The sequence below is a fragment of the Leptidea sinapis genome, chromosome 8, assembly GCF_905404315.1.
Source record: "Leptidea sinapis chromosome 8, ilLepSina1.1, whole genome shotgun sequence".
Lineage (NCBI taxonomy): Eukaryota > Metazoa > Arthropoda > Insecta > Lepidoptera > Pieridae > Leptidea > Leptidea sinapis.
The window spans coordinates 5,168,095-5,240,183 of NC_066272.1; the positions used below are offsets into that span (position 1 = coordinate 5,168,095).

At 33.5% G+C, this 72,089-nt stretch overlaps 1 protein-coding gene across 1 annotated transcript; it reads left to right on the top strand.

Annotated features, from left to right (window-relative positions):
* Nucleotides 1–9,590: 9,590 nt before the first annotated feature.
* LOC126965779 (neogenin-like) lies at nt 9,591–36,415 on the top strand. Its single transcript, XM_050809541.1, has 15 exons — nt 9,591–9,859; nt 21,015–21,207; nt 21,937–22,040; nt 22,193–22,346; nt 22,613–22,817; nt 22,956–23,139; nt 23,228–23,676; nt 23,762–24,044; nt 24,121–24,236; nt 24,553–24,764; nt 25,179–25,333; nt 27,216–27,344; nt 29,577–29,725; nt 30,346–30,708; nt 32,323–36,415. Exons 1-15 carry the CDS (start codon nt 9,733–9,735, stop codon nt 32,350–32,352), a joined length of 2,853 nt encoding a protein of 950 aa, XP_050665498.1. The 5' UTR covers nt 9,591–9,732; the 3' UTR covers nt 32,353–36,415.
* Nucleotides 36,416–72,089: the final 35,674 nt, after the last annotated feature.

Genomic DNA, 72,089 nt, shown 5'->3' on the forward strand with positions numbered 1-72,089 from the left:
CTTAACGTGGGTTGAACCAGCATCCTCGAGACGTACAGTACAGAAACGTATTTACCAACCGGTCAAACGTTACGTTTGTGGTAGCCCTAACTAGACACTAACAATGCCAAGTTTGTTTTGAGGCTTGGTATTGTAAGCACGTAGTCGAGTATCACGTCCGTGTGTGGCTTCTGTCTTTCCACACTGATTACAAATACAGAGGATTTTTACCCAATTCCAGCGATATGAATGTAGGTCACATATTTTTTTCTCACATATTAACGAAGGGCCTAATGAATAATTCATTTAATATTTTTGTGAACGGCTACAATGCGTGAAAACTTTAAGAGAAGTTTTCATACTCCTATAGATCTCAGCACTGTATTTATTTATTCACTCATACAAAATAATAATTAGGCTAGAGTTAAGGGCTCCGTCATAGGTCTTGGTATTAAATTTAAGAATAAACTGTCCGGCAATATAGGTACTACTAGTAGGACTCACTGAGTATAAATTAAAAAGAAATATATTAAAGCTTCTTTGACAAAGAAGGCTTACTATAAAGGCATAAAAGGCATTTATTTTCTCAAAATTGATTCCTTTAGAATTCTTTTTGATGTCATTTCTGATAACTTCTAGATACTACTACCGCTTCGGAAAAAAAATGGTGCTCTGAGAGAGAAGAAGCGGCGCAAGAAACTCTCCCAGCATTCTTTTTTTGCGCTCTTTTCAATAAAAATATACAATATTGTACAGTCATTTCTATCGCTATAAAATAATCACAATCTAGTCCCCGGCTATCCGATCATTTAGATATTCAGCAGTGGAGTAATAGGATTGACGACAGAGCAATTTTTTTATAAAACATTTTTTTTTTTAGATAATGCCTGAACAGTGGCTGGGACTTTAATTTACCCTTAAAGCTATTATTTATCTTATGAAGCCTACTAAAATTAGTTACAAGCAATCCCTTATTTCTAGTATTATAATAATGAAAATCACTATTAAGAGCAAAAATACGTAAGTACTGTAGCTTTTATAAAGTATAATTATGCATAGTTCTTGTATGGTTCTGCACAGGCCACCTAAAAATTGTATAATATTATATAATATAATAGTAAATATAATATTAATAATAATAATAATAATAATAATAATAAAATAGTTTTATTTAATTCTACAATAGTTAGGTACATAAAAATTTACACAAGTTAAAGTTAATCTAATATATAAAATTCTCATGTCGCGGTGTTTGTAGTTAAACTCCTTCGAAACGGCTTCAGCGATTCTCATGAAATTTTGAGTGCATATTGGGTAAGTCTGAGAATCGGACAACATATTCTATTTTTCATCCCCCTAAATGTTAAGGGTGGTCCACGCCATTTTTTTTTTAATTTTTTTAACATTTTATTTTAAATTTGTTTGATTATGAGTCAGCATTAAAAAATACATACAACATCAAATTTTTACCCATCCACGATCAACAGTTACTTTTGTATCGCGTTTTTAATATTGCCAATACAACGTTTGCTGGGTCAGCTAGTTAGTAATATAATTGTAAAAAAAATATCAAACTAAGTCATTATATTATATAGCCATAGGTTTATTAAATAAGTTGTTATATAGCGTCCGACACAGAATAATTCCTTACCATTCAGTTTCCGGTATTTCATTACGATTGACTCACTTTTGGATGAGGCCATCCCCGAGAACGAAACCCTGACTTTTGAACTTTTTACACACGATTTTTAGTCGGAGCTGTAGTTGTCCTTATCAAACCAATGATTGTCTCGCCCGTGTTATCTGTTCTCGCACGAAAGCATTTTGTTTTAGAATTATTACATCTCAAAAAGGCCTCAGCTAACGACTTCCTCTTAATCTGCACATAGGCGAAGGTAAGAATTATAGAGCATGCTACAGTCAGACGGACAATACTTACAACTTTTATTTCCTTTATCTTAATATATATAAATCCAGTGTACTTTTTTCCAGAGAACTCCTTAACTAATGAACGGATTTTAATGCGGATTACCATATGCAGTGCAGTTTAGAACTTGGCTTAGTAACTTGAGAGAGAGGATACTTTTTATTTTGCTTTGGGACCCATAGTTATTTTTATTTCTAATTTTTGTTTCGTATGAACATAATATTTTCTATGAGATAATTTATTGACGCACAGTTCTGCCGTGAAACAATTTCATAATAACAACAGGGAGCATATTTTACGAAATAATTCTTGATGTTATGAAATATTATTGTATATATTACTATATAATATTTGTATATATAATATTATCAAATTCCTTAAAGAAACAGTATTTTATTTATTTTATACAGAACAACGTCTGTCGGGTCAGCTAGTATGTTATATAATGCAATAAAAACACCATTCACCAGTGGGAGGCTCGTTTGCACCGGATGCCGGCTAGATTATAACGCCTGTTTGAAAGGCGCCGTAGCTAGTGAAATTACTGGGCAAATGAGACTTGATCTTATGTCTTAAGGTGACGAGTGCAATTGTAGTGCCACTCAGATTTTTTGGGTTTGTCTATAATCTTGAGCGGTGCTGTATTGTAATGCGCAGGGCGATACGTCCTTCTCGTCTCATCCCTTATTTTCATATAAAAAAAACAACAGAAATAATGTTATTCGCATAACCCGCTTACCATACTTTAATTGTTTTTGTTATGCACCTATGTTCGGAACGGCTACTATGTTAAGCGAGGTTTTAAGTACATACTTTATTTTATTTGAGGGTTTGAGATCTACTCGCGCTTGACCGGTCTGATCAAATTCAAATTCAAATTCAAATTCAAATTCAAATTCAAATTCAAATTCAAATTCAAATTCAAATTCAAATTCAAATTCAAATTCAAATTCAAATTCAAATTCAAATTCAAATTCAAATTCAAATTCAAATTCAAATTCAAATTCAAATTCAAATTCAAATTCAAATTCAAATTCAAATTCAAATTCAAATTCAAATTCAAATTCAAATTCAAATTCAAATTCAAATTCAAATTCAAATTCAAATTCAAATATTTTTATTCAAAATAGGATTTATAATCACTTGTTGAGCGTCAAAATCTACCACCCATTCAAAAGAGACTGCCTCAGACCTGAGAAGAATGGGCGCAAGAAACTCAGCGGGCTTTTTTTTATATAAAATATGGATTACAATGTAATATCGTACAATAAACATTAATAATTAAAGAGCCTGAGGGTGTTCGCTTTAATCCCAGTCCGTGGTGTCATTAAGAAAATCGTTTATGCTATAATAACCTTTCCCACACAAACGTTTTTTAACAATTCTTTTACATTTCGTAACACATTTGTTTTGTACATTTTCTGGGATCATATTGTAGAAGCATATACATCGCCCAACAAAAGACTTACTAACTCGACCCAACCGAGTAGTAGGCATAACAAGTTTTATGTTTGTTCCTCGTGTTAACATTATGAATGTCACAGTTTCTAGAAAATTCCTCAATGTGCTTATGAACATACAAAACATTATAAAAAATGTATTGAGAAGCAACAGTCAAAATATTTATTTCTTTAAATTTTTCTCTCAATGATTCTTTAGGACCTAGGTTATAAATCGCGCGAATAGCCCTCTTCTGCAGCACAAAGATAGTATTAATATCGGCCGCACTGCCCCATAACAATATACCATAACATAGGACATAATACTATGAAAATAACTAAAGTATACTAATCTCGCCGTATCTATGTCAGTTAACCGTCTGATCAAACACATCCCGTATGTAAATTTGTGAAGTCATCTACTTTCATCTAATTATTTTATCTTTAGTGTACATCAACCTTAAATCCTCGCCCGCCACGTAACAATGCGTATTCGACGCTTTATAAGATCGACAACGCTCTTGTAATTCCTCTGGTGTTTCAAGAGAGACTGGTTAGCGGTGATTAGATACCATCAGATGACCTATGAATATTTTTTTTATGGAAAAGCAGGACAAACGAGCGTACGGATCACCTGTTGTAAAGTGATCACCGCCGCCCACATTCTCTTGCAACAGGAAGGTGTACGCGTTTTTTTTTAAGGTACCCATGTCGCATCGTCCCGGAAACACCGCACAAGGAAGCTCATTCCACAGCTTTGTAGTACGTGGAAGAAAGCTCCTTGAAAACCGCACCGTGGAGGACCGCCACACATCCAGATGGTGGGGATGATATCCTAACTTGTGGCGTGTCGTGCGAATGTAGGATTCGGCAGCAGGAATTAGGTGAAACAGCTCTTCGGAACACTCCCGCTGATAAATGCGATAGATTTTTTTTTCTCTTTATTGCTAGGGAACTGTATGAAAAGTTTAACTTGCAATAACTATATTATTTTCCAGTACAAAAACTGACTGCATATTTCTACAATTTTTTAAGTATTCTTCACAGACATTTAGATTTGGTACTTATGAACGGATAGAGTAGTGTATAAAAAAAACGAACAAAAAATATCGATTATTGAAACGCAAGCCGTAGTTTAAACTATAAAGCGTAAAAGGGGTTCAAAGCAGGCCAGCCTCGCCTATTAGAACTCCATAATTGTATGGGTGCTATTGTGCGAACTGTGAATGACCTCTTCAGCATAATAATGTACTATACTCGTAGGGAACAGGGATGCGCAGACGCGCGTGCGACGGAGGGGCGACCGGTTTGAAATTAGAACGTTTTTTATTTGACATACACCGCCTTTGTCGGCGCCCGCCCGGTGCGCATGCGCTAACTCGACAAACACATCCAATGAAATAAGCTGTATTTTGTTTCATTTCCTTTTTTGAATGGCCTCTGCCCTTTTGATATGTTTTCGAAGGGCGAGGATAAATCTTCTATGATTGATTTTGTTTTTATAGAATGCAATGAATTGTGGCCTTATTTCCGTAGATGGTGGAGATAATTGTGATACCGAATAATTCTAAATAAATTCCTCACATAACAAAAGGGCATAAATAAGCGTGGGGCTCACTTTATGATGTGCTTTTGTTCCCGCTTCCCGATTTTTTGAAGAAATCATTCCTTGTCTTCCGTTTGAACGCGATTTATATAAACGATAAGGATTATTAAGATTTAATTTTTTGGGTGAGTCTTCTAATCTAAGGGTAAGAGCAAAATTCAAAAGAGAATTATTTACAGTAAGCATGTATAGTATGTTATTGTAATACCAACCTATTGTTATGTTTATGTTTAATATTATCCTCTAAATGTTTAAAATTTATAATAAAAAAGCAAACATCGGTTTTCAATTAAATAAACTTAATGTACCCTAAACTACTAATAATAATTATATAATATAATATATATCAATAATTATTATAACATTATTAATGATGCGATCAAAAGTTTTATTCAGTGTGTTAATTATTTTAGTGCCATCACATCCTGAACTTTTGTGTAAATAATTAATAGCAACCCGGGTAGGGTTGATAGGTTAGCAACAATTTAGGAACTCATAATTACTATGAAAAACTCATAAATTATTTAAAAAAGCGACAGTGGCGCAATAGGTTGAACTGTTGACTCTCACCACGATGCCCCCGGTTTGATTCTCGCCTACCATATAACAATATTTTTCGGTTTTTTAATTTATATGCACGTTTATTTGACCCTTTATAAGGTCGGCAACACTCTAGTGATTCCAATGGTGTTACAAGAGAGATGGTTTAGCGGTGATCAATTATCATCAGGTGATCTGTATACTCGTTTGTCCTCCTCTTCCATAATAAAAATCAAAACGATATTATGACTGAATATGTTGATATAATTGAGTTACTGTTTAGGAACTTCTTGAGAGGACGTCACACATTGATTTTTATAACTCAAATTGTCGCCAGCTTTTGTCAAAGTCAAAGTCAAATAAATTTATTCGATTAGGATTAAACTAACCGCTTTTGAATCGTCACTACAAATATATCTTAAAAATTACCATATGTTCGTAAAATCTTTAGCTCGTGAGAAGAACATACCTACCTATAAGAAACTCAACGGCCACTCTTTTCAATCAAATAGAGTATTTTACAATGGCTGTAACATAACATAATAAATTAGTTTGTAAGATGCTGCATTCAATAAATGAGTCGTAACTAACGTAATTAACTGTTTAAATATAAATTATCGTATATTGGATGCATCAATCTTTAGAGCTTGAATTCATTGTTTGCGTAAAGATGCCTCGTGAACATGAATGTCGTGATTACTGAGGTACTTGTTATACAAGATGGACTTCAAGTTTCTTATCGGTTCTTCTCCCCAAAGCCCCATCACGAACTGATGTAGTGTCATAACGTGTGAAGTGTTGTTGCAATAAGTAAAATACAAATGCTAATTGCGGTAAATAAATAAATTTCGCCTATTACACACCACTGGTAACATATAATAATTTAGCTAGACTTAAGGGCTCCTTAATAGGGTCTTGGTATTCAATTTAACAATAAAATACCAGACAGTATACTGAGACTCACTGAGCACAAATTCAAGAAATATATTAAAGCTTCTTTGAAAAAGTAGTCTTACTATAGTATAGTAGATTATATAGAGGATAATGATGCAATGTTATTGTTTGGTTCTGCGCAGGCCACCTAGAATTGTTTAATATTATAATCCATACTAATATTATAAAGCTGCAGTGTTTGTTTGAACGCGCTAATCTCTGGTATTACTGGTCCGATTTGAATGATTCTTTCAGTGTTGGGTAGTCCATTGATCGAGGAAGGCTGTAGGGTATGTTTTTTTTTTCAAAATTAGGGATCCGTAATAAAATTGCTATTTTGTAACACAAGGTGTAAAATCGAAAACCTATTTTTGCGTGCGCTGCAAAAACTATTGACAATAGAACAAAATGATGTACAGGCTATAATATAGGCAATATTTTATTACTTATAAAACTATCGCGTGAATTATACTTTATATGGCAAAACAACGTTTGCCGGGTCAGCTATATGTTGATATAATTATGGCCAGAACAGTGTTCTCATTCGTTGCACAAATGTATATAATAAATCCTTCAAAGATATAGATCCATTCTACGGTTCTAGGTTGACCTTTAAAAACCACACCATAAAAAGTATTGTAGAGAAATCTCATTCGTAACAAATATCTTTATTTATTTATTAATAGATTAAACTATCAAATATATGTATTGTTCTATTAAATCTGTAAATCTGTGTATGTATCATGTTTTTCTCTTGTTTATATTCATTTTTCAGACTTATACATATAATCCATGATGCAACCAACGCAGGCACTATTTAAAATTTTTTTTTTTTTAATTTCTTTGATCGTGTGTTATTCATTGTTCTTTTTTTTTCTTTATTATTGTAAACACTGCTGTTCCTTCCATTAGGTAAACTGTGGTAGACTATAATTGGCTATGTTTTTGTATTTAACTATAAGTATTTTGTTTGAAGCTGTTGTCAACCCCAATAAAAAAAAAATAAAAATAAAATAAAATGGTCTATAAGATGGGCTGGGAGTTTCTTATAAGTTCTTCTCCCCATTTCAAAGCCACTTGATGTATATTCATAACGTTTACCAAGTGTTGTTGCAATATGTTAATGTTACTGTAACTCCCTATGTAAATTAATATACTATTTACTTTGATTAACTCGAGTGTTACACATTTAAATAAAACGCTATTTCTCAAAAATCTAATGGAAAAACATCGTTATAAACATACGCGTTTTAATCCTTTCAAAAGTGTATAATAAATATATTTCTGTCTAAATTCACCACATTATAATTATGACATGCTAAACTTATTTATATTGCAACTTATACATTATAAACATTGAATGAATGTGAATGTCAGAGTCCTTGGCCTTAATTTGTTCAGAATAGGTTCTCTATTACGTAGTGCATATTACCTCAATTACCCAATCCATCAATATTAAACTCAGCTATTGTAAAGTTATTGTCAAATATTTACCTACATATATACGCTAGAATAAATAGAGTTTAAATGGAAGTTGATCGAGACCCTAAGGAAGAAGTTAAAAAAAAATTGTTTTAAAATTAAAATGAATTTGATATTACAAACAAATATACATTAATATTGAAAAGATAAGAATAGTACTAATTTAATAATCATGTCGGAATATAATTCGTCAATTTAGATTAGGCAATACGCACAGGTAAGTCCGTAAAGGATTTTTTCTATGCACCCTTGTATGTATTTAAGATCCGAATTTGTAAGATTTTGACTTTCTTCTAAATCTGAATCCATTTTAATATCGTCTCTAAATAATCCTCCGCTAACTAATCAAATCCATTTTCAATTATTAAAATTTAAATTATTAAAACTTGCGTGAGTCATTATTAAATTATTTATTAGTACAGCTTTACTCACGTTTTTGTCGGTGTCGGTACCGACTAGTTTAGGACCATTCGGAGGTCCTTCATCAGAGTGAGTGGGGTATCGTTATCGCGAACCTAATAATTTTACCCGAATAAATAATTTAAATCCATTTTCAATTCATTTCATTCAACATTAAAAATATAACTGCATATTTTAAGTTGAGTGTTGCTTATTACAATCAAATTTTCATTTCATTATCGAGATACTGTTAAACCATAATAGATTTGAAATCTATATTTAAAATTTTCAACAGGCAAGAATTGGGATCATTCACTGGTGAAGTGTCGAATAATAATTAATATTACCCTTACTTTGTACCATCTAGTTTGGCGCTGAATTGCTTCTGAAATATTCGGTAAGGCTCAAGTAGATGGATTCTGTGCCATCATTTATTTATTTATTTATTTAAAACATCACAAAATCCACAGAACTTAAATTAGGTTATAATAATAGTATTTTGTAGGACTTACATCTAATAACGGATTTACAATATTTATAATAAAACATGATATTTGTGCGTGTGTGGTTTGGTGAGTGTGTGTGTGTGTGTTTGTGAATTACTCTAAATTTAAACTTCCATGCACAAAAGGGACATTGATTGTTGCTAAAGCTGAATTTTAGAAACACTGAAATCTGGAAAAAAACATCTTCTGGAAAAAAACAAATCTGTTAAAACCTATGGGTTTAATTATGTAATTATAATTATATTCAAAGTATTTTCGTAAATAAATAATTAAAAAATAACCAATTTATGTGAGCCTTCTTGAGACTGAGTCTTGTGCCAGAATTTGGTGAGTCAATATCTCCTGAGGATGCCTCGCGTAGAGGCGAAACACGTGTCTAATTGATTGAAGACGAATCTTAGCGGAATTTACACTCAAGAAGGCTCACAATTAGGTAGATCAAAATTTTCTTTTAAATTGTATGTTTTATTGCTCCATGATAGACTTTGATTTTGGAAACTGAAGCCGTAACGTGTAATCCGGTGTCCGCGCTACTCTACATATTTATAGAAAAACATCGTAACCAGAGACTCAAAGTGAGAAACAGTTCCATCTTCTAATCACTAAACCTGGACTATCGTTAAACAATAACATTCCCAACCCAACGATTAAGTAATTAAAATTACATATCAGTTGTTTATTTACGTTAAGATCAACGATACGGCGCCGTAGAATGTAGATTCCCCCCATTTAAGAGTAAACAGATGAGGGAGGGAGCCGATACGATAGTAGAACGTAAGCCGTGTAACGGTTTGGTCGTGTCGAGAACGTTTAGAACGCAATGTTTGCGCGGGAAAAAGTTTTGACACTTCCAGCATATTGTGTTTACGTTTTTTGAATTATTGTCTGTGGGTGATTAAAATGTGAATTTTGTTGGTGTGCATGATTCGTGTGTGTGGCAGTATGGTGGATTACGGTGGGAATGGTTGTGATAGTGTCAATGGAAAGACTCAATTTGTCTGGTTCGTTTTTGTGCATTTGTTGCTCATCGGATTGAATGGAACTAATGGTGAGCTTTTTGTTAACAAACCTTTTCTACCTGTGGCTTATGAATAATTGACTAACTTTAAGTACATAAATATGATGTTCGATTTTTTAATTTTGTTTCTTTTTGAAAAGTGTCTTTACCTTAAGTCGATATTTAAAAAACAAAACCTATTTTCTTTTGATCTATGGCGAATATTGCAGAAACAACGTATGATGATCTTATTTTTATCAATCTATCATTTTTATTTTCTTTTGCTATTTATTTTAAAGCAGTATCTACTTTCTCTATTAAACCTATTCCCTTACTGTGGAATTTATATTTTTTTGTGAACTCTCTCATTAATGGACGATGACTACTTGATGGTAGCCGATAGGTGATTACCCCTACCTAATGCCGAAACGTGAAATACGAACTTAAAGATTCATACATTTGAGAATGTGGTTTATTGCCCTGTTGGGTTTTATTAGTTATGTATTTCTACTAGGTGGTATATACTGGACTAGCAAACCATACACATCCAGATCTGAAAATCAATGGAACGTCTCCAATAGCATCGGACCCACAACCCGTTCTTAGGAAGCTTTATAGAAAGATGTGTATACCACTTATCATGTGTTCGTATGAAAAAATAAACACAATATAATACTCTTAGGTAAACCTTTTAGTAGAATTCCGTATCAGCTTCTAAGAGCATCTAGGAATTAGTAGCATAAAATAAGAAAGCTACCAAACTGGTTTTGTTTAGGAATTGATAATTGAAATGACAAACATTTCTTGTAAGATTCTACATTCCACATTGTCACTGTTGTGCCTCATTTAAAAAAGAGTGAATGAATCATAGCAAAATATTTAATAATTAAAATTAAACATAACTCTTGCTAATCTTTGGCACCCCACAATAATTTACTGCAAAAATGGTGATTTTAATAAAACACTCCATATATATATAAATCAAAAAATCGTCACTTTTTGCTCTTAATAGTGATTTTCATTATTGTAACACTAGAAATAAGGGATTGCTTGTAACTAATTCTAGTAGGCTTCATAAGATACATAATAGCTTTAAGGGTAAATGTATACACTTTTATAACAAAGTGCCAGCCACTGTTCAGGCATTATCTGTTAATAAATTTTAATGTTTTATTAAAAAATGGCTCTGTCGTAAATCCTACTACTCCACAGCTGAATATCTAAGTGATCCGACAGCCTGGGACTAGATTATGATTATTTTATAGCAATAGCATTGAAAGTAAAATATTCTATATTTGATTAAAAAAGAGCGCAAAAGAAAGAATGCTGGGAGAATTTCTTGCGCCGCTTTTTCTCTCTCAGAGCGCCATTTGTTTCCGAAGCGGTATTAGTGTCTAGTATATTAGAAATGACATCAAAAAGAATTTTAAAGGAATCAATTTTGAGAAATTAAATGCCTTTTATGCGTTTAAATATTCTATGTACACTATTTTAATGTTTATGTAAATTCTGACTGTGATTCTATTAAACTTGGAATAAAACCTTGTGGCAGACAGATACAGGCGAGGCTGTAATATAATCCTGGTAACCCCTTGAATACGCAGCCCCAATTAACAGTTCAAAAATGAATGCTACAAGCACACTTAACTCTCTGGATTTTGTGTGACTCTATTTTTTAATATCGTTATACATAGTCTCCGTTTTATCAAATAATGATAAAATATTATCTTTAATATTTTCCAGTAATGTGTAAGTGTAGCTGTTGAAATTACTGGGCAAATGAGACTTAATATCTTATGTCTCAAAGTGACGAGCGCAGATGTAGTGCCGCTCAAAATTTTTGGGTTTTTCAACGTCCTGCTCGTCTCGTCCCTTATTTTCACAATAAAAATAGTAATGTTTAACTGGGAGTGCTCAGAGAAGGTGTTCGGGTTGATATTAGCAGCCGAATTCCATTAAATTTCGTCAAAATGCAAAATTCCATCCATCTGGCATTCTATAACCGTGCGATTTGCGAGAAATTTCTTGCCTCATGCAGCTACTTTGTAGAATCAATTAATGGCTTCAGTTTCCCGAACCGATGCAACGCAGTGAACTTCAAGATTAGAGAATACTCCCAACTTAACGGCTGGCAACGCATCTCTTGACCACTGTTTCGGATGTTTGCCCCTTTTTTGTATAAAAATATATTAATTGCTGATCATCTGAAGTGAACTGTGAACGACGCGCCGCGGCAGTCTCTCACCCAGCAGGCGTCGGTTCTATCTTATAACCAAATACTTTTTCAATTTCCGAATTCATACTCGTATGTAGGTTTATTCGACGCTCTTACAGATAAAGACAGATAATATTGGATACCACACCTGAAGGAAAACATTCCTGCGAATTAATTCTTAGATGGTATTTCTATGTCAATACGGGACGTGACAAGCAGGATGTTCAGCTGATTGTAATTAATAAGCCCTGCCCAATACAATGCAGTGCGCGCTTAGGATTCTTGCTTCACGGCAGAAATCTAGGCGCCGTTGTGGTACCCATAGTCTATCTGGCATCCTGTGCAAAGGAGCCTCCCACTGGTATTTATTAATTCATAAAAAAAATGTTATAACTATATTGAATACATGATTACGTTAAATTAAAGCTATGGGGAAGTGTACCAAGAATACTGGCAGCATCTCCGCGTTGGATAGATAGGCTGATCCGTTGTCCAAAATATCTGCCAGTGGTTGGGTTTCCAGGTTCATAGGTTTTTTCATTCATTGGTTATGTATGAAGTTGACTAACTGGCTCTGGTCATCGTAGTAGTGATGTTCAAAAGGACTTGAAACCAGGTCCATTTTTCCAAATTTCGTAATTTTCCAATTTGTCCAAATTTCGTAAATATTTCATGAATATACTACCCACTAATAGACGTGGATTGGGTGACGTCCAAATTTTCCATCAATCGCGTATTTGTTAGTTAAGGCTATATATACAGCAGGATGTTTTTTTATCTCCCGAATTTTTAAACTCGAAATGTCTTGTTAAATATCTAAAGTGCAAATAAAATTTCCTATTATATTGTGGAGCAGTTATTGCAAGTGTAAGTATTGACTGTCTGACAGGACAACGATATATTTAAGTTAGTACATTTACTTACTTAAACATATACAAATGCTATAGCAACCTCCATATTCATCACATAAATGTTTGAACCTACCGGGATTTGAACCCGAGACCTTTAGCTCATTAGTAGTAACTGACCCTCAGTTACTACTAATGAGCTAATGGGGCTATATGGGTCGTCTAACAATGATTCCCATATGAAACTGAGTTGATCACCATATAAAAATATACATTAAATTGATTATTTTTTTGTGGACAACTCGCGCTTGACTATAAAAAAATTGTTTTTTTAGAAAAAGCGAAAATGGTTCCTAAGTCACTTTTTCTCTTCTGTATCTCTTCTGAATTCGGATATCCCCACACTGTTCCAGTAACAACTAACACACTGTATATTCGTGTGGTCTTAACAATGTTAGTTATCTAAGATGAAGAGTTGTAGGTTCAATACATTTGTTATTCAACTTAGAACCGAATACTTAAATAAAGTTAATTAAATGTACATTATAACTTATATAAGTTCACGATTTTTGCAGGATGCCCGAAAATACTACATATTATACTCTACCTACAAAGGTAAATCGAAACGTCTGTAGTATCCACAAACTCTATGGCTATATGTTATGAATTAAAAAAAATATTATTATGCTTATAAAAGTTTTTTTTTTTGTTTCAACTCGTTTTAATAAACGTTTCATGTACGTGTAATAAACACGAACATGATTCTTAAAACTGAAAAGTCAAATGCGTTTTTAACACTTCATCTATCCTTCACCATATACACTTAAGCAAAATAGGAAAACTAAATGTCTTTTCGCGACCTAAAAATTAGTGTCATGCGGAACATTTTATTGCACAAGAAATATATAATTGTTAACTATTACTTCCCCGGGATTAGTGCGCTTAACAGGAAACATTGGTTATAATCAAAAATAAAACAATCACTTAAAATAATGATTCATTTAATTTCGTGGCAGGAAAATCTCTGTTAACAATGTATCTACATAAAGTGTAGATTGATATTCAACAGACAGTTATTACAAACTATGGGAGTATTTTTAGAATTTGTTGATAGAGGGTATACTTTGACTTATTGGGGTAACCCATGGATAAGCAATGGGAATTACTTATAATCCGCTGTCTATTTTAAACTTAAGCTAATAGACAGCTTGAAATAAGATTATTTATCCAATTGTTGTGAGCCTTCTTGAGTATAATTCCACTAAGATTCGCCTTCAATGAACTCGACACGTGTTTCACCTCTACACGAGGAATCCTTAGGAGATGTTGGACTAGCCACATTCTATTATGAGACTGCAAGAAGTATTTTACATTTATATTTTAAAAAATAAATGAGATACAAATAATGGTGATATTGATCTTATTTGAAAATAATTTTGATTTAGGATTTAAAAGGAAAAAAGTCGAGAAAGTGTGAATGGAAAAATATCATGAAGATTTCCTGTTAAAGCATGATTTATCTCTACATCACAATATTCTTATAAAATTTAACTAGGACATAGAGAAATATCATTTGAAAAATTACGGTTGGAATTGGACTTTTAGGCTGAGGCTTTTATCTAAAACTTTGATAAGTGTTGTTTGTATTTCCCTGTTGGATGAGTTGTATTTTCCCTTTTTTTTCGATGTTTTATCCTAAACCAAAATTATTTTCAAATCAGATCAATGTCATCATCATTTGTGTCTCCTTGCTTTATTTTTTATTTTTATTTTTTTAAGTGCAAGAGTACTTTAAGAAATGTTTAAAAGGGCTCAATCATATAGGTCACAAACAGAGGCTAAGTATACAAATCCCACAATAATAAACGAAAAAAGTTAAACTTAGAATAATTCCTGCATTCAGTTTCCGACATGTTGTTACGATTAAAAAAAATAAATTTGAAAACAAAATTTATAAACGATGCGGGACTCGAATCGTTCCGTGCGAGCACTCTTCCACTGAGCCAACAGTTCGAGTGACGTATCGTTCATAAATCTTGATATGTGTTTTTCAACTCTCAGGTTCATCTACACGTTCTACTTTACAGTTGATAACCTGCTTAACCCCAATACTTGTATATTAGGAAATTGACACTTGATATATGGCTCTTGCAAATCTAAACAATTTATTTTTTTTAAGTGATAATCCTCTCTTTTAAAAATTAAGCATTCGGGAGATTGAGTGTAATGATGAGATGAGATGTATGTATAGTTTAATAAGAAGTTCAATTAAATTCAGAAAATTTTGCGTTAGTCTTACGTGTTTGCATAACAGGCTTTGCTCCTTTTTATACGCTATATATTAGCTTCACCTATATGTTTGTATGTTTGTAACCGACTTCTTTGGCCGCGATTTTGACCCACTTTAAACGGCTAGATTTCGTTTGTAGATTTATCGAGGACCGATGACATTACACTAATTTGACTAAACAATGAAAAATAAATAACAGTTAAAAAAATAAAAAGCACGCTTTTTATAAAATTCAACTAAAAAATAGAAAATAAATTAAAATTGAAAATAGTGTAAATAAAATATATTTTATTGTAAAAAAAGAGTGGGGTGCTTTTTAAGATATTATTAAAATAAAAATTCTTCTACGTGCGTGCGTACAAATTATTTATTAGTTTAATATACCTACTGGTTGGACACTTAAATTCTATTCAGTTCTTAATAAAAGGCATAAAAGGCATTTATTTTCTCAAAATTGATTCCTTTAGAATTCTTTTTGATGTCATTTCTTATACTACTAGATACTAATACCGCTTCGGAAACAAATGGCGCTCTGAGAGAGAAGAAGCGGCGCAAGAAACTCTCCCAGCATTCTTTTTTTATGCGCTCTTTTCAATAAAAATATACAATATTGTACAGTCGCTATAAAATAATCACAATCTAGTCCCAGGCTGTCCGATCATTTAGATATTCAGCAGTGGAGTAATAGAATTTACGACAGAGCCATTTTTTTATAAAACATTTAAATTTATTTATACATAATGCCTGAACTAATAAGTTTGTTTACTGTCTTTGTCTTAAATGATGTAAACATCGCTTTATTAAATCGTAGCTCGTTCCCGGTACACTTCGATTGACTTTAAAAAAATCTACCAATACGTTCCAACGCTTACCACATACAGATATACAAAATTTCATGTGAATTTTAAACGGCACTAACATAGTTATGTTCGTCGGAGTGGCCATGTTCCCTTTATATTTGTGCAGTGTTTCATTTCATTTTTTTTTATGAAAATAAGACATGAGACGAGCAGGACGTTCACCTGATGGTTATTGATACGCCCTACCCATTACAATTCAGTGCCGCTCAGGATTCTTTAAAAACCCAAAAATTCTGAGCGGCACTACAATTACGCTCGTCACCTTGAGACAAGATGTTAAGTCTCAGTTGTGGTACCCATAATCGAGCCGGCTTCCTATGCAAAGGAGCCTCTCACTGGTAGGTAAATGCTTACGATTCTCAAGTTTTGGGTGAACATACACATACATCCTCTTTTATATACCTACTATATACATTAAAGATTTATCGTAGGTACTTCTTTTGTGGAGTTATTATTTTAACTTTGGATGCAAGACTTAAGCGTAGTGCATGAGAATTCATTGAAATAACAGAAGTATTATTATTTTAAACTCATTATCCGCCAAACATTTCCTCGCAAGACAACCGCACCATAAAAGGCGACCGAAAAGTTGCTCCTTAATCCATTCTTATCGTAGACATTGACAAATGATTTCACTTACGCTAAGAATACTATCAGATAATAGTTTTTCATACGTCGCATTGAAAGATCGCTTAATCATAATAATATTAATATACTTATGTTGAATTGAGAAAATAGTAAAATTTGGAGACAATAAAAACAATTGAAAAGAGAAGTTGTTTTGTATTAATCGTTAACTTCAAAAATTCAGTTATCATATTATTCATATTTGTGAATAGACCAATAACTTTAACTAAAAATTTAATGAATGGAAAAGGTATTCAAATTTGTTGTTTTTTCATCCGTTTGTTTTAATGAGAAAAAGTGAATTTATTTAATTAAGCGTTATTTTGTAAAAATCTAAAACTATCCAAATATTGTGAATTTTCTTGAGTCTCGTGCCAGAATTTGGCCAGTCAAAATCTCCTGAGGATGCCTCATATAGAGGCGAAACACGTGTCGAATTGGTTAAAGACAAATTTAGCAGAATTTATACTAAAGAAAACTTATAACATTTGGATGAGAAAAAGTGATTTCGGTTGACTGTGCTACGGTGATCGGTGACCTACGAAAGACAATTAACACTAGTTGATGCTGTGATAAGCTAGCAGGCATCCTGTGCAAAGGAGGTTCCCACTCGATTCAGTTTTATGAACACTTTTTAAGGCTGCTATCCGAAGAAATCGCCAAAATAGCGCATAATTGAAACCATTTCTTGACGGTATATATAAAGCTTATATTTTTACAAAAAACAAATATATATCTACAGCATATGAGAAGAAAATTTATTTTTTCATTACATTTCTATTTTTTATAGACAGTGCAAGAAAATCACCAAAATACCCCTAACTTTTACAATTGGAGTCATGTTAATCATTCAATGTAGATAAAAATTGTACGAAAATTTATTAATTGTATATCAATACTATTTAAAATGACATAAATTTATTAGTTTTGTAAAGAAAATTTTATTATGTTTGTAATAAATTTAAAATGCTTGTAATTCCAAATTTAAACTATGTCGATCTTGTACGGAAGAGGTATCTAGTTCCGTTCGATTTCTCAAGGCCGTTGGCTCGGTCCCGATTCTTAATTTAAATTATTTTAAAAACTCTTTATAAAATTATCTATTTTACGTTCCATAATTTTATGTTAAACTTAAATTTTATGTAATTTCAGTTGTGTCCACTTTTCTTTATGTGTTTGATGAATTTAAATTAGAACCCAAGTTCACTTAAATAATCCTGTACTTGTCATAAAAAGGCATTTTATGTCTCAAAATTGTTTCCTTTAGAATTATTTTTGATGTCATTTCTAATACTACTAGCGCTTCGAAAACAAATGGCCCTCTGAGAGAGACGAAGCGGGTCAAGAAATTTTCCCAGCATTCTTTTTTTAGTAAAATATACAATATTGTATTGTCACTGTTATTGCTTTAAAATAATCATTATTCTAGTGCCAGGCTGTCAGATCACTTAGATATTCAGCTGTGGAGTAGTGGAGAATTTACAACAGAGCCATTTTTTAATAAAATGTTTAAATTTATTTATAGATAATGCCTGAACAGTGGCTGTGACTTTATTAAAAAAGTGTATAAATTTACCTTTAAAGCTATTTATATATATTTATCTATTATGAATCATTAGGTAACAGTTTTGTCCTGATATCTGTTATTGTAGCTAATTGTAAATAAATAAATAGATCCGGTTAAGTTTCACTGTGCCTCGATATAATATAACACGTATATTTGGGTGCAGCTTAGTTTAAGCCTAATTGAATAAAATTTTTTTGATTTTGACTTTGATAGATTTGACTGAAATTTCGCAGAAAGAAGTCAAAACATGTCGCCCGGACATCACGACCTCTAGATTTTGAATAGTTAGCAGCCATGTCAATATTAATATCCGGATGACAGAGCCTTGCTCGGATTTTTAAGAATGTACAAAACTTAACCAAAAAAAATTTAATAGGTCATCTGGAATCGAACCGGGGTGTTTTGCTTTCCGGATCACCCAATGTCCCATCTGAGCTATTATAAAGTATTCTAACGTTATTGTAGCTATTTCTCATCAAAACACGGAAAAAACGAATTTTTTTAAAATTGGAACCTAACATCATCGCCCCGGAAATCCCCTGTATACTAAATTATATGAAAATCATTGGAGCCGTTGCCGAGATTCGGATTATATATATACAAGAATTGCTCATTTAAAGATATAAAATTTGTTGAATATTCTTACGGTGTGAATTGCATCTCTTGGTGTGCACATTCAATGTTTGTAGTGTGTATCAAACAAGGACATAAAGCTAAGGCAAGTATAGTATACAGCTACCGTCTTCTTAATGAGCGTAAGGAATTTATGATACCCTTCTAAGTGCTCTGCCGTAAACTACTACAGTTTAAAAGCCATAACGATAACTATACCACACGTAACATCAGGTTGTATGTACAAGCCGAAATAAAACAAATAAAATTTCTATTATCACTCTTATGTTAACGATATAACATTCATAATTGAATATAAACATATTTCTTATGGGTGGCACTGTTCGTTCAATAATTAAAAGTAGCTTCGGGCCAATTAACGAAATGTAGTTCGGGTGAATTGCTGTGTTAACAAAACAATGGTTCTCTTTTACTTTTTAACTTCGGTTTAATTAATGTTTATTGCTATGTTAGTAGAACAGTTTTTGTGCTAACCAAAAGTCAGTTTTTAACCACCTCTTCCATCTAGTGTGTCTTGATTACCACAAAAGCATACGAATTATAGATTTTCCAAATTAATACCCTGTCCTTCAAATATTAAATGTTGTATGATATGCTATACATACTATAATTCTTTCTTTAAATTGTAAGCTGGTTACTATTTACGTAATATACTTTTTTTAGTCCTACATAATTTTGTTTTAATTATTTTATCTTTAATATTTAACGCTCTTTGGTTGTATTATGGTTTCATTGTTGTCAAAGAAAACGTAGAAATGTAAATAAACTTCGATGAAATATGTTAGAAATTCTAAGAAATAACTACATATCTCGCAAAGAATACTATTACACATAATAACACACATATATAACTAATAAGCATTCAAGAAAAATATTTATCATATACTAAAGACATTCTGATGTGAAAGCATAATATATTACTGGAACATATTCAACAAAGGTATTGATAGATCAAATAAACATTCATCTATGAAACAATCTGTAATGGCAGATTGCTCCTTTCAGTAGAACCATTACCAAAATTATCGAAAAAAAAAAATCAGGCAGTGTCTATAAATTGGAGTTGTACCATCTTGCGCTTAATACTTACTATATGATAAGAATTTTGCTCATATTAATATCTTTGCTTCTCGTGTGGCATCATTCGAGTGACGAATCGTCATAAAATCTTGTATGCTTGTTGGCTCAGTTGGAAGAGCACTGGCACGGAACGCGAGAGGTCGTGGGTTCCAGTCACGCATTGTTCTTTTGTTTTTTCAAATTTTATTTGTCCTGTATCCTAGAAGTAAGGCTTATTACTTTAAAAACATAACAATTTGTTTAGTAAGTTATATCATCAAGTACTATAGCTATATTATTATTTCTACAGAGCATTGATCTTTCGTGCACGAAGCGTACAAAAAGTGAGTTGTGTCAAGATAATGCGTTTATTGTAGGAGTGTTATCTCGACAGTGACATGTATTAATAAAGGACAACTACCGCGCTTGACCGAAACGTTTGATATCAAAATAAAGGGGATCATTTATCTCTATTTTTTGTAATATCCGTTTAATATTAAGTAGTAAATATTACCGTATGGTGAAATGAGTTTTCTAAAAAACATTTGTAACGAATACAAACTGAATAGATTAAGTTAAGGAGGATTAACAATTTTTCTGTTTTATCTAGATACTAGTTACTGACCGCGACGTCGTCTCTCTGCATGTAATTGTCCCAAACCATTGTTAATCTACATGCAAAATTTGAATTAAATCTATTCCGTAAGAAGTATTCTATCTAGTCACAATTTTATTATATGTATAGATTACCTATTTTCATTTTGATAAGGATCCATACATTACGTTATTCGTCGTAAAATTTTTATATTGTTATTACATGACCATTCACGTAGAAAAAACAACTGTTTGTGATTTCCCATTCATCCTTTTTTATTTCGACGTGAGTACTAAACGTATAATTAAATCAAATTCACTATTTCATATTATTAGCACCCATTATTAAGTGATTGATATTATACTCAAGATGGAGACTAACAAGAAAGACAGAAGAAAATAATATTGAAGGTCAAATAACATGGGTCATTCGTGCCAAATAAAATATATTTCCTTTACAATTACAGTATTTCATAGTTATGTATACATAAGTTACCAATTTTCTTACAACAGCACAAAATCGAGCGCCTCGCATCAAAGAGCATCCATCAAATACGGTGTCTGGTCGAAGTGAGCCGGCGACTCTCAGATGCGTCGTTGAAGGTCGACCAAAACCGGCTGTGCAGTGGTACAAAGATGGCTCACCATTGCCTCCAGCGGAAGACGGACACAGAGTTCTCTTAGAAGATGGGTTGTTATTTCTTAGGTAAAATTCTGTTTATCATAATATATGGGCTAGCACGTCACTTCATATCACATATCAATAGTGGGCTGACTATCAATTATTATTTAATAAATCATTGAGAGCAAAATTTAAAGAAATAAACATCTTGACTGTTGCCTCTCAATATATTCTTGACAATGTTATGTGTACATAGGCACATAAGTGAATTTTATAGAAGCTGTCATAACCATAATATTAACATCAGGAAGAAACATAAACTAAATGCTTACTACTCGGCTAAGTCGAGTTAATAAATATTAGTGTGGCGATGTTTATGCTTCAGCAACAAGATCATAGAATATTTTCAAAACAAAGTATTACGAAATTCAAAAGAATTGTTAACAAACGTTTTGTGTGGTTAAAAGTTACACTGATATAAATGACTTTCTTAATGATACCACAGATCGGGAATGGAGCGAACCCCCTCAGACTATTAAATAGTAAATTTTATTGTACGATTTTACATTGTAACCACATTTTTATTAAAAAAAACCGCTGAGTTTCTTGCGCCCGTTCTTCTTAGGTCTGAGGCATACTTTTTAGAATGAGTGGAATGAAGTTTTACGCCAATGGCTTACGAGGACCGAATAAAACTGGGCCTTATATGTGTATAAATACTTTTTCTAGGTTTTGTAAATCTATCAATTAAGCGTTAACATATTTATGATTAACAAGAAAAATTATATAACTAAATGCTTAAATTTTTATTAGGGTTAATCGCGGGAAAAAGGAGAGTGACGAAGGAGTTTATTGGTGTGTTGCCCGTAATGTAGCTGGAGAGGCAGCCAGCCACAATGCAACCTTAAATGTTGCTGGTAAGTTGCTTTCATGAATACATACACAAATATTACCAAAATTGTCGGAAATATAGCTAGTATACGCAATGCTGAACTTTGTAATTTTTATATTCTGGTTCTTGTTGACGGTGATGACATATGGTAACTTTAGCAATATTTATTTATTTTAGTTCTTCGGGATGAGTTCAGAATAGAGCCACGAGATGTACAAGTTGCTGCTGGTGAGCCAGCAGTTTTAGAATGTGGGCCTCCACGTGGTGTCCCAGAAGCTTCTGTGCAATGGGTGAAAGATGGCCAACCGTATGAAATAGAAGTTAATGGAAGGTTGGTCGAGTGATACATACAGTTAAACTTCATAATGAATAATTTCCGATAAGAATATAATAAGATAAATTTTAATGTAAAATAATTTGTTTATAATGAAAAAGTGAACTGATAACACAGAGATAACTAAAAAATTATTTAGCTAAGCTACATATTTGTCGTTGGAGACCCCTTAATTATTATCGAAACAGAAGATTTATAAACATGTTTAAATTAAATTAATGTCATATAATTTGCGTTAACTAACAAATTATACTTTGTTTAAGGGTGACAATAACGGAAAGTGGAAGCTTAAGAATCTTGGAGACACTACCAAACGATAGCGGACTATTCAGATGCATAGCATCAAATATAGCCGGAGAACGACAGTCTAGAGCTGCGGCATTAATAGTATTAAGACGACCCCACTTTGTCGTTAAACCTAGCAATATAACAGCATTAGTTGGTCAAAACGTTGAATTTAACTGTCAGGTAAAATAGATTTTCAATTAAGCTCACAATATATGAAAACCACAGTTTAAATTGTTTGTTTAATCAGCTATTGATTTAACATATTTGCTGAACGAAATTCAATGTTTGTTAGATTAAATGAAACGAGTTTTATTTTAGAGTTACGATGCTAGTGTTAAAATAACATGGGTTAAAGAGGATGGTACATTGCCGTCACATGCGACAGTGATCCGAGGACTATTAAAGTTGGAACAGGTGTCTGCAAGCGATGCCGGTGTCTATTCCTGCCGAGCTGATAGCCATACGGGCACTAGCATAGCCGTTGCTACCCTGACTGTTTATTGTAAGCACTAATATTATTATTTCATTCGCTTTATGACTGATATTTACGATATCTGTGAGAGCTATTTTAATACGGCCATCTGTTTCAGCGTTGCCATACTTCACAGAGATACCGTCTAATTTGACCGCATGGGAGGGAGATGTGGTCTCTATTCCTTGTGAAGCAAAAGGATTACCGACGCCAACTACGTTTTGGATTTTAGAAGGGATTGAAGACAGCTTGCTTTTTCCTCAATGTACTAAAAGCAATTCTAGCTTATTATATTTAGATGGAGTAAAAGTAGAACACGGTGGAAGAGTTATTTGTGTAGCAGTCAATGCTGCTGGCAGTATGATGCAAGAGGCTTATCTAAACGTTCTACGAAAAAGTAATGCATTAAAGCTCTCTTCAAATGATGAATTTGGCTTAAATTATGACCAACAGAATCTCATGACGGAATATGAATTTGTTCAAGCAAGAAAATATCTGCAACAGAATGTTTTAGTGCTTAAGCGTGTGGAAACTTTGTCGTCTACTTCACTGAAAGTTGTCTGGGATGTTAGTGTTTACTTTATATTTATTACAATAGTATAACAATGGCTGTAAAGTTTATGGAGTTTTATAAACCTATATGTATTTACAGGTGCTAACAGATTATAATGAGTATCTGGAGGGTGTTAAGATTTGGTACAATGGAACATCTTTAAACTGGCGCAACAGTAGTGAAGATTTTATAATATTGAATTCATCTCAAGTGGACAGATGTTCTAATGGATCACTCACAAATGTTGATAATAGTGGTTCCTCAAGCTACACACTATCCGGTTTAAAACCTTTTACCGAGTATGATGTATTTCTGATGCCTTTTTATAAAATGCTTCTCGGAAAACCATCTAATTCAATGGCAGGATATACAGATGAAGATGGTATGTCGAATTCACACTGTTGTAGATTAATCATTAGTAGTTTTTGTAATTTAATTACCGTGAATAATTGTTTTAGTGCCATCCCACCCTCCTCTCAGTGTCACGGCTGGGGTAATAAATGCAACGTCGGCATGGATACGATGGGAAACGCCACCTGCAGACACGTGGAATGGGGAACTTACCGGTTATTTGGTGAGAACCTCATTACTTTTTACAGTGCAACAATAGTTCGTGACTATGCAAAATCGTAACTGCTGCGTAGCATGCCTCTCAGTTTCCAATACTGTCGCATAAATAATGGTTACTAGAATTTATTTTAATATTCTATTTTGGAACACGGGAAATGTTATTGATCCCATTCTTAACAGTAAAACAGCTTCAATAGCTCCCTTTGTAACCATCTATTGTGTGAGTGGGTAGTTTTATTTAATGAACTAACAACATCGGTTGCTCTTTTATCTTATATTATATCTTTTTTGTCATTAAGTATATCTTCTTTAAATAATAGATTGAAATACGGGTTGGTGGGACCAACTCTGGCCGCGTGGTCGGTCAGATGTCACTCGGAGCGCGCACCCGTGCCGCAGCGGCCAGTTCCCTGCGGGCGGGCGGCCGGTACATAGCGCGCGCTGCAGCAGTCACCCGTCGTGGACACGGGCCGTTCAGCGCTCCTGCTCACATACACATGCTGCCCACACAGTCGCAGCGACACTACGTGCAGTGAGTATCACAGTAGTACTTGTATACGTGGGCAGATGTCACCCGTGCCGCAGCGGCGAGTTCATTTGCGGTACATAGCGCATGATTGCAGCGACAATACGTACAGTGAGAATAGTATCAATATACTTTTACCTATGTTTTAAAAATGAAGTCCTAATTTTTAATGTATGATACGCAGCACAAAACAATTACTCAGAGAGAATATAATATGATAAAATCACTACGGTTAACTGTTAAATGTTGACTTTTGAAATGCATAAATCAAGACAGCTCACGTAGTATTATCAATAGAAATAAATAAATCACAATATTAACAAATAATAGCAATAAATGTAGACGTTTTCCCGAGCAAAACGTTTGGTAACATAACATCGAGTGTGTTGAATGTTCAAATGATAGATTTATTGGCTTTAGGACGGAACCTCCTCACGATTCCACGATTCCGCACATTTTACACGAAACGTGGCTACTGGCGCTTGGCTTGACATTATTCTCGGTGATCGTAATCGGGGTTGTCAGCATTTACTACATCAGGCGTCGAAATGGCATTCAGCGGAAAAAGGCCACAGGTATGTATATTGTGTTTCTAAACGTCAAATGTTATCGCTAGTTTTAATATTTGAAAATAATTTACCATCAATTCAATTAAAGAGTAGACTAGGATAGAATAACAGATTCACCAAGAAGAAAAAGTGTAGCCTGGCCTGCACACTGTTTGAGAAGTTGACCGAAGTTGAGGAAAGTGAATATAAATCCCGCTGAGTTTCTTGCGCCCATTCTTCTCAGGTCTGAGGCAGTCTCTTTTGAATGGGTGGTAGTTTTTGACGTTCAATAAGTGATTTTAAATCCTATTTTGAATAAAAATATTTGAATTTGAAGTGCAATCTCGGGCGATTTCCTAATTTGTTGGCATAGACTTGGGATACATACATTTGATGTCATTTCTAATAAACTAGATACTGCTACCGCTACAAACAACGCTCTGAGAGAGAAGATGCGGCGCAAGAAACTCTCCCAGCATTCTTTTTAATAAAATATACAATATTGTACTCTCATTGCTATTGCTATAAAATGATCTTTATCTAGTCCCAGGCTGTTCGATCACTTAGATATTCAGCTGTGGAGTAGTAGGATTTACAACAGAGACATTTTTTTATATTTTTTTTTTGTTATTTATAAATAATGGCTGAACAGTGGCTGGCACTTTATAATAAAATTGTATGCATTTACCCTTAAAGCTATTATGTATCTTATGATGCCTACTAGAATTACTTACAAGCAATCCCTTATTTCTTGTCTTATAATAATGAAAATCACTATTAAGATTAAAAAGGTGACGATTTTTGTGAAATAGCTTTGGAAACCACCCAAGCAGTGTAGAGGCACGATAAATAGTAACAGAATTATTCTTTTTGAACTTCTTTGAATTTGAATGTCAATGTAAGGTGTAAAAAAATGTTTTAAGTTAAGACTTCTTTACGCGCGCATGGTGTCACGCTCGGCTGTAACGTTCGGGTATAGTCGGTTTGAGTCGACTAAGGGGAGGCGATCAGTCACAGAAAAATTTCCAAGAGTACTTTATACACAAATTCTGTATAGTGTAAATGTGTAATTAATTACACCATGAATACAGTAAAATAACCTTTGAAGTTTTCAATTGTACTCTGTTGTCTTTAGCATATTATATAATTTTTGGAAGTTATTCTTCTTTTGGGCAGATTGTTTTTACGATGTGCACGCACACCGTCACGCAAATTCGACACCCTGTCACACACGTTAGTACACGTGTACACGTGGTATCATACTTAAGTTACCAAGCCTTTTGTAAATCATATGTCTACTGAACCACAGTCAATGAACGAGAAATAAATAAATTAAAATATATAATTTCAATTTATATACAATTTCTCTCCAGTTGTATCTAAATTATTAGGCAGCATAATAATATTTCCATTGGTTTTATTTAATACCTTTTTTACTACAATATTATTTTTGCTAAAAACGTAAAATAGCACGAGGAATAATTATTTTTGAGGATTTTTGTTTTATTATGCCAAAGAAGAATAACTCCTTGCGTAGGTACATAAGTAAACACATGTAAATAAACCAGTGGGAGGCTCCTTTGCATAGGATGCTGGCTAGATTATGGGTACCACAACGGCGCTATTTCTGCCGTGAAGCAGTGCAAACATTACTGTGTTTCGGTCTGAAGGGTGCCGTAGCTAGTGAAATTACTGGGAAAATGAGACTTAACATCTTATGTCTCAAGGTGACGAGCGCAGTTGTAGTGCCGCTCAGAATTTTTGGGTTTTTCAAAAATCCTGAGCGGCACTGTCTTGTAATGGGCAGGGCGTATCAATTACCATCAGCTGAATGTCCTGCTCGTCTCGTCCCTTATTTTCATTTAAAAAAAATACTTTTTTTCTATATTTCTGTTCTTTTGCATCAAAGGTCAGTCAATCGTAACAGCCCAACAGTGTCTCTTGAACAAGGATACGATCTGGTTGAGGGACCGTCCTGTATTCGCATCACCAGATCCAGCTCTGGACATTAACAGCTGTCATCAAAGTCTTTTGCAATGTGAGTATCTATGGTAAATTTTACTTACAAGATAACTCTAACTAAAAATGCATAAGTAAATCTTGATTTTAGCTTAGATAACTTATACGTCTAGATACAGCCTCTTGCTGTTAGAAACTAATGAAAACATTCCAGGTTTATTACTTTAGTGTGCGTGACAAGTTACGTCTTACACTCGCGATTTGTATGTCACATTGGGCTAGTGTGCGTGCATTCTTTAAAGTAAAGGTTAACTGAGAGCCTCAATTTTTTATCTTTAAATCTCTCCAGTTAATAAATTTATCATGTTTAGTTATGACTTCGATAAAGCATTTTGTCCAACATTGAATTTAAATTTAATACTTGTATTACTTATTCATGTAATTAATTAAATATTTAGTAAGTAAGTAAGTAATCTAGTAAGTATTTAGTATTATTGTATATGATTAAAAATTCACTGCCATTCTATTTAATAAATATTCATTATATCACTAAAAGCACTCCTAAGTCTTGCCTTAGATGTAGCTCACCATTTACAGTCAAACATGTTTTGTTCGAATGTGCTAGTTATATTTCTGAAAGACAAATGTTTAACCTAAGTAGTGATAGATACCTAATATTAAGTGATTCTGATATGTATTGTAATATTCTACGATTCCTCAAATTTTGTAATCTTTTTAGTTTGATATAATTATTGTATTTGTGTTCGTGGTCGCTGATAACCTTGTTGTTCTAAGCGACCTTAAATAAAGGAGAAAAAAAAAATATTCAAAATTGCTACCTATTGCTTTCAGTTTAAAACAAAATTTAAAGAATCAAGTCTTATAATAAATGTAAATTAAATCGATGCTGATATAATTTTAAATTTTGATCAATAATTCATTTCATTGAACCAAACGCAGCTGAACAATTAATAAATATTTATACATATATGGAATGTACATTTAAAAACAATTTATTAATTGAAATGATAAAATTAATCTTCAAACAAGAAGCAAATGTTATTCAATTTGTCAGTATTAATTGCCTCTATCAATTAAAAGCTATGTGTGTTATTTTATTGCTTAGAAGTGGCTCAAGGCCTAATAAATAGTAAACTAGGCTTTAGTAAGGTTTTACAACGCAAAAACTTCAACTAACAATAATTAATCTTCAAGATTCGTTTTAAAATTGGTAGCCGCAGATGTAAAAATAAGTTTGGAAAAATCCAAAATTACACGCCTCATTATCTCATTTTCGACAATAGTCTAATGTTAGGAAAAAATATAAAATATGATAATATAATGTGTAGATAGATGTACAAAAAACAATAACTTTAACGATCAATTTCCGCGCCACATACTCCGAAGACACATGTACGTACAGAAAAGATTATTTTTAATAGTATGTTCTTTGATTAACGCGAGTGTTACATATTTAAATAAAACACTTTTAAAGGATTAAAACGTGTGTAATTGTAACGGTTTTACATTAAATGTTTGTGTTAAAGTTACATTTTTATTTTAGTTAACCCAACGTTTCAAGACCTTTCCAGATCTCGTCAGTCCCCCTGAAAACGAGATACAATTACACGCGTTTTAATCCCTTAAAAGTGTTTTATTTTTAATGTTATTATGTGCTATGTTAAACAGAATAATTGATATTCAAATGTATTTTATTTACCTTCAGAATATTTGACTTGATATAAGTGTACTCATATTAACCTGTAATAAATGAAAAATATCAATTCAAGTTTCGACAAAATTGCTTTTTTTTTATATGTCGAGATTATCTACTACTTACTACTTCTAGCTTCACTTATGTGGCGTGCAATATCGGATTGAATATTAATATTGGACTAGGCATTTTTTTAATATTTGCTAAAAACACAAATAAATTTGAAAACAAAAATTATGAATGGTTGGTTCAGTCGGAACAGCACTCGCATGGAAAGCGATAGTTAACCACGGGTTCGAGTCCTGCATCGTTCGTAAATTTTCAAATCAAGGAAGTGATGGTTATCACTTTAAAAACATAACAAATTGTTTAGATTTGTTGAATAATAATGCAGAAGTAAGTGATATTTATTTCGTATTTTAAAAGAGTTAGGAAGCAATATGACCTGAATTCAACTCAAATATTACAACAAGAGGATTATCGCAAAATGGAAAGATGCGATATACTATTATTATATAAATTTTCAGTTTTACCTTTACCCTGCTGAATGAAGAAAGAAAAAATTTACAATGGCTTAAATAATTTTCTTTCTCATAGCTGGCCAGTCGACGAACATCCTGAACATTGAGCCAGAGTACTGTCTCCCTCAGAACTCTATTCAAGGAGTAGATTCCTCGAGTGCAGACAGAATGAAACGTCTCGAGCCGTACGCCTCAAGCGCTATTTACACAGAACTCAATTTCAAGGTACTGTGATAAGCATGGGAATACCGTTGTTAGTTTAAGATAACTTCTTTTGCAATCGTGTTTGTACTTGTACAACTTTTCACATAGAGTTTTTTTGTAATTATTTATCTATCTGTGCCTTGATAGTGGACAGCTGATATAGATAAGTTTTGATTAGTTTTATTATATTTATTGAGAGCGACTGTGATTGATAAGATCCATTTTTCAAATATATTTCATGAATCACATAACTATATATTCTAACTTCTTTTTAAATTAATTCATCTATTGTTAGGTTACCCAAAAAAGTAGAAACGTTGATATTGTGTACTTGTTTAAAAATAACAATAAAAAAGTATTTTTTTAACGAAAGCTTCTTTCCAGAAAGTCTTAAATATTAAGTAATGCTAATTTTTTTCCGATTTAGTTCGTTTGGTTGCTTTAGAACAAAACACGGAATGCGTAGGGACCGTAATACGCGGATTGTAAAATCCAGCCTTAAAAGTCAAATTTGAAAATGGATCTTCAATTAATTGGTACAGCTAACAGAAAACTATGCTTGTAGACCTGTTTACAGATCTTAGTTAAGCTCCACTCCAAACCTGCTTTCGTTAAAAAAAATATCATTTTCTTTAATTTAGGACGGCCACGACATGGGAGAAACAAATTGCCCCGAACGAAGATCCCACAACAGCATCGTTCGCTCGTGCAACGGAAGCATTCAGTATTCGAACGAATGCTCGACTTGCCACAGCTCATCGAGCCGGTCGACGAAGGACTATCGGGAGGTTAATCACGACGACTGCGGATCCTGTCGCTCGGGATCGAGAAGTCGACACGACAGGAAACCGTGTCCGAATGATTTAGAGTACGATTATCCGCAGTGGCACTGGCTCGGCCGGGAGAATAGTTTCAAAATTCCCATTCAGCGGCATTCGAACGCGCGGTCAGAGCAGAGCTGTCAAATAAATCTGTGTGATATATTGCCGCCGCCACCGTATGAGGTTAGTGCTTGTAATTTTTGTGATGTCTTCTTTTACATTCAGCATTGGCAATAAATTAAACGTTCTTGCTTTTTGTTCGCTTAATTTATTTAAAACTGCATGCCCAGTGGTGAACTTTATCACACTTTGCTAACATCTTGATACCTCCATTTAAAATCCAATACCATGTGAATAATTCTACTGTTACAAACTTAAATAAAACTCTTTTAAAGGATTAAAACGTGTGTAATTGTAATTCGACTCCCCCTGAAAAAGGGCATCTGGAAAGTTCTTGAAACGCCGGGTTAACTAAAATAATAATAAAGCGCGTATAGCTTAGAGGCCAGCAACGCTCCTGTGATTCCTCTGGTGTTGCAAGAGATTGTGGGTGGCGGTGATCTCTTAACACCAGGTGACCCGTCCGCTCGTTTGTCCTCCTATCCCATAAAAAAATGTAACTTTTGTAAAATCTAATGTAAAAAAAGACACAGTTACAATAACATTTAAAAGTGTTTTATTACATTCTACTGCTTACAAATTATGACATTTTTTGTGGCAAATCAAGTGTTATTAACACAAATAGTGTGTGTTTAAATTTTAACTGCATGTCCAAAACTCAATATGACCAAGATTTTTTTTACATTTGATGTGTAATGTACATTTTCATTACATTTACATTTGATTCAATACAGATTATCAAATTATATGTAAATGCAACAATAGTACCGCCTATTTATTTTTATCTTTGTAACATTTTTGTTTTAAATCAAGTGCTGTCATTTTTTGATAGTAGAGTTTATTTTAATCGCATGTTTTATTTCTATGATGAAATCTCATGTTAAGATTAACATCTATTCAAAATACGAATATTAAAATCATTTGCTTGTTGTAAAGTTTGTAGCGATAGCCATGGCAGTATTTTTTTTAATTTCTCACGTAACAACGTTCAGTTCAATTCAGTAAAGCAAAGTCTTATTTTACTTTTTGTGACTGTGTGTATTACTATAAAAAACGCTTGTAAGAAATCCCTCAAGGCCAATCGCGGTGTGTTGATTTTGAATAGAATCGAAGCGGTACAATAAGGTTTACTCGACATTTTTTTCATTATCAACAAAAGTAACAATAAACACTAAAGTTGATTTAAAAAATATAAAAAGCGACGCAAAAAATTCGCTCGCTTTGAGTCACTTGTATGACAATTTTATCGTAATCTGAATGCTCAAAATTTTGATCCATCTTAATTACATTTGAGAGAAGAGTTAAATTAAGATTTTTTTAAATAATAATTATTAATTAATTAATTTAGTAGGAAGTCCACCTTGTATACAATATGTTCCCTTATAGTAAATTTACACATTAATAACTTATATTATCTAACATTGTATACCCCATTTACGGGCTAACTCGACATTATAACACAATTAATTAAAATACATGTACTTAATAACAATATTAAAGAAAGACAATTTCCTTGTTTATTTAATATATAAAGTACTTTGTAAAGTACACAAAAATATAAAAACATAGAAATTAAGAAAATAAAGCAACCATTATCAAAAAGCAAACACGAATTATATTATTTAATTTAATTACTATTTATTATCACTGTGATACTGACCAATAACTTTTTTACAGAGTCCAGAGGCCAAGAGTCAAATGAAATGATTGAACAATACGTAGTCAATTTGAAACGTGAAGCAATAATGACATATATATCATTTTAAATTATGATAAGTAGTTAACAAACTGAACTTTAGATTTAATTGAGTAGAGCTGTTATCGTACTGAATCGATGTCTTATGTATATTGGGCTAAAAGTAGCTGTAACGTATCTGAATCATTAATATTATGGTATTTTTTACTCTTTGATATTGTTCGAAACATTTTTAGAACTTTGCCGTTTTTTGAATTTTGTGAAATTGCTAATAATGATTTCATTATTAGTACATTAACAGTATAAAACTTGATATAGTGAAGCATGGCATTATTTATGTATCGAGATCTTATCACAGTATCACCATATACTAATATCAAACATTCGCTGCCCCTTGTTTATTGTGGAATACATAACTCATTGGTGCGTGTTATTTTTTCAAAACACCGACGTACTCATATTTAGAGTATTGATTGCATTTGATTGCATATATCAAATAAATGAAACCACAAGTAATACTAATCGATAGAAGTATAACGAAAATTAATTATTTCATTAAAAACTTTAAGTTGAAAAAGTGAAATTTTCAAACAAAATATATATTTAAATAATTGAAGTAAAACTAGACATTCCGTTTTGGGCCAATGTATGGTCGCCACTTGGCGATTCCTAGCCAGCACTGGTAACCAACAATATAGTGTCGGTATTTCGAGCACACATCAAAGGATCTTAGCGCACCTCATAAAAAGTGTTTTAACTAGCCGGCAAAAATAGTTTTGGTTCATAGTATCCAAAACTATGTCAACATATTATATGATATTATTTCAGAATGATTCAAACATAAATAACAAGAGGTTTACCTAGTTTTGTTCCAATAAATACTAACCCCCTTATTCATAATAGTCTGCTAACTTAAAGCATTGCTAATTGTCAGTCTGTCTTCTTCTATTGACCTCAGTCAGAATGAGAAATAACACTCTGTAGCGACTGTTTTAAGTTAGCGGACATTTATGAATAAGGGGGTTAGTCAATAACGAATATGAAGTGCAAGTTAACGTAATAATAAAAGGAATATATATTATATTTTAATATTTTTGAGTCAGCATCATAGTCTATTATGTCCGGCGTGCGTAAGCCTCGCTAGTGTAACAGGGGACATGGGACATAATATACACATCCCTCACACATATTACTCCACAAAGATACAAGTGCTCAATCAGTGGAGGACTTCAATGGGAGTATCAAATTTAAATAGTAATATTTTAAGAAATACAATTCTCTACGTCATCACTTCAACAAAACAAAAATTATAGCAAAAGAGATGTTGCTCCTAGAACGGTATTATAGCAATAAAAAAAGTGTGTGTGTACTTTATGTATGCACGGAAGAAGTTATACTTCTTTGGCGTAACAAAGCAAAAATCCTTAAAATTACCTTTGTAGTAAGAACAGTATTGTAAAAATCTTGCAAAGATGGCTCTGACAATTAATTATGAACTTGAACCCTTTGCCTGTCCTAATAATGAATGAAGAAACCAAAAAAAAAAACGAATGTCGCAAACGTCAGAAAATTTTAGGAACCAACTTCACCCTGTTACTTTTGTTTTACAGTGATGCGCGCGCATATTAAAATTTCACTCTCATAATTGTTTCATAACGCGCCTAAAGAAGTATAACTTGAATAAAAAATAAAATTAACTTAAATAACTATAGAAAACTTGAAATCCAATAATGTTTAAATTAAACCCCATAACTATATCAGCAGAACATACAAAGGGCAAATGCCAAACCATCTCTATACATATAACAAAATTCACTTACAAGGAAAAAAAACACTAATCTATCATCAGTGGCTTTGTCACTTATATTCTTGACTATGTTTCACGCCAAATAACGGAATAAACAGATATCTATTGATAAATTCCACAATAATCAATATTAAAAGTCAGTCATGCCTTCATCTTTTTAAAAAGTATTATAAGTATATAAACTATAACTTTGACAACAAATCACCGGTTATTTATGATCAATGACCACGTAGTAGTTTATAGACCATTCACTTCTTCAATATTAATACAAAATAAATATGCAATATATCTCTCATGCCAATAATGTGGCTATTAATTTTAATAATTCATATATACAGTAGACAGCGCTTGTAATGTAGATATATTGTATATCGTAATTAATTCCTAATTCTAGTCAACCTGTCTAGACTAGGTACATGTTAAAATATAATTATACCCGCTAGAATTAAATCAGTTGTCATGTAGTAATTGGCTCTGCTAGTTCCTTATTTCCAACGTCTGTTTAACTGAATGCAAAAAACGGTCATATTCGGACTCGCATACGAAAGTTGAATATATTGAACCATTTTACAGGATATAAGACTGATACAGTGTTATAACTTGTAAAAGTGAAAATTTCTTAGTAAGCGGCGTCATAAACTAACGCCCCGTAAAATTGTCGAAACATTATCGTTTTACAATATCACTATAGTGTATCCGTGACATTACAATGTCACTAAAACCAGGCCGTTAAATTGTAAGAAATGAAGTTGATTGACAATATACCGGCTAATTATCACTAGTGATATTATAATATCACGGCGTTGACAATATACATACGATAATATATATCCTTTTTTTACCCGTTTGAGCATCTGCTGGTTTGATCGTGCTATCCGATAAAAATATTATAATTAAAGACGTTCAAACTAGAGTAATAAACATAACCTGTTGTCATGCGTTGCCTAACAGCAAGAGGCTCTATATAGACGTATAAATATATCAGCTGTTACATACAACTTCCTCCGCATTTACTACTCTATCTATTTTATGGAATTGAATTGAATGGAGTATTGGAACTAGTACGGATGTCTCATGTGGTAAAATTTTCGTATTAATTGTGTGTAAATTGATGGTATATGCTATTTATAAAAACGGCTTTACTCACGTTCAGGTACCGACTAGTTTCAGACCATTCGGAGGTCTTTCATCAGGGTGAGTGTATTTAGTGGTTTCACGATTACATCCCGTCCGTATTACTTCTGCACATACCGTGCTCGTTATCACCATCGGCGCACCCCGCGCCCCCCGCCTTGTACAGCCGCGCACTACGAGCACAAATCCGCAGTATGAGACGGGACCAAAGAGTATAATAATATATAAGGAAATGAGAGCCCTCTCTACGCATTTTGAGCTGTCTATTTGAAATCTAGCGCCATCTGGAGATTGGCCCCGAGATTAACTATTATAAGCACCAATTTATGAAATTCATTTTTCATGTTGCGACGCAATTAAATAACTAATTCTACTTTTTAATGTAGGTATTGCAATTTTTAACCATGTTGATGCGCGTAGAGTTAGTTATTTAATTTTGTCACAACATAGAACATAAAGGATAGATATAGTAGTGCAAATATGCAAAATGGAACACGAGAGCTACATACATGCAAACGCTAGAACTAGCCGCCATTTTATGACAAGTGCGCAGTGCCAGTGACACAAATAAAGAAAAGTTGAAAGGTTTCAAAGCAAGTAACAGCTGACAAAGCTTTCTTTTTCGGGCCAACTAACAGATGGCACTACAGTCTTCTGAAAACGTCACTTTAAGGCGTCTGTCCCACCCCTGGGCGGGACGTTACCGCGAACCCACTACACTCACACTGATGAAGGACTTCCGAAATTCCGAATGGTCTATCTCAATTTCTCGCGAAAGTTTAAATAATTTTATCGGATATGATTCTAAACTTAACTAATTTTAATTAACTACTATCTACTATTTTGTACGTTGTATAAGTTACTAGCAAGAGTCAATGTGTTATATTATGTATTTAAAATTCATGTTGTTTAATTTCACCACTGCCATATATTACGTAGATTTAACGAATTAGTTGTATAAAATTTGACTGTGATATTTATTGTATATTAAAATTTGTGTAGTGTAAGCTTACGGTATCTAGGGGATCTTATATTAAAATATGATTAAACTATTTGTAAATTTTTTGTTTGCCACTCAAATATTTTCGGAGCCAGTTGTTTTGTTTAAAATCGAAATAAACGTAGCTTCTATATGTTGTTGTTTCATTTTTTACCCTTCGCTTTTGTTTTCTATATAATTATAAGTAGAAAACAAGTATATTAAGGAAAATTGATATTACATTAAAAAAATGTGTGTGTGTACTTATGTATGCACGCAAGAAATTTGGCCTAACGAAACAAAAATCATTAAAAGTATTTATTCCTCCTGCTGCTCTACGTTTGTAGAAAGAAGAATTTTGTAAAAATCTGACAATTAATTGGGCTTGAACCTTTTGCCTGTCCTAATAATGGACGAAGAAACCAAAAAAAAAAAATAACGAATGACGCAAACGTAAGAAAATTTTAGGAAACAATAGCAATAGACTTCAGGTCTACTGACAGAATTATGATAGTTTTTTTGAATTTAGTACCTAAAATTCTAATTGCATAGTTTGTAGAATAAAATACACTCATTGCTAGTTAGGGGAACACTGCATGTAATAGCTATAGATATACTATTAACGATAGTGTGCTTATGACGTCACCCTATGATTTCATATCAATAAACTATTTATCTAAAATCGTCTAATACATAATGTTGGCATTTGAACAAAATCGATTATACTAGGAATCGATCGATAGGATTGTCGATGTATAAAAGGCGCTTCCTATAATAGTGTACTACGCGTGTAAACCAAATTTAACAACACAACAAATTGATCATTTCACAGACACAGAAATCTATAATTTTAAAACATTTGTCTATTTTCTAGAACTATGAAATTTGGGACGTAATCCCGTCTTAAACTACAACTACAGGGAAGAGTCTGAAACTTACTTGTAATTAATTGTAATTAAATCATAATAAATCTTTGTTCAAGTACGGCGGTCTAAACTGTGAGTTAATAGTGTCATATGGGGTATCGTATGAAAGGATTTCACTATAAAGCGCCGGCATCTGGAACCCGCATGAAGACGCCTATGTGATTGTCCTTGAAAAAGTTCAGAAGGTATTTCTGAGGTACCGTTATAAACGGATATACGGGTATTGCGAAACTGAAGTGGCAGTGGGCAGGCACATAGTTCGACGGACAACTGTCCGTTGGGGCAGTAAAGCTTGAATGGTGACCACGTACCGGAAGACGCAGTGTTGGTAGACCCCCACAACATCTGGTCAAGATCGCCGGAATACGTTGGATGAGGGCAGCGAGGGCAGTGGGCAGGGCACATAATTCACCGGCCATCTGGCCGTTGGGGCAGTAAAGTCCTCGAATGGCGGCCACGTACCAGAAGACGCAGTGTTGGTAGGCCCCCACAACATCTGGTCAAGATCGCCGGAATACGTTGGATGACGGCAGCGCAGGACTGATCGTCGTGGAAATCTTTGGGGGAGGCCTTTGTCCAGCAGTGGACGTCTTCCGGCTGATGATGATTATTCTTACCTACATTCAACCAAATTTCTTATGGGTTCTCTGAACTATAATTCTTTGGAAGTTTGGCCGGAGTATCAACAAATCTGCCTGTATAGTTTTTCATGGTATGATGGATGCTCCCGAGTTAAGTGATAAGCGTGTGCAAAGATATGTGTCAGGTTTTTGTTCTGAACAAATACCTCCGTAACTGTAGGCATGAACTGTTTGCGGTTCCGTAGAGGCTCACAGTAGTGTATGCACAGGGACCTATACCCCGCACCCTCACCGCACTAAACGATCTTCTGAACGATATGCCTGAGTGTGACTTGTTCGCGAATGAATGGAAGGGAATTATGTCAGAATTCCTGAAGTACTGTGAGCGAAATGAATGTCTGATTTTATAATTAATTGTTTTTAATTAATGTAATTGGTGTTATTTGTAAATTTTATTCTTAACTGTTCTAATTAAAGTAAATAAGTAAAAATAAAACGTTTTCAATTTATGACTAAGAATAAATAAAAACTTTTACCCTTTTTTAAGTATACGTAATAAACAAAAAAAAGCCTTTTACTCCCATACTAAATTACATAATTAAATTAAGCTAAATTTAAAAATAAAAAATATAAACTAATAATTATTTTCAGTTACCTTAACTTTAGCATAATATTATAAGAATTAAAAAAGAGAAAAAGTTTTATATTACTAAGTCTTGTCTATTTCTTAATAATTACTGTTTTAATTTGTAGTATGGGCCCCTCTTTGGGTGAAAGCCTTTTCCATTTTCTTCCACATTAATCAGTCTTTGCCCAATATTAACCAATCTTTTCCAGAGTATTCCATTACATCATCAGCACACTTCTTACACGGTCTTCCAATTTTTCTAATGCCTACCGGCCCTTAAGTATGTACCTTTTAATGTGTACGGAAACCTCGGTGGGTGAGTCCGACTCGTACTTAGCCGGTTTTTGAAGTGAAAACTTCTTTAATATCATTATGATTTGAAAATCGATGAAACGAAAAAGCGACGACACCTAAATTCATAATATTTATCATGGGAGATAATGAGATAGAAAGCATTATACAGTTTTTTGGTACCAGGCGATCATAATTGAAGAAGAGATTGTCTTATGTAAGACGCGAGTATACCTTAATATATTCTGACGTCATGCGCATAATTTATTACTACATAGACACCAGGAGAACATATATATATTAGTGGTGATAGTAATGTCTTTCATAGCGGTTGAAATCTTCATATGCAGTTTAGAGGTTCATGCACAATGAAGGTTTCTCTTCTGACATGTGTACTTTGTACGCACGCTATTTTTCTACAGCTCTCCCGTCTATCCATGAGGCTAACATAACGTATGAAAGCACGTAAGCCTGAGAAGCAAGCAAAGCCAACGGAAAATACAGTCTTAGAAATTTTTACTTTGACAAGTGACTCATGAACAAGATCTTAAATCACAAGAGATGCAGACATTTTAAATTCAAGACGCACTCTAAATGAAGATGAATTTTCTTTGTGCTATTTCAGGCCATGTGATTTCTGTAACCTAGAAATGAAAAGATTGTAGCGAAACTGGGACGTTCGTCAGGGCTATATTAGTCGTAGTCAAAAGGTCTAAGTACTTCATGCAGTGTTCTATTTTTATACTTTGATAATGAACAGTTTGTAATTCTCACATTTTTTTTTTTGGTTTTATTACTTTAGCCTAATACATAAGGGACGAGACGAACAGGACGTTCAGCTGATGGTAATTAATACTCCCTGCCGATTACAATACAGTGCCGCTCAGGATTCTTGAAAAACCCAAAAATTCTAAGCGGCACTGCAATTGCGCTCGTCTCCCTGAGACATGACATGTTAAATCTCATTTGCCCAGTAATTTCACTAGCTACGGCGCCTTCTGACCGAAATACAATAATGCTTAGACATAACTGCTTCACGGCAGAAATAGACACCGTTGTGGTACAAATAATCTAGCCGGCATCCTGTGCAAAGGAGCCTCTCACTGTAGATAGTAGTCTCTTTCCAAAAAACAATAAAGAGATTAGGTTAAATTATGAACTTAGATAATTTACAGGCTTAGATAGACAATAACAGATGTGAAAACGTCGAAAGATATTGAGGTCAACAGTTTATCTCTACTTTGAGCAATGCACGCACACTTACACAAGGTGACATATAAATCGCGAGTGTAAGACGTACCTTGTCACGCACACTAAAGTAATAAACCTGGCCTGTTTTCATCGGTTGACTAGCATCAACGGGCTCTATAGTCTAGAAAAAGCAGAGAGAGAGAGACAGAGATAAATTATCTAAGAATATTAAAATATAACTTAGATTACATATAATATGTTGCAGAGGACATCTTAATCTCTTATATTCGGAACTATGAAAGGTTTTCGTTTTTGATTTTCTGTTCAAAAATTATACTCTTTCTACTCTCTTAAAATAATATTTATTAAAATATACTGTATGTATATTTAATTATATAACGATTTAAATAATATTATATTCTTTTGCTTGTAGTTTAGTTTTAATAATTGTCATATTTGCTACTTTGTCACTGTTTTTTAAGTTTACTTGTATGTCTTTTTTTAATGAAAATAAGGGACGAGACGAGCAGGACGTGCTCCTGATGGTAATTGATACGCCCTTCCCATTACAATACAGTGCCGCTCAGGATTCTTGAAAAACCCAAAAATTCTGAGCGGCACTAAAATTGCGCACGTCACCTTAAGACACCTTAAGACATAAGATGTTAAGTCTCATTTGCCCAGTAATTTCATTAGTTACGGCGCCCTTCAGACCGAAACACAGTAATGATTACACATTACTGCTTCATGGTAGAAATAGGCACCGTAGTGGTACCCATAATCTAGCCTAATAATATGTTTACTTTAGTTCTAAATAATTAAAGGAAATGCTAGGTCTGTTTAAACTATATACTATGTAATTATGCTTGAATATGACTGTTTGTTTCCTGAATTATATAAATAAATAAAAACATACTTACCAACGTAATAAAAACGTTTAGTACAGAACGTAAATCTCCTACTAAGTAATAATCACCAAGTTACTTTCGGCTTACAACTGTTGAGTCGTAAAAGTGAACGGCACGCGTAAAACGACTTCATAATCACACCTTTATTTGTTTTACCTTACGTGTTGTTTGACAAAATTATCCTGCGGGAATTTGGGAGTTCTAGAATATGAATTTAACTTGGATCAAAACAGGAGTAAAATCAGTCAATTGCGAGGTTGACATCCATTCGAAGGGTTTCCTACCATAGTTAGGATGTACTTCTTCTATATACGAGAATATATCTACATAATGAAAATGGTCTTTGTTTGAGGCTCATTCACGCCTAAACCACTGATCATATCGACATGAAACTACCACCATTCGATACGAAATTTATTCCAGATGGATATGGCTTGACTTATTTTTTGAATACAAACGCACCTTGTTTTTTTTTTATTGCTGTTTTACTTTTATGATCATTTTCCCCGCTAATAAGCCGTTTGATCGATGAATAGTCGAATGTGAGATGGTGACAGATTAACACCAATTTCCCCATGAATTGCACCGAAGTTTATCTTACCATAAATATTTTTTTTTAATTAAAAATTATTTCCTTTTACAATTCGCCCAGAGAAGCGGGCGGGAACGGCAAAATTAAATACATTTGTTAAAGAAACATTTTAAAATTTGACTGGTGGCCATTTTAGAATTCGACATCTCAGTTGTGTGGGACAATTATAGTTTTCACGCTGTGTCGAGAGTTGGCACAGAGCCTCATTATGCATATTAAGGTTGGTTAAAAAAAGATAAGTAAGTATTCAGTTGTGTAGTTATTGCGATTAATGAGATAAAGACCACTGTACAGATGGACGGAGAATGCTGAAATCTTATAAAAATCAGCATTAATTTCTTCATTTCAGTTTACCAAAAAAAAAAGAATTAAAGATATCATAAAAACATGTTTAAACATACTTTTGATAATCACCTATGTTATTTTTATTGTTTTTATAGGCCAAATAACACTCAGCTTATGTTTAGTGGTAATTAAGGCTGCTATCCCAAGAAATCGCCAAAATAGCGCAGAGTTGAAACCATTTCTTGACGGTTTATATAAAGCTTATTTTTTACAATATATAATTATATATCTACAGAATATCAGAAGAAAATTCATTTTTTTATTACATTTATATTTTTATAGACAGTGCAAAAAAACCATAACTTTTACAGTTGGACCTATGCTCAGCATGCAATCTAGATAATAATTGTAGGAAACGTTATTAATTGTATATCAATACCTGACATAGTTTTGTTAGTTTTGTAAAGAAAATTGCATTATGTATGTAGTAAATTAAAAATGCTTCTAATTCTGAATTAAAACTGTGTACGGGAGAGGTAACCTAACTCCGCTCGATTTCTCAAGGTCGTTGGCTCGGTCCCCAGCCTTAAGTGACGTTAAAATCTAAAAAAGTTAGATTATGGGTACTACAACGGCGCCTATTTCTGCCGCGAAGCAGAAATGTTAAAAAGCTAGTGAAATTACTGGGCAAATGAGACTGAACATCTTATTTCTCAAGGTGACGAGCGCAATTGTAGTGCCGCTCAGAATTTTTGAGTTTTTCAAGATTCCTGAGCGGCACTGCATTGTAATGGACAGGGCGTATCAATTAGCATCAGCTGAACGTCCTACTCGTCTCGTCCCTTATTATCATAAAAAAAAATGGTGATAAACAATCATGAGATGCCATGAAATGTAAAACTAAAAAGACATCGACTGTCAATATTAATATTCTTCAAAGATGTTATTCTCGTATAATATATTCAATCATACGAATTTCACACTGCCGCAACTTCCCAAAAAGATCTATATTCGAAATTGAGACGAACATTTTCGAAAAATTTTTTATAGTGGCCAAATCTAAAAATATAAAAGTGAATTACGAACCTATATTTTCCATCAAATGATTAGTTTGTGTATCATAAAAAGTAATATCGTAATGAACCATTTTAAAATGCGGTTGTACAACCAATATTATAGAAATTGTTGCTTTGAATAGCCGACATAGAGGTGAACTAGTGCAGGACAAACATGTAATGTTTATTAATGTTTCATAACAGAAATGTTATTGTTTGTAAAAACTGGACTATAAACTTGCGCATTTCATGTTTTTCTAATAAATTTATCGCATTTACAATTCAACCTGTTTAATTGACCTGTCGAGATGAATAAAGGGAAATCTTAGAGACGAAAAGACTTCGAGTTAAAAGCTTTTGGCAATAAATCGTAAACTTCAATCCTTCCCCGTCTTATCCGTAGATACCTTGAGTTCGGGAACGGAAAACTTTTATCGAAGGGTTAGGAAAAGACAAAGGAATAGTTGTGTGTAACTCGTGTAATGTAACAGAAATAGCATGGTTAACTTTGTGGAAGAAACTTGATTATGTTTAGTAAGTATTCTGATAAGGTTATGATTTATAGGAATCACTTTATTTGCTAAGAGTTTTCTCTCAAGTTCAAGCACAAAGGTTTTTTGCTCTTATGTATTTTATTTAAACTATGTGTTCATTATTATTTATTTTTTATAGTCTAAATTAAAATAAAACTCTATTTAAATAGGCTTCAAGTAAGCGCTTTTCAATCGTTATTATAAATAGTTAATTTTAATTAAAAACTGTATCTACCATATGTTCGCGAAAAGTTGAGGTCGTAAGAAAAGTGTACAGGAAACTCAACAGCCACTCTTTTATATTAATAAGGTGCAGCATCCAAAAGCAATCTATAACGTAAACAATTCATATATTAAATAAGCCATACATATTCACTAATTGCGTTGCTACTTTACCAGTGGGAGGCTCCTTTGCAGAGAGTCGCTTTGCTCGGCTAGATTATGGCTATGGATTATATATTACGGCGCCTATTTCTGCCATGAAGCAGTAATATGTAAGCATTATTGTGTTTCGATCTGAAGGGTGCCATCCATAGCTAGTGAAATTACTGGGCAAATGAGACTTAACACCTTATGTCTCAACGTGACGAGCGCAATTGTAGTGCCACTCAGATTATTTGGGTTTTTCAAGAATCCTGAGCGGAACTGCATTGTAATGGGCAGGGCGTATCCGTCCCGCCCCTAATTATCATAAAAAAAACTTCAGAAAATCTTTTATACTCATTTTGAGACAAGCAAGCAAAATACGAATTAATAGTATAGTGACGCCTCCAAGTATGTAAAAATATCTGGAAATTTGAAAAATCTTTTTGTGGTAGGTAAAATTTCTTGCCTCGCACTTTGGAATCAATTACCGGATGCGGTTTTCCCGAACATATACGACTTAGAGACCTTCAAGAAAAAAGGGGCCTTTAAGGTAGGAGTGCATACTCCTACCTTAAAGGCCCCTTTTTTTTTTCGCAACGCCGGCAACGATTTTGTTGACACACCTGTTGTTGCGGATGTCCATGGGCGGTTGTCTCACCTCTCTCCATCCCGTGAGCCTCTTGCCCATTTGCGCCCTCTTATATAAAAAAAAATATCTTTTGATATTAAGTACCATCTTATTGTTTATTTTAAATCCGTCAGTGTAACCAAAATTTATTTTGATTTTGGAAAGAAACCCTCTGAGCTCGAGTTGGATTTGTACTTACCCGGATTCCTCATAACGCCGATTCAAATCATCAATACATAATCTCCAACATCGAGTGGAGTTTTCGCTCATAACAATACCTCGACCTGAAAAATTATTTCATAAATACACAACAAAAGGCCATAAATACGCCTATTTACGTACAATACAAAAGCTAAGCCCACGTTTTACGATAAAATCATAAATTTAAAACGAACTCTTTGTACCGATTCGACTATGCAAATTAGAAACACCGAGATACAAATCTGTTAGTATAATTCATGCAAATATTTATTAGCTCCTCGTCTATTTCGATAGAGGAAACGTTTATCATAAGATGTTGAACGTGAATAAGCCGAGATTGTAAATAAACTCAGATCTTGTCGCCTTTTACCTAGTTTTGAATTGTATTTCGGTATTATAAGCAGGTACAGATAAGTTGAGTTAAGTAACCAGTTAATTGTAATGCCAAATAATACAATAAATATTAAAAAAAAATAGTTAACGTAAGTATCCATCTTTACTCTGTGGTTTAACATATTCTGTCTTATTAATAAACGCAGTGTAATGTTACTCCAAGTTTAAAATGACTTCCCGCTGTCATGTTATTCTGTAGACACAACTTAGATTTTTTTTTATGTAAATAAGGGACGAGACGAGCAAGACGTTCCGCTGATGGTAATTGAAACGTCCTGCCCATTACAATGCAGTGCCACTCAGAATGAATGAAAAACCCATAAATTCTGAGCGGCACTACAACTGCGCTCGTCACCTTGAGACAAAAGATGTTACGTCTCATTTACCCAGTAATTTCACTAGCTACGGCGCCCTTCAGGCTGAAACATAGCAATGCTTACACATTACTGCTTCACGGCACATGCTACATGAGGTTTTATGAAAATAAGGGACGAGACGGGCAGGTCGTTAAGCTGATGGTAATTGATACGCCCTACCCATTACAATGCAGTGCCAATCAGGATTATTGAAAAACCCAAAAATTCCGGCCGGCACTACAGTTGCGCTCGTCAACTTGAAACAAAAGACGCTGAGTCTCATTTGCCCAGTAATTTCACTAGCTACGGCGCCCTTCAGACTGAAACACAGTAATGTTTACACATTATTTCTCGCGGCAGAAATAGGCGCCGTTGTGGTACCCATAATCTAGCCGTCTTTCTGTGCAAAAGGAGCCGAGAAGTACTTATAAAATGGAGTAGAGACTTGCTACTGAGTTTTAACACGACAGCATACGCCACAAACTGGAATATCATTCTCACCACTTGGATCTGTGGCTTTTGAAGGCAATTTTGTAGTGTTTGCATGGGCTGTAGCCCAATAATAACAATAATTGCTGTAGCAATTGCCACTTATTATTGGGTTATCGTTCACGGAAATATCCTCTCAATCCCATAAAAATGAATTTCAAATAAATACTTATTTAACCTTTAATTTAGTAAGTAATGTACCAGAAAAGCTTCATAGTTATATAATAAGCCTGAGAACAGGAGCAAAAAGTTTTATGTCATAAGGAACAATGAGTTAGTGGACTTGCCTTATATGGTGGTGCCTAAATATGGTCTCAAACTGATCGGAAGAGACACACGCCCGCATTTTAATTAATACCAGATGGCCTAATTTGACAGTGAATTTAACTTATGCTTTGTGGAATTGTATATAAGTATTGGACTGTCACAGACTTATTTCTATATCGGACATAAAATTTTATTTGAATTTTTTTTTTGAAATCTGATCCAAATGGTTTCTAGCTTTTAGTCAAGGGCATATAAAATTATTAGCTTTATTTTGTGATATATTCCAATGTTAACGCGTACTTTTCTTGACTAAAACTACTAAGAGTAAAATATTTTCTAAAATAATGAAAACGGCCTGCAACTATATAGTAATAATACGTTTTTAAATTTAGCAGTAGCTTTCTCGATATTAACAAATTCAAGTGCTTGTAAATGTTATATTTTAGATAGTTTTATCATAACTGTTTATTTTGGAGTAGTAGAAAATATTTAACTTTATTTAAGTTTGATAGTCGTTTTATTTTATTACGTACAAGTGCTAACGCGGCACGTATTTGTTCATTTTATGAATTGTCATATGTAATGCAATGTCATTGATTGAATTATCTGTATTGCGAATATATAGGTATTTTAAATAAAAAAAATAGGTTCGGATAAGTAATGACCAACATATCATATACTATAATTATTATTAGTATAAGTATTTCTTTTTATGAAAATTGGGGACGAGACGAGTAGGACGCTCAGCTGATGGTAATTGATACGCCCCACCCAGTACAATGCAGTGCCGCTCAGGATTCTTGAAAAACTCAAAACTTCTGAGCGGCACTACAATTGCGCTCGTCACCTTGAGACATAAGATGTTAAGTCTCATTTGTCCAGTAATTTCACTAGCTTCGGCGCCCTTCAGACCGAAACACAGTAATGTTTACACAATAATACTTCACGGCAGAAATAGGCGCCTTTGTGGTAACCATAATCTAGCTGGCTTCCTGTGCAAAGGAGCCTCCCACTCGTATAAGTATTACTCCGCTCGGTTCAGCAATTTTTGCAGTATAACCGAAGGACAAAGCCAGTTCTCCATTAATTATTAGTATAGATTTGCTTCTTGAATTCTGTTTACATAAGTGACATGACAAAATACAAACCACGTATGAACATACGAGTACTTTTGACGTTTGTAAAAGTAATTTCGAAATAGAATAATGTCCACTAAGTAGCGATGTAATCAGGACTCTTAATTAATATAGACATGATATCGAGTTCGTGTGACAATGAAGAGATAAAGTGCTTTTAAGAAGCGAGTGCAGTAGCTCTCTGGCGTCTGATAAAAATCGACAATACCTTTTTCTGAGCGCGGGAGTTGTCCAAGCAGCCATATTGAATTTATCTCGCTGTATTTCACGATTGAGCGCAAAATGCTTTTAAGTTGAAACAAAGACCAGTTTTAAATGAGAAACGAATCTTATGAATGCGATTAACACATTTTTTTAAAAGGTAGAATGTCCTTTCACTTGTAGTTGAGTTCGTTGATTTTGAAATACTATTTTTAAGGAAGAGGAAGACAAATGAGTGTTTAGGGCAAGATGATGATAAGTGATCACCGGCGCCCACATTCTCCTATAACACCCGATAAATCATAGGAGCATTGCCGGCCTTTAAGGAAGGTGTAGGCGCTAATTTGAAGGGGGCATGGGTACCTTACCCATGTCGTATCGTCTTGGAAACACCACACGATGGAGCTCATTACACAGGTTGGTTAAGCGTGGAAGAAAGTTCCTTGAAAACTGCACTGTGGAGGAACGACACACATCCAAATAACGGAGATGAACGTAATCTATGACGTGTCGGGTGAAGGTGGGATTCGGCGGCAGGAATCAGGTTAAGGCGAACAGTAAGCAGAAAATACGCAAACATGGTGTTTTTAGACAAGTTTTGTGGTGAAAGTATAGCATTTCGAGCAATGGACATTACTTAATCCTGTTACACATAACCTGAAGTCTTGTTTGTAGATTGCTAATGCTTGCTGTTGGTCATAGTTAACACTCCCGAGCCTTTTTGAACTACCACTTTTCATTGCAGTTAAACAAGTTTTTTGGCATAGCAGGACGCATTTTTTTAGTACTTCTCTCAGAAAACTATTATTCTTATAGCTTGTACTTTTTTGTGTAGGTACATTTAATCAGATTAGTAGTGAATAACGAGGATTGTAAACAAATAAAATGTTTTCCACGCAAGAATTTTGAAAATATTGGGTTTTTTACACAGATGGCAAGCCGGCAGCCGTGAACTCATATCGCTTAAGGTCGTTAGCATATAGTGTCTCCTTAAACAGCTCTTCGGAACACTCTCCGTGATAGATGCAGTTATAGACACACAATGAAGCGACGTCTCTACGCAACGCCATGTGATCGAGCCATTCACAGAGCACTGGGTCCTCGACAATTCGAGCAACTCGCACGTGCATGTTACAGTTCATATCAATACGTTGAGAATCGTAATTTACTGTGAGAAGTGAACTAGTTAGTTCCTGGATGTATACGTTTGCAAAGTGATCCCAGAAAATGTGCAAAACAAACAAGTTACGAAATTCAAAATTATTGTGAAAAAACATATATGTGGTCCTACCTACCTCCACACCTTGGGATGAAGCGACCTTCTTTAGGATATTTAGTTAATAAATTTTATTGCAAAGAAACACTATTCATAAAAATATCGCTAAGTTTCTTGCGCCCGTCTTCTTCTCAGGTCTGAGAAGAACAAAAACAAACATTGGTCAGTGGTAGATAAGTGATTGATATCCTACTTAGAATATTTTTTTTAATACGTTCAAACTAAATTTAAAATTGACATTGATCACAGCTAAGGCTGTCAATGAAGTCTTGTGTGGAGGCAGCCTAGCGAAACTATCTAAGAAAGAAGCGATTGTAAGAAACGTGGAGTCATTGATAGATTGATAGATGACGGCTATAATCTTATAAAAAAACGGACACAGCTGAAATCCACTACGTTTTAAGCAACTGCTCGCTTTCCAACTTAGCCGGATTATACTTCGTCGCCATATTAATGCAATTACTATTTCAAATTTATCTCAAATCATTGCATACTCATACTCAACTAAATATCAATTTTTAATTAGGCTATCCCTCCTCTCATGACGTAGTATTTACATCCTCTTTGTTTGGAGGCTACTAAACATAGACTGTAAGATAATTTTAATTACCAGGGCAACATACGCTACGTAACAAAAGTTACCAAGACAACGTTAATCCATTAACAACACATGAAAAGTTAATACGAGTCAATAAAACAGTTGGACAGGTATCAAACTCGGAGGGTGCAACCCCGCAGTTAACTATAGGTAAGTACAAAATACGGTGCAAGATTGATCGATAGTGGCAGCGGAGTGACGCAGCGTATTCAATATTAAGTACTATGATAAGGCTATGATTTGATGATGCTATGAATATATGAAGTATTTACGCAGTGTATTCAGGCAATGTTTCGTATATGGTAAGATATGAAGAGACGAGGAAAATAGAAAAGAATAGAAAAGACTTTATTATCAACAAAAACACATAACAACTTCAATTTTAAAATCAAAAAAATATCTGTGTGGCGCGTGATTCCCTGCTAAAAGGAACTGACTCAGTACATTGTTGTGTAAGTACAGAAGACATCAACACAGCACTGGTGTTCAGCAGCCCCTCGTGACATTTAGAGTAGTCTTCCCATTGTAAATAATTAGTGAATTGAATGACTGAATATTGTATGTTGACTTTATCGTTCTTTCTAAATTTGTAGTGTTAGTTTGTGATACGCCCTGCTAACTACGCTCCCGCTCAATATTCTTGAAAATTCTGGGTAATACTACGATTGTGCTCGTTGGTTGAGACTTACGACGGTAAGCTTCAGTAGTCTAGTGAATTCTCCAATACTCAAACAGTACTTGTAGCAGAAAACAGCACTGTTTTAGAATTTATGTAGCTGGCATACGCTAAGTCCAGTTTCTACCTTATATTTGTAATAACGTGTAAGATATTGGTGTCATGATAATACTATAAAAAGTCTCGGTTCTTTGTAAACGTTACTCTTTACCCGCCACTTTCGGAATCATCAAGGTAAAAATGTATTTGGGGATAGTCTAGCGATAGGGATAGAGTTGCTCAATTTTGTGATTATTTTTGTTGTAAACGTTTACTTTCGTCAAATTGTTTCAAAAATATGAAATCTTTGAGGTATTTTTTGCCTATGGAATGATGAAAGTAGTTTGACTACACAAAATTTATAGTAAATGTTAATTGAAAGTGAGGAAGGTGACGTAACGTAACTCAAAAATCAAAACCAAATATTTTTTGTTGTACAATGAAATGTAAAAATCATCGAATTCGGTAAAATTTGATTACACTACGCACTATAAGCAAGGTGTGATATAATTTAGAACCTTATTATTGCTCTAAAAAGGCATAAAAGACATTTATTTTCTCAAAATTGATTCCTTTAGAATTATTTTGATGTAATTTCTAATATACTAGATACTTCTACTCTTGTAACCAAATTAACTTTTTTTTTAAATTACGCAACACGTATGTTTTCTTCCTATTTGGAATTATATTGTAAAAACAAATACATCACCCACCTAAAGACTTACTTACTTGACCAAAACGTGTAGTAAGCATAACAAGTTTATGTGTGTTCCTTGTGTTAAAATTATGATTATTTGTTTCGCTAATGTGTCTATATACAACCATTACATTATCAAGAATGTATTTAGAGGGATTAATGAATTTCTCAATTCAATGATTGTATGTACAGATGTATGCAAACTATAAATATTATTCAGCTTACCATTTACAAGCATATTTAAAAAGTTTTCGTCATTCTTGTATGTGGAATGATAATGCATTCAGTATGGTAAGAAATTCGAGCACATAAGTATTAATTATACCCACGACTTGTCTTATCGGTACTACAAATGGTTGAATAATTTACCCGAAGTGAGAAATGGTGGGCTATATTTAATTGTTGCCGACATTGATACATAAATCTTGGCGTAATCTGAATCGAAGCGATTATTTAAACGTTACTTTGGTTTGTACTTTCTTGACATAATATTTATTTAACGATTCAAATGAGGACAAAATTAATTACACAATAACGTTTAATTAAATCAATTTAATTAATATTTTATAGTAAGTAGGTCTCATTAAAAAAAACGAATATAATTCATATAGGTTGACTTTATCACCGCTTAATATTAATATTTAAGTTACTTAAATATATCTAGACCGTAATAACAATAGATTTTTTTAAAACTCATTTACAGTAAGAATCTAGTACATATGTGTAACTTTCTGGTTTTCCGACTGTTACAGCCTATACGACCTGTAAGAAATAATTATATTGTAGCCATTCTCATACACATGAAATACAGAGAATTATTCTTAAGTATTTATTATGCCTTAACAACAGTGATCAGATTAATTTAAAACAAACAGAGTGTAATTTTTCTTAAGAGAATCCACAGAGTATATTATACACACAATGCACAAGTAAAGATGTCCCAATTTCATGGCCCAAGTCATCACGGGTTATGGAGGCTTCTCCACCGGTTCGGAGTGAAGGATAGCCCAGTGTGCATTTGTGACGGTCAAACTGACGAAAGCGCAATGCACCTGGAGCTCGAATGCCCTAGGTTCGGTCGATGGAGATACGATCTTGAGGTCCAGAGTGGAGTGGCCGATTATTATTATTATTGTTTAAGCGACTGTAATAAAATGAATGTTAAAGCTCAATGGTAGCGAGGAAGTAGTTGTAAGTAGCTCCTCGGCCCTGGAACTTCAGTTGCCGAGATTAGTATTACTTGTAGTTTCATTTATTTGATATATGCAATCAAATGCAATCAATACTCTAAATATGAGTACGTCGGTGTTTTGAAAAAATAACACGCACCAATGAGTTATGTATTCCACAATAAACAAGGGGCAGCGAATGTTTGATATTAGTATATGGTGATACTGTGATAAGATCTCGATACATAAATAATGCCATGCTTCACTATATCAAGTTTTATACTGTTAATGTACTAATAATGAAATCATTATTAGCAATTTCACAAAATTCAAAAACGGCAAAGTTCTAAAAATGTTTCGAACAATATCAAAGAGTAAAAAATACCATAATATTAATGATTCAGATACGTTACAGCTACTTTTAGCCCAATATACATAAGACATTGATTCAGTACGATAACAGCTCTACTCAATTAAATCTAAAGTTCAGTTTGTTAACTACTTATCATAATTTAAAATGATATATATGTCATTATTGCTTCACGTCTCAAATTGACTACGTATTGTTCAATCATTTCATTTGACTCTTGGCCTCTGGACTCTGTAAGAAAGTTATTGGTCAGTATCACAGTGATAATAAGTAGTAATTAAATTAAATAATATCATTCGTGTTTGCTTTTTGATAATGGTTGCTTTATTTTCTTAATTTCTATGTTTTTATATTTTTAACTACTAAAGTCGCAAAAGAAACGTCAAGATGTCCCTAAACTTAGACTAGATAATTAGTAAAGTAAAATTTTAATTATTACAACACTTTCACCAAATTTAAACTAAACATACATCTAACATAAGAAAAATAATTTGAGACTGACAGTCAACCTACACCGAAGAATAGCATTTAACTTGAGAGATACTTTTTAAATACCAATTTTATTTATAAGACATTAAAATTGTTCTTTCTTAATAAATAAATCGGCATATTGTTTTTTAAAGTCTATTAATTAAGAGTCGGATACATGGCCATGTTGTATCCATACATAACACTTTATGATTTGTTTTTTTTTTTATGAAAATAAGGGACAAGACGAGCAGTTCAGCTGATGGTAATTGATACGACCTACCCATTGCAATGCAGTGCCGCCAAATTTCTGAGCGGCACTACAATTGCGCTCGTCACCTTGAGACAAAAGATGTTAAGTCTCATTTGCCCAGTAATTTCACTAGCTACAGACCGAAACATAGTAATGTAAACATTACTGCTTCACGGCAGAAATAGGCGCCGTTGTGGTACCCATAATCTGGCCGGCTTCCTGTGCAAAGGACCCTCCCACTGGTAGAATCAGCATATTGTTTTTATTTTTAATTTATTTATTTTCTTTTAAAGTCTATTAATTAAGAATACGATACATGGTCATACAGTACCCATATATGACACAATGGGGTTATTTGTTGTCGTTCGCTGTGGAATCTCGAATCAAATTGCAACGAAGTGTAAAGGAGTGAGTGGCGAAGGTTGCAATTAGACGAAGCATTTAATTACTGAAACTCGACGTATCAACGAGGCTTCTCTTCCCCTCACTCTACATCGGATTTCGTTGGAAAGATAGCGGTCAAGTTGCATAAGCGGAGCGGGTTATAATAAACGAGTATTACTATCAACACTTATATCTAATAAAAAATTAACTGCTATACCTTATCACGTCTTTGTTTTAATTTAATTTTTTTCATTCAATAGTATTTTTGATATCAATTTTAAATGTTGTAAATTATTTTAAAGAATAAGTAGTAAAAAAGAAATCCATTTTAAAAGATTTTCTTGATAATAACTTGACAGAGGCAGTAAGAGGAGTTGAGCTTAGAGGTTGTTATTCAGTATTTACAGTATAGTTGTTTATTTCCGCAAGTAAAATATGCAAGTATATTATTAATATGTTCGGAAAATTTGGAAAATATAAATATAATATATTTACTACCAACAAGAAAAATATTTGTTTTTGCATATATCAGAAAAGCAAGCAAAGTAAAAATATACAATGCTTAAAAAACTGAAAAAATGTTATATTTCGTTTATTATTTAATGATGTAATGTTCACTGATATATGCCTAAATTTTAATAAACCAGTTCAGCTTGCTTTTAAAGAGTTGTTTTAGTATTTTAAAGTATTATACACTAAAGTATAGAAATAACTATATCTACTTATCTTTTAGTCTCTTAAATTAGAAAAATCTTATAATAAATAAAAGTATCGAGTTCATGTTATGTTAAGATATGTATAGATATTTTGTATTATCCGGATGATCCTGGTATTAAAAATATTGTAAAGTCATCGATCGTTGATTCGTGTTCGTATTGTCATACATAATCCCGTTACATAGACAGATATATCATACATAAGTAAATGTTAAGCGTATAAATAAATCGCTTTGCTTGTGAATGTGTCCCGGGAAACCATGTACAGTCTAGGGCTGGCCGTAACTCGATATAAGTATTATCATCAAAGTAAATTGTCTCGACAGCCGCTCTTGGTCTAGCTAAGGTTAAGCTATATCGAATAGGGGTTCTAGGGGGAATAGTTCTATAAATACCTATAAATACCTACCATATATCTGTCAATTTGATGGTAATGCTTTTATTTATAACTCCTTATTGTTATATAACTTTTAAGAATTTGAAGCCTAGCCTCCGGATAAAAGAAAGTCTGGGTGATAACGATTATTTATTTTTATAAAAAAATGCCGTTTATTTTATTTACTGCGATATATTTATTTAATCTTCAATTAAGTTTTAAAATACTACAATACTCAAGTGAACATAACTACTAGTAATTAATTTGTGTGCGAGGAATTGAATTTCTTAGTTGGATGTTTGTTTGTTTTATATAAAAATCCAATACATGCTTAAAAACTGCTGTTGAATTTTTATTCGAAATCAGTAGATGATCTTTGTGCATTTATTATGTATGGGCATCGTTGGAGACTCTTCGAAAATTAATGTTCTCGTACAAAACACCACAGTGTCTCAAGACGAAGTTTATTAATCAGTCTGTGCTATATCAGTGTTGACATACGGAACGCAGTGGTGGTCGCTAACTATAGGCCTTATGAGAAAGCTCATTGTCTCTCAGAGGGCAAATGGAAAGGGCTATGCTCTTAGTTATCCTGCGATATCGAATAAGAAATGAGGAGATCCGTAGGAGAACCAAAGTCACCAATTTTCGTATTCAGACACTGCAGTACTTGGGACAAGAATATTTTATGGAGCTTCCCGAACGAGACAGAGAGCGTGGGCCGCGGTAATTACTTACTATAGTATGTTTGTTACCTCATGGTAAGGAATTACTAATTTAGCAACCTCAAATATTATATAAATAACTTAAATGTATTATTAATACGATCACATTACTATAATCTATCAATTATAGTCATTAATCATCTAATATTACTTAATCTAATTTAGTTAAAGCCATAAAACGTAATTATATCAAAATTGAATGCATTACACAGCCTCAATTAAATTTATAATCGATAACGTGTGATAAAGTGATATGAAAAAAGCATTCACGTATCGAAAAGGTGGTTATTTTAATAACATAACTGTTAGAATATATACGAAATTGCATTTTAATAATCGCTCTCACGGGTGTTGTGATCGAAACCCGCTATTATCCGCTGTTGTGGTCTTTTATGACCATTTAGAGTCGACAACATAACCACGGTCGTATAAATTATGATTTACTTTAGGTTTTCGTATTAAAATAATTTCATCACCCGTATACATTGTTAAAGTAACACTTTAGACGCGGAACATCGGGTGTTTGTAGAAAATATTGAACTGATTTTCTCTAATTTTTATATCCGTACTTATATAAATGTTTGTTTGTTACGCTCTCACGCCTAAACTACCGAATCGATTTTGATAATATTTAGTACAGAGATAAACTCGAAAAAAGGCCTTTGCCTTTTATTATAAAAAAATAAACGGAGGGGTTGAAAAAAGTCATGGCAGTTTGTATGAAAATTCGTCATTATCGATAAAACCATGTAACTTTGTATTCAGGCACTTGATAAGAAATAATTAATAAACAATTGTTCGAGCATTTTTGAAACATGGGGATGTAATAGGAGATTAAAGTTCACAGGGAAATACTATTAAAGAAGTCCACAGTGACAAGGGATATGCGTTGTATCATGAAGAACGCTGCCAGTAGCGGAAAAAGCAGTATGTATGTGTATTATTTGAAAAGTATCTTAAAAAATAAAAATAAATGCCCAAAGTAATAAATATTCAACTCAGACGTAGTCGCGGGTAAAAGCTAGTAGTTAATAATGTAGTAACAAAGTAAGTTTGAATTAAAAATACTTAGCGTGTTTATTCTTTAGAACGTAATTATTAACATTTTATTTCCAAGTCCATTATTACATTTTGTGCTATTATTATTTGAGTATCTTTCAATAATGAATATTAAATTAGTAACATTATAGGCTTTGGCATTGTCGTGTCGTATCACCTGATGTAAAGAGATCATTACCACTGACATTCTCATGTAAGACCAGAGTCATATTAGTAATGACAGGAGTCATATTATTATATTAAGTGATTCGCACTGTCTAAGGACAGTTAGTTATGGACAGAATGTTTTAAAACGTGCAAGTGGTATAAATGAATTATAAATAGAATATAAAATGAAAATATTAATCAGTTAAATGAAATGGCGGTATCCCAGGTATTTATAAGTATAAATATAAGTATTCATTTATATAGTATTCATTTATATAATATAATATATAAGTATTCTCTCTCCCTTTTTAAAATAAGAATAAAAGATAAAATCAAGAATCTGATAATGACTTGACCTATAAAAAGTGGAGGTCCTTTTTTTCTAATGAATAATAATATTAATATAACTCAATATCATTCTTTGTAAAATAAATCAAATCTCACGTGTTAAAATAATATTTTTTTTTTATTCTAGGAATGCGAAATATATAGAAATGCCACCTTTTCTCTTTTTAGGAGGTTATATCGTCAGAGTTTCCGAGAAATATAATAGCAAACATATTTAACAATGCTCCTAGCTCTTCAGCAATACATGAGTGCTTGGTTGGTAACACGACTTTTATAAATGTATCTAATTATAATGTGGGCACACATTCATATATACATCTGGCAACATCAGAGGAATCACAAGAGCGTTGCCGGCCTTTTAGGAAGTTGTACGTTCTTAAGAAGTACCCATTTTGTATCGTACAGGACATACCATACAAGGAAGCTTATTCCACCGTAAGGTTGTACGTGGCAGAAAGATCCTTGAAATCCACATTGTGGAGAACCGCCACACATCCTGTTTGTACTAATGACAGCCAAGATTTATACCGATGCTTTGATGTCTTTGAAGAGAATACATTCGGAATATACACGGTTTATCATGCTTACTAAAATGGCATTGCTTGCGGCAGCGTCGTGTGTCGGGTCATCTCCTTCCCTCAAATATGTGCGAAGGGAACGATGGCAGGTCTATGCACAACTCGTGAACGGGCGCTACTTGTGATGCCAGGTCGACCTGTAAGAGTTAATAAATCATTGTGTTTGTTGGATATGATTACTAATTGTGACAGTAATGTCTACCATCATGTTCACGAAGCATCCTTACACAAACAATGTATCAAGCTAGGTTGACGATTACAATATAGGATTTTTGTATTTATAGAGTTTATTCTTTATAAGTTTTTATAAAATAATTGATGTTTAAAACGCTTTTAAGTTTGAATACGATTCATATATTGCTCTTACAAACATGTTATGTATATTACAGCCATTGTAAAATACTACATTGACTGAAAAGAGTGGACATTGAGTTTCTTGTATGTTCTTCTCACGAGCTCTAAACTTTGAAAACAGCCGGTGTACATTTCAGAAATTGTTTCTTTCACGACCTACGTGGAGGCTTATAACAATATGTAAATTGAAATTTTGTTTACGGGGGAAGTAAGAAGTTTACGGGGGAAGAAAAAACGGTCAGCTTTTTATTCCAAAAAAAAAATGTAAATTGTGACCTCTTTAGGTATGAACTATGAAGTGCGGTTTTTACTAGCGGTAGGACGTTTGTCGATAAGTTTGATTGCCCTTCGAGCAGGAAAATAATCTCATAGGAAATCAGAAAGTATGCGCGGACTGCTAGTGTACATATATACATTGCACAATTTTAACTTAATTAAACAACTATAAGTCACCTACCAACATGTCGTATCGCTGATAAATGATAGTAGGCTGTAAACCATAAAAAAGCAATAAAATTCAACATAAATAGTTACCGACACGAAGGAAATTCCTAGAAATATCATGTTTATATTATCTGTAGGAACTCATTTGCATTAAATAAAACCCGACGACGTCTCAAGTACTTAACGCGTTTTGCTTTTGTATGTACATAAATATTAACATGTGTGTTGCCTTGAACTGTATTCAACGAGTGTATTTCTTGTTTTATCAGCAATATTGAGGAGGTACGGCTACAAATTACCGCTTAAAAGATATTGTGGTCGAGTGCTATCTATGCGACGCCTACATAAGAAGGTTTACGGCTCCCCATTATCAGTTACAACATTTCGCTGAAAATAAATTACTCAACACGAGTTTGAGCGGGACTTTGATGATACAGCGACGCCTCGATTTGTTATTTTTAGTTTTCTCTATTGGTGTTATCATTCAAAGTTGTATTTCTGTTTGTATTATGAATTGCTTGCACGAAACAGTTGTAGGAAAGTATGACAAAGACATAACTTAAATCAAACGATTGCTTATAATGAATAAATATTGTATATGTAAGTGAAATACCACTAACTGTACCGATGTTGATGCTCAGTAAGATTTTTCGGAAATCCTTCAAAAATTCGTAGTAATTCGTAATTTATACGTTTAGATAGAGCCTCTTGCTGTTAGGCAACGTATTTCAGCAGGTCAGGTTTATTACTTTTTTTATGGAAAAGGAGGACGATCGAGCGTACGCGGATAATTGATCACCGCCGCCCAAATTCCTTTGCAACACCACAGGAATCCCAGGAGCGTTGGCAGTCTTTACAGGTAATTACGTCGAAAAATATAATTAACTTTCACCAGTCTGATAAATAATGTTATAATCCAATTCATACATATTAATTTTATTTTATTTATTTATGTCTCAATTATTATGTCAAGTATTAGTGTCGAAATTTGTACACGGTAGAACTGGAATGATTTTATGTATGTACAAGAAATGTGATATGTTTATGTAATTTTTAAATAGTAATTAAATAAATAAATATGAATATCATTCCTATATATATATACATACGTACATACGCACTGGCCCAAAACAATCAGCCACTGTTATTCACCTAATGTTAGAGAGTTGACAGCTGACCCATATGTTCATTTGCCCTCCTCTTCCATAAAAAAATGATGTCATATTTTTGAAAGAAACTCAATTCTTATCGTCGTCTCATGAGGAAGGCGATATTATCTTCAACAAAGAGCTTTTCACGCACCTATATTCATTATTCTTTCTGCTAATTGTGCAACATATAAATATCTTACGACTTAAGCATTATGCAATTAAGTATTCAGTGACGCAACATTTATATTTTGTAAATACCCATAAATAATACATGTACATTCAGCAATGCCAACACTTCGATTTTAAAACGAAACGTGTAATTAGACATGAAAAAATTACCACTGGCAAGCCAAATACAGCTGAGAAAATTGTTCCCGAAAGTATTTGAAACGTCGTTCCGTTCGAAATGCATTCGCAAAAAGAAAACGAGACATCAAAGCATTCAGAAAGCCAACGTGCGCGTGTGACGTGATTCGGTTTAGAAATAGCCACCGTGGAAGATGTATCTTGTGTCACCGTACAGATTAACAGATTCACAATCACTTTATATTATCATGACTTGACTATTCAAATGACAACACAAAAATGCAAATTCGTTTCTTAAAGATTTGCGTGCGACACTGAGCGCAGTTAAATAGTGAATTTTGTAGTTCCTGTATGTTTAAATCTTATTAGAACATGTTTTGGTGTCTACAAAATTAAAATATATATATTCCATAATAATTATCCAGTATAGAGCTAGCTCGACATAAGATATTATAATAGAGACATTCAGAAATAACATAAAAATCCTGCTAGAGTGTTAGTACGTAATATCTAGTTTTGAAAAAAAAATTTTGATAACAGAACTAAAAATTGAAAGTTTTATTAAACCTCTCTCATTCCTCTAAAAGGAATAGTTTTAACTGCTCATTGCTTTTTAAAAAAATTAAAAATAAAACTATATTTGGCGGGAAGTGGAAATAACTCAGTTCAGTAGTCTATAGTTCTGCATGTGGAATATTAAACATTGAGTGGTAATTAATATACCTTTGTAATTAACGTATATTTTTTAGTTTTAACTTTTCAATGAAATGTATAAAAGTTCCTTAAACGGGATTCAATTTGACTTAATTATCAATATATTTTATTAGTATGATTTTATAATTAATATACACACACTGTATATCAACGATTTTATTATCTGTGTTGATTATTAGATGCTTCAATCGGCTTCCAACGATTGATCTAAAAAGTTTTTTCATAATACACAAAATATGATATCTACTACACGCCGAAGCCTGTCAGAGCCTGTGACATGAAAAGCTATGAGTTTTCCTGCTCCTGCCAACTTTCCTATACAAATATTTTATAAATGACAAAACTTTATATCGGGGTATTCACTGATATATTTGAGTGCCATTTGTTATTCACGACACGTACTAAAAACAACTATTATATATATATATATATATATTATTTTATGTTATTTCATACGTTACTTACCTATATATTTCTCTAGGAGAGTAAATTTTTTGTAGGATACATAGATTCTAGACAGCAACATCTATATAGCAATAAATTTATACGTATTTAATTATTGTCACCAAACTCTTAAATTTTAGAATACACTTAAAGTTGCGCCTAAGGAATATCATTATGGCATAGTTTGGTGAACGTGGCACTTGTAGTTAGGTTCATTTTCACGTGTAACAAGAGTTTTAGATTTACCGCCAATTCACAAAAACAAATGACAAATGAATGCAATATGCTACATTAGGTTAACAAAGAGTTCTAAAATTGAAATTCAAAAAAGTTTTCAATAGCAAAAGTTTCTTACTGGCCAGTTCTAAACATGTTCAGTGTTACTCACGTAACAATATACACAGCTATATAAAATTTAATAAAACAAAACAGTTCAATATCATCCAATTCTAAATACAAAACACAGATATCGTTACTTCATAGCCCACAATAAAGACTATTAACGAAATTCTTGCTGCCTTTATTCAATAAATACGTAATACCTGTTCTTCTGGTTAAAATCACCTCAAGAGGGAGTCAAAAACAAGGGCTGTCCGCAGTTGAGACCACTCTCGCCCACGGCTACTGGCAGTCGTGTCGAATTGACTGTGAATTATTTCAGAACTTGTTGCGTTCCATTTCGCTGAACACGCGGTCGCTTTAAAATAATTCATCGGTGGTGCTTGACTGGCGAAATCATGTTAATCATACACGCCGCATTATAATGATGGATTCTATTACACGCGCCTGTTTACTTGTGATATATCGCGCGGGATTAAGGGCATTCAACAATTATTTTTAGTATAAATTAAATTAATATCTTTTGGATATTGTCACTGCAAAGCTCTGGTTCAGATTTATACATAAACTTATTTGTTTATAACTTAGATGTTTTATATATTGAACTACGTCTTTTGTCGAATCGTTTTGAGTTTTATTTTAGCATTAATTATACGTAACACTGCCGTACCGTTTCCTAAAATGAATGAACGTATCTTTACAATACAATAGACACAGAAGCCATAACCTGAAAATAGAACAATACATACAAGATTTATCAACGATACGTCACTTGAACGGTTGGCTTAGCGGACGAGCGCTCACAAGGTACGTGAGAAGTCGCGGGTTCGAGTCCCGTATCGTTCATACATGTTATTTTCATATTTAATTTGTGTAATTAATCCCAGAAGTGAGGGTTATCAATTGAAAAAAAAACAAATTGTATAGATTTGAAAGAGCACTATCTCAAGTCAATTTCCTAATATGCAAATATTAGGGTTGAGCAGGTTATCAACTGTAAGGTTGATCCTGTAGATGAAGCCATAACCTGAGAGTTGAACAAGACATGCAAGATTTATCAAGTGCCCATTGGTGAAGCAAGCTAAAGCAATTCGGCAAGGCCGATTCTTCGGTGAAGCGCACGTATAACCTCTCATGCGAGCGAGCTTTAGGTGTATCCTGCAAGTAGACTTTCAAATCTTAACGGAATTAGCACTTTAGATAACTCAAAACAATAGATTCTTCGAATTGCATCAATCCTTTGGGTAAACTTCTATGAGCACTTCCGCTTCCAAATTCCATGGGGGTGCCTCCTGAAACTTTTTCCCCCGAGCCGTGATCAGGGACGCCAAATCCCGTTCGAAGTCACCTCGAAGGACCCAGTCGTACCCCATGTTCCACAGGAGTGGTCCAAGAACACACCCTTGTGACACACCGCATGACATGGGCCGACGTCTTAAATAATCCATCTCAGTCATCGTACATGACGGTACGATCCTCTTAATAGTCTACCATCAGCCGCCTCAGGTACTGTGGCACTCAGCAGCATTAGGGAAGCACTAGAGGAGTGCTAAAGGGAGACTATTAAATGCGTTGGTGATATCGCCCGGCTCGAAAATCAAATTGGGCGTCGGACAGATCAGTCAAACAGTCAAACCTCACCCAAATGTCGGACTATGCGGGTAAATACCACCCTTTCAAACAATTTACTCGCCACGTCCAGCAACACGATGGGCCTGTAGGCTGTGATCGAGTCAGCAAGCCGTTCTGGCTTCCACAGTGAGGCCAGCTCCCCGCACTCCAGTAGTCTGGGAACCGTCCGGACACCTAAGCCTAGGTAGACCTTTCAAAATATTTCCATCCATATCAACTTTGATCCAACCTCTTGATATAACAAAGCCAAGTCTACAATTAAAGTAACTGATTTATAATTTAGATTACATTAAAACATATACTCAGACAAACACGGTTCCGCTATTGAACATCTCCGAAATAATTACGAGTTCGAAAATTACAATTTCCCGTAGACGAGGCGTGGTAATGGCTCGTTAAAGTTGATGAGAGTTACTGATGACTCGTATTTTGCGAAGCGCCTCTTCTATTTCTCACTAACAACTTAACAAGTATTCCCGTATTCTTGTTTTATGAAGACAATCACGAAGGTATACCCTGCTGGTTTTATTTATTCTGTACAGAGAAAGACCATCGCTAAAATATTTACGACAAAATCCAGATCATACTTGATACCTAAGTATCAAGGCATTGTTATATATTTAGAACTAATGTAATAGATTATAAGATCTCGATACTCTCTAGTAGAATCATATATGTGAAAACTAGTAAATAGATTTTCGTTTTACAAATAGATAAACACCAAGGTTGTTCATTTTTGAAACCAAAACAAATAATAGTAGGATGAAACTCATTGGAAAAGGAAGAGTATATAACAAAGATAGTAATGTATTTTTTCACACCATCAAAAAGATCTCAACGGACAAAATGCATAACGATTTTTTTGAATAAGCTGATATTTTGACGTGAGAATTTTCGATTGAAAATTAGGGTTCTTTTTCAATATTTCTGCCAAACTAAAGTAAAAAAATAAATAATCCAAATCAAAAAAAAATCTTAGATTTTTTTTAATTGTAAAGAAAACATAATGAATTTTGAGGTTATGTGAATACAAAATTTGAAGATCTTAGAGACTTATTCTCGATCAGTATATTAATATTAATATTCGTCTACATCTTGCAAAGAATAATGAGCCTTGTCAGTATCCTGTCAGGCTCGTTGAATTATAAGGTAATACAGTTTTCCGCATAGGTTTAATTAACGTGGAGGAAACCTACTATTATTATGTGCTGGTATAACATTTCTCATATTTTATAATGATTTGTTTTTATTGGTTTTATTTCGCAATATTCTTTCATCATGATCTTCATAACATTACAAATTTTATTATTTATTATAATTAGAATATAACTCTATGAAAATAAAATTTATTTTATTCAAATGGACAATACCTATCGGTTTATTGTCATGTAGATTTTATTTTTTGAATAACCACAAGAAATAACAGAAGGTCCTTCTGATTTAAAGTGTAATCATTAGCCCATGAAAGTGACACTAATATGATTTGAGTAGAAGTAGCTAAATGTAATTACATCACTCTACCCTTAATCCAGAAACTTAACGGTGGAATATATAAAATATATGAAAATACACCAGCCACAAACTACGGGCTCATAAACGATAAAAGACTGAGTGCCAAAATCAAAGTCTATTTCGTTGAAATGGTTTTTTCAAAACGTAAACCAGTAAATTGCTTTGTTCTGCCCTCGTGTACACTGCGCTTGCAAACTGCTGTAATGTACGTGGGTGTTTAAGGAGAATAATAAATATTTATGTATTCAGACGAAGGATTCGCTACGGTCTAATGAATGATCTTTCATACAACTTAAGTGGGGAATAAAGTGATGAAGTCGACTAGAGGCATTTCTTTGAAATAAGATATGTTCGGCCTCCAGTTGAGATTGTTTATGTTATAACTGCACTTAAGACTCGTCATCTCGCAATCTTATGTTACCAAACAAGCTACTTTAGATTCTATTACAATTATTCATTGAGTTAAAAATTTAAAAACCAATTGCAGGAAACTTCACAAACCAATTTACATTATTCCTTCTTCATTATTTATGGTCAGTACTGATTCTGTTAACAGTTGTGTTAGGATAGTTATAATATAATATATCATAAACACAGATGTGACAATTTTTAAGCAATTTAGACAAGAAATGTTAGTAATGTTTTGGTTTTGCGCCAGTATGAAAGGACGATAAAGAACTTGCAAGAATTTGCTATAACCTGCCTGCTCAGCAACATCATAGAGAGCATTACGCCTGTGCTTGATATACCTAGAGGATCACTAGTTGATCAACGACTGTTTCGCCATGCTCAGTCAGTGGGTGATCTTTTAGTATACCTTACACATGAGTGGCAGCCATCGAAGATAAGGGACAACTCAAAGAAAAATAAACTTTATTCAAATAGGCTTAACGAAGCACTTTTGAATTCATCTTTAAAAATTTAATTTTATTAACAGAATATACGATGTGTTCGGAAAAACAACTCGTGAGAACAACATACAAAAAACTAAACGACGACTCTGAGTAAGGAGTACTTTGTAAGGACTGCATCCAAAATATAAATCATGTTCGAAGTAAAAAAGCATATTAATATTAAAAATAAACTGCATAAATATGAATTCTCGTACATCAATCTTCACGGCCTTATAAATAAACTTGGTATAAAGTTATACCTGATAATAAACCAAGGATATGCAAAATGTTGACTATATCGCTGACAACACTGTCAATACAATAATAATTCTGAAGTTTTCCGAACGTGAAGAAGCAGCCTTACAAATAAACGCGGGAATCATTATACGTCCGAATTAACCAATCATAAGCAAAATGTCTTTTTGTAAACATTGTGCATATTCTTGGTTTTTTCGCAGGTATAACTAAATTTATTAAAGTGAATTTTATTACATCGTCTCAAACTTTTTCGGCTGTGTGTTGCATGTAGCGTGACGGTCGGGCGGCGCCTATAGATCGCAGCAGCTGACCGTGTAGTGTATAGACTATTACTCATTGGGCCAGTGCTCCACGCTATTTTGTTTGTTTCAGTCAGTGTTTAATGTAAATATTATTCCAAAAATTTTTAGTTAAATGTCTATAATGTGAAAAAAAGTTTCACTTTTACCGTGGTTTCATAATACCACACAATCCTTTTATCCTTTTCAGTTTATTTGTACAGCCGTTAGAGTTTAATAAGCTGTTATAAAATTACCATTATATAGAATTTGAAAACAAAAGGAAGGAAGGAATCTGCAGTGAATTTAAACAATAGCTGTTAAGCAGCAAGATCAAGCAAGTACAAATATTTATGACGTAATAAATTTGTACAGGATTGAAATATCGTTGACGACGAACTATGCAAAGCGAGACTTCACCGAGCCTCTAATTATATCTAACGACCTAAAGTTTACATCGAGACATTAAAATTAACTGCAGTGTGCGTTTGATCTTTCCATTAGGGACAACCTATAAATACCGTTCTAAAAAAACAATTTACAAGCTAAAGCCGATCTGTTGAAAAGATTTATACATTACAGATCTATGTTATAGAGCTGTTGAAACTGTCGTTTTATATGATTTGAAAGAAATGTTACCAATGAAATAACAAACTAACTTGTACTGCCATAGATAGCATTACATGAATAGCAGAATTCCAACCGAGGAAACCCTGAAAGACCTGTCGGTGAACTTTAATTAATTGAAAAAAATGTAAGCAATCGTAAATACTTGGAGTTTAATTAAGGGAGATGTTCAGGATTGGTTGGGATGGAGATCCAGGGGGATGAACTTGGCGATATAAGACATAAAAGTCTAGTAGCAGGTATGGTATAAATATTTTATTAATATGTCGTAGTTAAGAATGTCGAGCCACGAGAAAGTACTAAAATATTGCTGTACTCGTCTTAGCTCGGATGTAACTGACGTGCGGTGTGAGTGCGGTCAAGATGGGGCGCCGGGCGAGCGCCGAGAAGGCAGTCAGGGAAGAACTATTGAGTGAGACGGTTGTGTCACACGCGCATGCTGGAAATGCAACGTTCTTATTACATAATCATAAGGATTTGTGAAGTTTACCTACCATTACGATTGTAACGTTTGCTGCTAATAATGATACTTGTTGTCGTGATCTAAACAAGAATATTAATTGTGAAGATTTATTATTGGCTTATAATGTTATTTAAGTAATATATTATGTTATATTTAGTAAACAGTGCTGTAAATCTTTCTAATAATAAAAAAAGAACATACATACATTTTTATTATACGAGTATAACAACTGTACTTTTGGGCAATAACTGCGGCCATACCTGTCACAAGAATTAGGGGTATACTTATGTTCTTGTTTGTAGAACGTAGGTGTGGGTGTACCAACGCCGCTGTCCCAACCTAGCAAGGCATCCCTTGCAATGAATCCACCATTATGTGGTCTAGTTACAGCTTTATTTTTATATACTTTTGTATATTTTGATTACTAATATAACAACAGAAAAAGGATTAAACTTAATATTCTTAGGAACAAAAAAAAAGACTTTATCATAGTTTTGTTAGTTAATAATGCTATGGATATATGTGACCGCGTGCAACACACATCTGCATGGTTTCTCGGGGACCCAGTACTCTGCGAACGGCTGGATCACATGGCATTGCGTAGAGACTTCGCTTCATTGTGTGCGGTAGAAGATACCGCATTTATCACAGAGAGGGTTCCGAAGAGCTGTTTAACCTGATTCCTGCCGCCGAATTCCACCTTGGCACGACACGCCACAAATTAGGATATCATCCCCACCATCTGGGTGTATGGCTTTCATCCAGACTGCAGTGTGCAAGGAACTTCCTTCCATGTACAACCAAGCTGTGGAGCGGTGTGTGCCAAGGAGTGGATGAGCTTCCTTGTGCGGTGTTTCCAGGACAATATGACCTTCATAGAAAGCGTGTACACCTTATGAAAAGGCCGCTAATACTCCTGTGATTCCTCTGGTGTTGCAAGAGAATGTGGGCTGGTGATCACTTAAATTCAAATGACCCGTACACTCACTCTTCTTCCATAAAATAATATTTTAAAATAAAACTAAAATTTGTCATGTGGTACATTAACTTATACTTTAATATAAACATTATTCAATTATTATACATCGTGCGAAAATATTGCTACAATAAAATAAAACATAAAATAACCTGCAACATACACACGCTAAAAATCATTCCAAAAGTTCCGCCGTTCCAGGAATTTAATATAAGTTCAATACTGCTCCGAGCTTATTTGGCGAACAGATGAAAATATTTCTTCGACAAAAATTTGAGTTGGGAGTTTCGAAATAGTCTGTGTAAATTGGCGATAAAATGGTAAGAGTAACAACGGATGGAAATAAAAAGACAAGAACGAAGCGACGTTTGTTGTTTGAAGATAAAACTCTTGCATTGTTCTAGAAATTGTAAGTAAAAACAAAAGATACGTCGACTTAGAGCAACGGCCATAATTAATTATACTCGTTCGGAGAAATATTCCCGTATTGGCGCTCATGGCTTTTTATTAATGCGCTCACAAACGAAATTATTATTGTAACTGGAACAGGTTTATTATCATATTAAGATATGCATTGCTGTAACAGAAACAAAGTATGTTGTATTAAGTATTAATTTAATGAGAGCGGTTTACGACTGATGCAAATAACGTATAAGTAATCAAATGTTTGATATTTCTTTATTCACAATGGTAATAGTTGTATTAATAACGATATTTTGTAAGTATGTGTATATAATATTATAACATTTTGAATTTCTTAATTTAAATTTATAATTCACAACTTCAATTTATTTAAACAGTTTGTTATTTTAAGTATATCTCTGGTCGCAGGTTCGAGTCTCGCATCGTAAATTTTTGTTACGAATTTAATTTAACATATAAATATGTAGTTTATAGCAAAAAATTATACATAAGAGGATAAGTAATACTACAAACATCGTATCAAAGGAAGTAACAATGCCAGCACTTAATGTCAATGGTTCGAGGAAGTAAAAACATGGAGTAGAAATAATGCTTTGTATTAACGTGGCCGTTTCATTTTACGTACACGCCGACCGTCTGAACCTGAGTGCTAACCGACCGATGAAGCTAAGTACGTTGTTAAGGAGCTTGTTCGATTTTCATTGGCGCTTACGATCCTTGATAGTCCTAGACATGCTTTATTTAGTCAATTATATTGAAGTTGTGCTCTTTGTTGAATCTTATCTAGTTCTATGTAACTTCATGTTGTTTTATTTTACAAGTTCCGTCGCTGAGAAGTAATGAAGGTTTGATTGTCTGGTACCAGGGTTTGTTGTTCGATACATTCATTTCTAAATCTGGGTAATTTTAAGTTATTCTTATATTTTTGAGACGTCTTAAAGCCTTAGATAAGTAATACGCCTAGATAGAGCCTCTTACCGTTACAACAGGCCAAGTTGTTGCATCACTTTACATATTATATTGTAGTTGAAATCATTTGCAAAACGATGAAAATGTAAATATTGGTTTAAAACAGTGGCAATGAGTTTCTTGCTACTTCTTCTCGTTAGCTCGACCCTATACGAAGTAGCGGTAGATTCAATAAGACAAAAGATTTTTATTGACATTCATAAGTGTCATTTCCGTGACCTGTGACATGAATAAAGTTATTTTGATTTGATTTGGTTTATTACTTTAGTGTGCGTGCATTTGCAAAAAAAGAATACAGTTCACCGCAATTTTGTGCGACGAATTTACAGTTGTCACAGTCTATCTAGATGTATAGTTGTATCTAGATGTAGGTATGTATGTATAGTTGTCACAGCATATCTAAGGTAGAATTGTCACCATATTGATTAATCTAAGCTTGCATTGGTGGGAGGCTCCTTTTCACAGGATGCCGGCAGATTATGGGTATCACAGCGGCGCCTTTTTCTGCTGCGAAGCAGTAATGTGATAGCATTACTGTGTTTCGGTCTGATGGGCGCCGCTGCCAGTGAAATTACTGGGCGAATGAGACTTAACATCTTATGTCTCAAGGTGTCGAGCACAGTTTGGGTTTTTCAATAACCCTTAGCGGCAGTGCATTGTAATGGGCAGGTCGTTACAACTACCATCAGCTGAACGTACTTCTCGTCTTGCCCCTTATGGTCTTATAAAAAATATCATACCATATAAAAAATTGGTAGTGATGAATATACACGTGTGTTAGTGCTACATGTGGTTACTCAATACTAAAATTTTCATCGAGATCAGTCAAACCCTTCTTGAGTAAATCAAATAAAAAGTATAAGTGCAAGTTGGTTCAAGATCACCGTAATACGTTGGACGAGGGCAGCCCAGGACCGATGTTTGGGAGAGGACTTTATCTAGCAGTGGACGTCTTCCGGCTGATGATGTTTATATCACAATAGTAGTATTATCATTTTGTAGCATTTGTCGAAAAAAGTATAAGTAACAACATCGCATACAACTTTATGCAGAAGTAGATGGATCTAAAATGAATTATCGATTTTATATACAATTTTTCACAGTCTTAAATTAATTAAACTTCACCGAATTATCATCATCAAACATCGTTTGGCCTAAAATACATATTATTTCGAAGTTAAAACGACCAGTGATGATGTAATCGGCGAAGTGTTATCAAGCAGCCAAGTCTTTCAATAGATAACAATTAAATAAAACGTAAAATATACTCAAAACGTAGTTGTTCATACGCTGAATTATTGTTGTTTTCATTCCAATCCAATCAATGTTTAAATTGAGCGTTGTTCCAACCAGATTGGGCTATTCATTCATCCCAATCGAATCAATACAGGTGACGAGAATAGACAACAATTTGTAGCCGAGCCTCGTTACAATGAACGAATAATTCTAAATACGAATTTATTGTATTTGATTGAAGTATCTCACTTGACTGATTTAAAATAAAAAACCAGTCAAGTGCTTGGCGGACACACACAAATAGTTCCGTACCATGTTGCAAAATATTACTAAATGCTACATTTTTCTTAATGGCAACATTTTTTTATATGTTTTATTAATTTCCTTTTTTTAAACATTTAACCTTGGTTTTGTCTTACAGCACAATTAATTGGATTATTGTGTTCTGCCTATGCAACTTACTACTAAATTACCTTTCTATAAGTGATTATTTTTTAAATAAGTAAGCTAGATGCTTTTTCAAATAACATACATAAAAAAAATTCGGGCTTATTTTACGGAAATCCGTTCCTATTTCCAATATTATTATAATTAAAATAGTTTTAATTCCGTTTAGTTTCACGAAACACGAGGCATCGTCAGGAGCAGTTGACTCGTCAAATGATGTAACGAGAGTGACTTGACTCTAGTCATCATCATTCATAATATTTAAAATAATAAAAACTTTTCTGCGTAGCATGCTTTTTATTGTGAATTTAATTTTGCTAAAGATTTCTTAATCTAAAACCGTAACTTCTTTTGAAAGTTCTAGATGAGCAATATTTTCAATCTTTGGTAAACCTGGTGATTATTCCCGAGCGCTGCTGTCAAATAACTGTTGTTTTAAATTAATGTTCCCTTTGAACATAGAGATTCTCATAACCGTAATGTGTGCCTCGTCGGACGGTTCGTGTCGGTTTATTTGTGTCCCTATTAATCCGTTCCGACATTTTTGCTCCCCGTGACCTAATTTTGCCGACGAATGTCAGGAAAAATTTTGTAGGAAAAGCGGCATATCACTAATGCGACGTTACAATTAATCATATCAACACAATGCATGTCATGGAATAAAGGGAAAAGTTTATGTTGTCGTGTTTGAATTATTTTTGGGAAAAATGTTTCTGTGGGATTCGAGTGAAATGTTTTTCATATTTTTAGGGGTAAATTTCAAATATGTTAGATTATATATATTTTATTTAATAAGACATCTCTAAAAGTTTTCTTTAGTAATACACTAAGTTTTTAATAGATACGTGATACGAGCTATTATTGGCAGAAATAATCGAAAATTAACTTTTATGAGTTTTTTTTTAAGCTTCGCCACCAAGTACTTATGTATTTATGTATGAAACGGTATCTTGAAAGATGATTTTCATCCTAACTTGCTTATATTCCTCCTTTCTTATATTCTTATCAGGATCACCATAGTCATCATAGTCGTTAAAAACATTTAAACGTGAGTTATCAGACTATATTGTTTCAAAGTTTTTATAAAACACATGTCTGAAATTGTTTGTTATGTGACAGTGACCTGTAAAAGTGTGTAATCATAAATCTTGTGAAGAAGAATAAGTACTATAATGTATATGTATGTACAGAACATGTAAAAAACGGCGGATAAATTATTACATCATTTTATGTTCTCATGTAAGTGACAATATTATGTTTTTAATGAGAAATAAATATCTTTAAAGCTATCACCAGATTAATTTTAATTTCTTTGTATTTGTGTCATCTTAACGTAAACTTTATAATCATCCGACTTGGAATACAGGGAGAAGTTCTAAATTTTTACGTGTTTTTAATAAATATGTTTGATACCCCACACATTCATCGTTTATGAACCAATTTAAAAAAAACTCAT

Bases quoted from the DNA above. Each gene is read 5' to 3' on its own strand.
- LOC126965779 (XM_050809541.1), top strand. From the start codon at position 9,733: ATGATTCGTGTGTGTGGCAGTATGGTGGATTACGGTGGGAATGGTTGT. The intron at 23,140-23,227 runs GTAAGCACTAAT...CATCTGTTTCAG, and splicing joins TGCTACCCTGACTGTTTATT to CGTTGCCATACTTCACAGAG. The intron at 24,045-24,120 runs GTATGTCGAATT...TAATTGTTTTAG, and splicing joins AGGATATACAGATGAAGATG to TGCCATCCCACCCTCCTCTC.